A 72089-nucleotide genomic window follows, 5' to 3' on the forward strand; every position below is an offset into this window, starting at 1 on the left:
ATCACAAAAGAGAAGTCATGGAAAATGTGCTTGATGGTGCGAATGCTAGGCAGGAATTGGAGCAATCCTGGTATCCCAGACGGGAATCATTATCCTTCACTGCAAACGAACGTCTTCTGTGCCAATAATATCACAGAATAGAGGCTGTACGGGCTTCGTGCACTACGAAGAAACTCGAATCTTGGAGTTACGGGGACTAGCCTGTGATTTACCAAATCCGTGAGAAGGGAGTGAGGACTCAAAATTGATTAAGTACAGTGATTTATGGCTGGATACAAGAATTCAAAGAAATATCTTTCATTACTTCCACGAAGAGAACCAACACTGAGCCCTACACTGGCTTCGTCAACAATAGAGAACAGAAAACCCCTCAAATAGCATATACAGCCCTGCAATGTAGCATGAGAAAGAATAGACGGACGCCTGGTTCCAGATATTAGAAATACCAAGAACAAATCCGAACAACGAATGAAAACGATAAAAGAACAATTAGAAGAATGGCAGCGGGATTGTTCTTGATGGAGATATCCTGTATAAAAGAGAAAGGATCAGATGCTTTGAGATTGTGGATATGTTGAAGCCAGAAAAATACTTGAAGAGGTCCATGAGGGAATTGTGGAATGCATGCCAATGGTTTCAATATGGCCAGAAAGATCATGAGACTCGGTTATTATTGGCTGACAATGGAAAGTGACTGCATCAATTTGCCAGAAAATGCCACAAATGTCAAATCTACGGCGATAAAATTCATGTAGCCCCTTCACCCCTTCATGTCATGACTTCTCCGTGGCCTTTTTCTATGTGGGGCATGGATGTCATAGGGCCAATGTCTCCAAAAGCTTCAAATGGAAATCGATTCATTTTTGTGGTTATCGATTACTTTACAAAATGGATTGAAGCCGCTTCGTTGCCAATGTGACGAAGACTGCAGTGTGTAAGTTTTGAAAAAGGAAATCATTTGCCGATATGGTTTGCCTGAAAGAATCATCTCAGATAATGCCACGAATCTGAACAATAAGATGATGAAAGAAGTGTGCGAGCAGTTCCAAATAAAGCATCAAATTCCTCGCCCTATCGCCCAAAGATGAACGGGGCTGTTGAAGCAGCTAACAAGAACATTAAGAGGATCATTAGGAAAATGACTGAGACATATAAAGATTGGCACGAGAAACTTCCATTTGCTTTGTTTGCATATCGCACATCTGTGCGAACATATACGGGAGCAACTCCTTTCTCTCTAGTCTATGGAATGGAAGCTGTGCTACCTATCGAGGTTGAGATCCCCTCTCTACGAGTATTGATGGAATCAAAGTTAGAAGAAGCAGAATGGGTTCGAGCTCGATATGATCAGTTGAACCTCATGAAGAAAAACGTCTAAGGGCAATTGTTATGGGCAAATGTACCAAAAGAGAATGATCGCAGCCCATGACAAGAAGGTACGACCAAGAGAGTTCCATGAAAGAGAACTCGTTCTGAGAAAGATTCACCCAATACAAAAAGACCTGCGAGGAAAATGGGCACCAAATTGGGAAGGACCATACGTCGTAAAGAAGGCATTTTCAGGAGGAGCTTAATCCTTACCGAGATGGATGGGAAGGAGTTACCGAATCCGGTGAATTCAGATGCGGTGAAGAAATATTATGCTTAAGATGAAAACCCGAAAAGGGCATCTTAAAAAAAAGGATCAGGGCGAAAACCCGAAAAGGGCGTCTTGATTAGTACAAAAAGATTAGGATGAAAACCCAAGAAGGCATCCTAATGAAACAAACCTGGCGGTCGAACGATAGGTCAAGTAGTGAGACTACAGTATTTGAAGCACTTCTGAAAGCTCGAAATTTTCTACGCAAGAAGCCATGCTCGAAAAGATTATTGATTGAGGAACGTGGAAGAGTTCATGTGTTGAATATCTAGAGCATTTGTATCCGTTGAATACAACCTTTTCTTTCTTTTTGACATTTTTACTCTCATTGGTTAACTTTCTTTGTTTGCCACATTTGAAATAAAGGAATATGAGATATCCTTTTTATCCCTACCTGACCATTTTCATGCATCTCATTATGTGTTTATTAATGATAAATAGTGAAATGACATACTATAAACAAAAGAAATGTCAAGCATTACCCGGATAAGAATTCGATAAGTGCAAGATCTTCAAAGCAAGAACAAAGTTTAACCAAGGGCAAAAGGGTGATATCTGAGAAACGTCGATTACTCGTAAAGCTCGAAGACAGGTATGAGGCCTGAAGAGAAGGTCGAGAATCAAAGCAATGAACGCAGATCCTCAACAATCATGGCGAAAATGACATACGACCAATATGCTTAAGGAGCACTGCATAATCATGTAGGCATAAAGGCATTTAAGACAAACATGTGCATATCATGATGACATCATGCATGCATATACAGGTAATCCAGTAAAGCAAGAAATCTTGAATGAGAGTCGCACTGAATCAAAGAAAAAGATACCCGAGTTCTACCAAATGACTGGTTTTGGTATTTTGATGTTTAATATTCATGCTTTCCAAGGAAAATCAACTCATATTGCGAGAGATGAGTTGAGCCTCAAGACACGTTGAGGTATTTTAATTTTTTTTTCAAAATCAACTCATATTGCGAGAAGTGAGTTGAGCCTCGGGGCACCCCGAGGTATTTTAGTTTATGTTTTAAATTGACTCATATTGCGAGAGGTGAGTTAAGCCTTTTAATTTTTGTTTTTCAAAATCAACTCATATGCTAGAGGTGAGTTGAGCCTCAGGACACGCTGAGGTAATTTCAATTTCTGTTGTTAAAAAAAAATCAACTTATATTGCGAGAAATGAGTTGAGCCTCAAGACACGCTGAGGTAATTTCAATTTCTGTTTTCAAAATTCAACTTATATTGCGAGAAATGAGTTGAGCCTCAAGACACGTTGAGGTATTTTAAATTTCTGTTTCAAAAAAAAATCAACTTATATTGCGAGAGGTGAGTTAAGCCTCGGTTCACATGCTGAGGTATTTTCAATTTCTGTTTTTAAAAAAAAATCAACTCATATTGCGAGAGGTGAGTTGAGCTTCAGATTACACACTGTGGTATTTTTTCAATTCATATTGCGAGAGGTGAGTTGAGCCTCAGGACACGATGAGGTAATTTCAATTTCTATTTGTCAAGAATCAACTCATATTGCGAGAGGTGGGTTGAACCTTTTAATTTCTACTTTTTCAAAATTAGCTCATATTGCAAGAGGTGAGTTGAGCCTCGGGGCACGCTGAGGTATTTTCAATTTTTGTGTTTTAATTTCAACTCATATTGCGAGAGGTGAGTGAGCCTCAGGACACGCTGAGGTATTTTCAATTTTTGTTTTTTAATTTATGTTTCAAAAAAAATCAACTCATATTACGAGAAGTGAGTTGAGCCTCAAGACGCTGAGGTAATTTTAATTTTGTTTGTCAAAAATCAACTCATATTGCGAGAGGTGAGTTGAGCCTCAAGACACGCTGAGATATTTTCAAATTCTATTTTTATCAAAAAAATCAACTTATATTGTGAGAGGTGAGTTGAGCCTTAAATATTAAGAATCGATCGTATAAGCAGGAAAAATCCCTTGAGATTCTGCTTTTCTGAAACTTCATTCAAACGTTTAGTTTTTTAAATAAAAGGATAAGAGAACAAAACAACAATATAAAACAAGCAGAAGCATCTCACATGGCCCAAAATCACAATTATCACAGTTTTTACCATCCACTATCACTCTTACGACATCTACTGGTCATAGTCACTTCAACATCACATACATAATCCTCATTTACTTAATATCATAATAATAATACTAAAGAACAACAAATACAACCACTATTTATCTCTCAGCCAACCAAGTCTCACCTTTAAACCAGGAGCATAATCCCACGTTTGTAGTAAGCAGGACTCTTTGCGGCTCTCCACTCAGCCGTCCCCATACCATCTGTTACATGAAATAATAAGTCCACAAAAATTTAATAGACCAATAAAATTTCATTCCAATTCAAATTGCTCACAATGATATTCTCGCAGACCAAAATTGCAGGCAGATTTCAAAGTGCAGAGATGTTCAAAGCCTCAAACAACTGCCCTTGATTAGTAGCCCCATCACCAGATAAAGCAAAGAATACAACACTCTAGGGGCAAGCATTGGTAATCAAGAGCATGCAAGCATTAAAAGAAATAAGAATATAACCAATAATTAAACAAGTCATCGTGCTAAAGTTGATACCTAGTGTAGCCTCTAGAACAATAAATACAATTGAACCTATAATCCACTTAAACTCAATGACAAAAACTTTAAGGAATATGTAGAAGATTTCATTAAATAATACTTATTATCAAAGTGATTACTCATTTGCAGTATCCTAGTTCATTTCATTTTGCTCATACAGTTTTAAAATTGAAAGAACAATCTATTATAACAATGTCCAGCTTATAACATAAAGAGAACACCGAATTCTGAGCATCAGAGTGTACCTGCTGCAACTCTACCTTAACAGGCTCAGCTGCTTGCAGTTCTGCTTCCATCTTAGCTATTTTATCCGTAAGGCTCGTCATTTGTTGTTCTCTTTCAGATGTTACAGCTCCTATCTGAGCATGCAAGATCTGCAACTCATGCTGTGCAGCAGCAAGTTCCTGTCTCAATGTTCCATTGGTAGCAGCAGTTCTCTGGTTTTCTGTACCAAGTCTCTGCATTTCCACATGTTGTGTAGCAAGCTTTTGTTCCATGATTTCTGGAGGTGGCAACATTTAGATAAGCAACTACAAAGAGCTATCTGTCTAATGGCAATATCACTTAACTGAATTAATCATACTTTTTTCCTACTAAAATAAAAAAAAATCCAAAAAATACAACAATTTTCGTGCATAAGAAAGAAAGTACGTTTCATTCATTCAAAAATAACAATAATTGTTAAATATTCGGAGATTCATTGCAAATCCAACCATCGAATGTGATTTTATGATCATTTATATAATTAATTTTCGGTATCGAAATATCAACAATAGATTGGAGAGCTTGAATTCGAGTAATTAGTAATGTTTCTTATAGTAAAGCTAAACCCTAGAAACAATTAAAAAGAACATCATCAGAACTTTTAAATACAAAAGATACAGAAAGTTCAGCAACGATATGGAATTTGGATACGAATTTTGATTTAGTCTATATTTCTTCTATTTTATCAACTAAAATAGTTTGGAAGAGTTACAAAGCGAGCAAAAGAGGCACAAAATAAAAGAGGCAGAGCAAAGCAGCAGTAGAGGCACAAAGCAGTAAAGAAAAAGAGGCACAAAAGCCAGAATTAAAAAGTAAATAAAAACAAAGCATAATTAATAATTAAAGAGAAGAAGAAGAAAACGAACTCACCTGCGGAAGAGGAACAAAGAATAGGAAGAAGCTTTCACAGCGAAAATGTGAAAAAAAATGGGTATAGAACTTTCACAGCAGAGGAAATAACGTTTTTCCAAGGGAGAGAAGACAGGTTAATTTGGTCATTTATCAGCCAAAAGCACGTCAAGCTTTTTAGATGGTGAAATTTTCAGCTTCTCCATCTGGAGAAAATCACGTTTTAGATGGTGAATTTTTTGAGAAAATAGAGGCCATTCTTCGTTCCTTTTAAGAGAAAAGGACTTTTTAACGCAAAAGTCCATTTAAAATGCAAAGAAGAACGGATCCTAAATGATTCAGATATGTCGTAAGGGCATAGCAAGGAGTTCTTTTTTACTAAACAACTCTCCAAAGCTTGGGAGAAAGAAAAGAGAGGTCTCGAGATAATTGGGAATTTTCATTTTTTAACCTTATTCTATTTTGGTATATATATTAATTAATTTTGCTATTTGAGTTTGATAATTAAGTTTATTTTGGTCCTTAAATTTTGATTTTATCAATATTCAATAATGTGCATTTTGAGTTGTGACACATTTATCACTTATTTTTTTAAATCAAGTTCAGTGATTAAAATAGACTTAATTGTCAAGTTTAAGGGCAAAAAATTATATCAACCCTTTATTTAAATATTATCTTTTTTAATAATTCCAAACTAAGTGAGACTTGAGATTTTTTATTTGAGATCCAATTAAGAGGGCTTAGAAGTGGTTCAAATTTTGTTGGTGTCGAGAGCCATTAGTGGATATTAGGTTGTTGGGAGATTTTGTAGAGGTTTTGTCCATTAGTTTCAACTGCCCTCTCTTTGTGCTAAGAAGGGTTTTATTTATATAGTCTTGAGGTTCTAAGTATCAACTATTCAATTTTATCTAATTTAGATCAATAAAAAAATATAATTACTATTAAAAATAAACTAAGCAAATTATAAAGATTTCACTAAACTAAAGTAATGAAAACTTTTTAGTTTCTCGATCAAATTTATGAACCTAGAACTCAAATTACATCTAATCTAGTTAATCAACTATCTTTTTTTTTTCAATTGTTCAATCTATATAATTACTAACCAAGGTTCAATGTGTAATTCCCTAACTTTTCAGGAAGTTTAGTTTTGGCCAAATTTCTTGAACCGAGTTATTCTAATAAAGCTAAATTGAGAGATTTTTTAGAGTGAGAAATGTGTTGGTTTTGTGGTTCATTAGTTACTTAATATTCATTAATTAGATGTGTTAATTTGTTAAGGTTAAGAATTTAGAACTTAAAGCTTATATACCATATTGTAAGAGCAACTAAAGTAGTGGGGTTTGTGTTGAAATTGTAAAGAGTTAGATTTAAATCATAGGAATGTTTAGAATGGTAATTAGACCAATAGTACATCAAATTAACCATTTTGAAATTATCGTCGAACGGTGTTAGAGAGAGTCATGGAGAATGCTTTACACTTAACATCATCAGAAACCCCAAGGATATTCATGTGGTTATTGTAATGGGAAATATGGTCCTTCAGATCACCCACCTCATTGTGAGATAACTTGGGGAATTTGAAAGAAGCAGAGATGTTGGAAGTCAAAACTAATGGAGCCAACGACTCGTTGGAATAACTCCACAAAGCTTCATCAGACTTGGAACCGTTGACTTTTTGCAACAACTCTAACTTGGAGGCTTCTATTTGCTCATCAATGGAAGCTACTTTGTTATGGGCCCCTTAATTTGGATAGTTAATAAGTTGAACTTCCTCCATAGCCTTATCATCATTATTGTCCTTCTGGTTCCTACGAACAGTAGACTGAGCCAAAGTTTCCAGATGGAAAAAAAGGGTAAGTCGGCGTCCTCAACATCATTTTTCGTTGCTCATAACTCTATAATCAGTTGCTCATTATGAGCATTCTACAGATATAACAAGTGTTAGCGCTCTTGTTGCTCTTGAAATTGATGCTTCTAGGCCAGGAGTTATTCCTTCATGAGACGCATCTTTTCCTGCATCTCAGTGACTTAGTGTTTAAGGCCAAAGGCTTGTTGTTGTTAGGAGGCTTGGTTAGCATTTACAGCAGTGACAATAGGTTGAGTGGGAGGAGTCACCAAATAGGAGAGAATCTGTCACAATAGTTAGTCCTTAGGATCTTGAGAAGGAGTTCTAAAAGAGGGTGGAGTGCCTGGGGCGACTAGTGGATCGGTAGTGGCGGGGTTAACCAAAAGAGTGGGTAGAGGAACATTAAGAGAGGTCATAAACTGGATGAGAACTTCAAGGGAGTCGATAGTGGGATGAGTTATTGTTTGGGTGGTGGGAAGAGAGGTTTAGTTTGAACAGAGCTCAGTGTTAGCGGGGTTGTTGCCAGTCGCTGGAGTAGAGGTCGCTGGAGTAAAGGAGTTGGCGGGCTTTAAGGGGGTTGAAAGTAGCATCATTTTGAGAAGAAGCGGTTGTAAGGTCCATGCTCACCACACCAATTGTTGATACAAAGTACAACAATAAAGGATAGTAGGAAGGAGGTTGGGAAGAGTAAGTGGTGGACCTATGAAAACCGATTCACCTAAAGATGCGGAGAGTCGGAAAGTAAAAAAAAAAGACAAGTTGATTAATAAAGGAGAGGATAATTGCTCATCGTAACAATAGAGTTGAAAAGTGATATCTTCTTCATCACTAAAAAGGTATTTATAGAAGAGGTCCTCTTGTCCACTAGCGTGACATGATAGGGTAAATGCTTTATCCTATAGAATGCGTAAAGGATATTCATGGTGGGACCCATTCTATTATTTATTTGATCAATAAAGGTTGTTATGGTCAAGTGTGCCTCTCATTGCCTTGAGAGTGTATTCACACCTAAAAAGTAGGTGCCTAAGAAGCGAGTGCTTATCTCGTCATCAGAGAGTGAGAGGGCTTATCTAACGGGTGGTCCCAACAACGAAAGGATATCATTTATCTGATCAGGAAGACAGGTCACCCAAGACATTATCTTCAATGGAGTCAAAAGGGAGGTCAATACCAACTACCCAACTGACACGTGTCCAAGTGATGGAGGAATATAACAAAATTATAATATTTATCTATTAAGTAATTAAATCGAGAAAGTTATTAATTATAGTACAGGGAGTAATTGTAAAGTGGTTGCATAAGTAAGACTTAATTAAATAAATGTATAAAACTTTATGTAGCAAATGAACCAATGACCAAATTGATATTAAACCAAGATTAGGACATGGTTAGTGGCACTTGAAACTCTCTATCAACAATATTTATTTAAAAATGTATTTTGTAGATGTGAAAATATATGAATATCTATTTAGAGCAATTATGGTATATTAACTATAAGTGTAAAGGAAATTTAATTGTCGAGGTGTGAAAATTTTATTGGTGACACATTTAAATTGGAGAAATGGTCTAGATTGCAAATTTTCATTTTTACTCTAAAACTTTGATTTTGTTATATATGATATATATATATATATAAAATGTTTTTATCATCATTTTGCATGCTTGAAATTAGCAATTTCACTCGCAATTAAATTTATTTTAGATGAATTTTGAAATTTTTGAAAAATGAAGATAAAAATATGTAAAAATTAGAGCATTATTTTCAATAAAAATGTTTTGGAAACAAAAGATTGTTTGATTCATCAACTTTCTCACTCTTGCGTATTTGTAAAACAAGTCTTTTCTTTTCTTTCTCAAATTTCCACCGCCTCCCTTATCGGTTCACATTTTATATGCAAAACTAAACACGAAAGTAAGAACGTAGATTAAGTTATTTCTGTGACAAATAATTAAAATTAAATGATGTAATTTGATTAAATCAAAAATTAATGATCTATTTAAAAGTTGAGTTAAGTTCAATGGTTTATAATGTAAATTACTTAATATGCACAATACTTATTGTCACTAAATGAGAATTACAAGTTAAAATCTCTAATGGTAATAATTAATAGTAAGTTTTTCTTTTCTATTTTTAATTTCTTGGCACATATCGGAAAATTTATAGCCTCTGTTTGATAATTGGTTGATTGTTGATTGTAGTGGTTGATTTGACCAACTGATTCTATTAACTATTTATCTAAAATTGCTTGGTAAAACTTAGCTATAGCTAAAAGCTGATATGTGTAAAATGACAAATAAGGATATAACACATTTTATTGTTAAGTATTTATTTGTTTGTAATACTTTAGTCTTTATTGGGTGAAATTATTGAAACAAAACATTGTTACTAATGAATTAAAATTTAGATAAATAAATTTCTTAAGTTCTTTATTTACAAATATTAACCTTGTGGAAATTGATAAATATTAATGGTGTATCAATATAATTGTAAACTATATTCTCAGTGATAATTATGTCATGTTCTTAGTATGTAATTAGTGATAATTATGTCACACTCTAAATAAATTTGTCAAGTAGCATATTTCAATTAATATAAAGTTACATAAGAAATAATTTTACACAAGTAAATTGAAAATAAATTAAGAGTACATAAGTTTTCAAGAAATAGATACGTCATTTCATATCTCATTTCTAATCAGCTGTGAAAAAAGTTGCTGATACCAATATTTTTTGTTTTGAAGGTTTTAGCTCAATAAACTCTTGCAAACCTCCATTCACCAAATACTATAATTAGAGGGTTTGGCTACTCAATCCTCAATTTGTGCTCAAATTAGCTAAAAAAGACCCAAAACCCTATTTACCAAACACCCCATACATTTTTTATTTTTAATAATTAAAGAAAAATAAAAAGAGTAGGGGTTAAATTGATAAAATATGTAAAGATTGAGGGGTTAAATTTATGATTGTTCCTAATTTTTTAACAGTGTTAATTGAAAAGGTTAATGGAGGGATTAAAAATGAGCAAATCAAAAAATAGAGGGATCAATTTTGAGAAAATAAAAATAGAGAAACTAAATTCACAAAAATCAATAAGTGTAGAGACTATCCTCAAAATTTAAACTTTTAATGGGTTACAAAAAGGGATTAAAATATGTTAAGCAAGCCTAACTTAGTTACCAATTTGAAAAAAAAAAAGATACTAATTTGAACATTAAAGTCAATTTTAGGTGCCAAAAAGTATATTTACCCTTTTTAAGAAATAAGTAGGGTTGAAGATGTTGACCGTTAAACTTAAGGGTAAATTCAAAAATAGTCACTTTTGTTTGACTCAGATTATATTTTAGTCATTTATGTTTGAAATGTTATACTTTAGTCACTTACGTTATCGTTTTGTTACGAAGTGGTCACTCTACTGTTAAGCTCCATTAACTCCCTAATAGTGGTCCTATGTGGCAGTCCAAATAGGTTTTAAATGCCAATTTGGATGCCCTATGTGGCAGTCCAAATTAACTTTATTTAATTAAGAATCTATTTTCATCCCAACAACTGGACATCCAAGTTGGCATTTAAAACACATTTGGACAGCCACGTAAGACTACCATTAGGGAGGTAACAGAGTTTAACGGTAGAGTGACCATTTCGTAACAAAACAATAACATAAGTGACTAAAACGTAACATTTCAAACATAAGTGACTAAAATGTAATATGAGTCAAATAAAAGTGACTATTTTTGTACTTTACCCTAAACTTAAAAGCAGTCAGCCGCCCATCAGAATCCAACTTCTCTTTCCCATCCATCCTTGAAGCGAAATCCGACGGTCTAAATTCGTTAGGTTTGGCAAAAGGAAAGGAAGAATCTAATCCAACGGCAGAGCGGAAAACCCTAAGGGTCGTCTAGGTTTATATTATGAAAGAAATGTTTGTCTTTATTTTTTCTCATCTTTAGACATCTCACTCTCTCTTCTCTGCCGATTTCTCCGTTCTTCAAAATTTAAGGTTCGATTTTATCTAAGCTTCTTCTGTAGTCATGCTAATACATTCCATTATTCTTTTCAATATGATTATTGTTACTATGAGAATGATTTATTGTTTAGGCATAGCTATTTTTCAGTTTATGTTTCATGCATCTCTTGTTATTTCAATGTCACCCTATACATTTCCATTTTATTGATTTTAGATATTCAGATGTCACCATATGAAAGCAAGAGCATTGCAATGATTTGAGTCTTCAAATCTAACATGTTTTGGATAAGTATATCAATGTTTATTTTTAGTACTTTGAGAAAGACCATTGTTTTTATAGAAGTTTTTCCTAAAAATTATTTGTTTTTCTGTAAGTCATTTTCCGCTAAATAATGGTTCTGATTAAGAAAAAACGAAAAATTTCTGGGCATTTATTTGCTATTCAGAATATATGATAAACTTGTCTCAGTACAAATGTAATTTTAATACTGTTCGAAAATAGATTTTGAAAATGGATATAAACGAAAATAGGCCTAATTATGGTTTTGGTGATTTCATTTTTGAAAAGATAATGTATCACTATTAATTCCTGTTGAATTTTTGTGATATGCCAATGAAGCTTGATACGTTTATGAACTATTTTCGTTTGCTTTTATTTAATACTTTTACTCTCTCCCGATGCAGTTTTTTCTGCTAAAAAGTTGCTATGGGTAAGGAGAAGGTTCACATCAACATTGTTGTCATTGGCCATGTCGACTCTGGGAAGTCAACCACAACGGGTCACTTGATCTACAAGCTTGGAGGTATTGACAAGCGTGTGATTGAGAGGTTCGAGAAGGAAGCTGCTGAGATGAACAAAAGGTCATTCAAGTATGCCTGGGTGCTTGATAAGTTGAAGGCTGAGCGTGAGCGTGGTATCACCATTGATATTGCCTTGTGGAAGTTTGAGACAACCAAGTACTACTGCACTGTCATTGATGCTCCTGGACATCGCGACTTCATTAAGAATATGATTACGGGTACTTCTCAAGCTGACTGTGCTGTCCTTATCATTGACTCCACAACTGGAGGTTTTGAAGCTGGTATTTCCAAGGATGGGCAGACCCGTGAGCATGCTCTCCTTGCCTTCACTCTTGGTGTCAAGCAAATGATTTGCTGCTGCAACAAGGTTGAATTTTGCTTCATTTTCCCAAATATGATGTTTTATAATTTGATTTTCAGCTTAGTTATAATTTGATTGGTTTTGTTGCAAATTATTCTGTTAATTCTGTATAGATGGATGCCACAACCCCCAAGTACTCAAAGGCAAGGTATGATGAAATTGTTAAGGAAGTTTCTTCCTACCTGAAGAAGGTTGGTTACAACCCTGAGAAGATTCCATTCGTCCCCATCTCTGGTTTTGAGGGTGACAACATGATTGAGAGGTCCACCAACCTCGATTGGTACAAGGGTCCAACCCTCCTTGAGGCTCTTGACCAGATCAATGAGCCCAAGAGACCCTCTGACAAGCCCCTCCGTCTCCCACTTCAGGATGTCTACAAGATCGGTGGTATTGGAACTGTCCCTGTGGGTCGTGTTGAAACCGGTACCCTTAAGCCTGGAATGGTTGTTACATTCGGACCTTCTGGATTGACCACTGAAGTTAAGTCTGTTGAGATGCATCATGAAGCTCTTCAAGAGGCTCTTCCTGGTGACAATGTTGGGTTCAACGTGAAGAATGTTGCTGTCAAGGATCTCAAGCGTGGATTTGTTGCCTCCAACTCCAAGGATGATCCTGCCAAGGAGGCAGCCAACTTCACCTCCCAAGTTATCATCATGAACCACCCAGGGCAGATTGGAAATGGCTATGCACCGGTCCTAGATTGCCACACCTCCCATATTGCTGTCAAGTTTGCAGAGCTCTTGACCAAGATTGACAGGCGATCTGGTAAGGAGCTTGAGAAGGAGCCTAAGTTCTTGAAGAATGGTGATGCTGGTATGATTAAGATGGTTCCGACCAAGCCCATGGTTGTCGAAACCTTCTCCGCGTACCCTCCACTTGGACGTTTTGCCGTTAGGGACATGAGACAGACTGTTGCTGTTGGTGTGATCAAGAGTGTGGAGAAGAAGGACCCATCTGGAGCCAAGGTGACCAAGTCTGCCGCCAAGAAGGGTGGCAAGTGAACTTTGGTTTAGTCAGTTTTTGTTTTGTGAGATCCGTAATTAATTCCTTGAGTATTTGGTTTTTGCTTTTTAGACGATGAGATTTTCAGACAACATGGTTGTGTGTTGAAGTTTTTACTTGAGAGTTAACTTGCAACTGATGTTTCACTACAGATAAGAAAATGAGTGGACTTCAAGCTTCTATCAGAACCCATCCTTCTTTAGCCTCAGAGCTTTTGTTTCGCTTCTTTTAGTGATAGAAAAACAATCCTTAAAAAGAAAAATTCATCTTCATAAATGGCTGTTCTTACCGATTTCAAAGCGCTTGGTGTTTCATCATCATAGATGGTTATTCACCATGGATTTGCAGGAAACATTAATGATGAGGATAAATGGGTAGTTGAGTAAATAATAAAAAAATTTTGCCCCTTGTTATTTTGAAAGTTAATTGTTAATATTTTTAGGTTTGAATTTATTATTATTATTTTTCATAAATAAAGAATCTAAATACAATTAGTCACGATTAATCTTTTAATAGCCCCCAATGTTTTCTTGTAACACTTTCATAGCAATTCGTTTTTAGAAGAAACTCATAAATTTTCAAACCAATAGGATCGTTCCTACTTAAAGCTGCCATAGAGTCTGCAATTGTATTCGCTGACCATGGAGTATATGATACCTTTATATGTCAATTCCTTGCTAGTGTTCTCTATGATTCGCACCAAATTCAACCTAACCTCGAATTGACCACTAATTGTATTCATTGCAACTAAGTTGTCACTCTCCATCATCAGTTGCTTTATACCTCTCCTCCATGCTATATCCAAACCATCCAAGATAGCCCAGAATTTCACATTAACTCTAGAACATATTCCAATATTTCTACTATACCTAGAGCTGCTCATGGGCCGGGTCCAGAAAAAATTTCAGCCTGGGTCCTAGGCCCGGGCCCGGCCCGAAATATGGGCCTAGAATTTTGCCCATGCCCGGCCCAGGAAAAAATTCATAAGCCCGGGCCCGGCCCGTTTTTTAAATAAATACCAAAAATTTATTTTAAAAATTTTAAAAAATTATTTTAAAAATATTTTAAAATTAAAAAAATTAAAAATGTATTTTAAATTAAAAATATTTTAAAATTAAAAAAATTTTAAAAAAAGTATTTTAAAATTAAAAAAATTAAAAAATTAAAAATATTTATTATATTCAGGCCGGGCCGGGCCGGGCCCGGGCCAAAAAAGTGATGCCCGAGGCCCGGTCCATTTTTTAATCGGGCCTCATTTTTTTGCCCAAGCCCATATTTCGGGCCTATATTTTTACCCAAACCCTCCCATATTTCGGGCGGGCCGTCGAGCTGGGCCGGGCCGCCCGGAACATGAGCACCTCTAACTATACCCAATAATTTGTGATCTCGAAATAATTCGTCGAGGTTCTATATATATTAATTAGCTCTTTTAACTTGATAAATTTTTCATATTAACCTTTGAATTTTTAAAAATTTTGGTAACATGAAACTAATATCATCGTGGCTTTTGAATTTTGCTTTTGATATCTTTTTTTCTTCATGGGTTGATAGAAGAACTTTCATCTTTGTACGACTTCTTCCATGATTATTAGATAGATGATGACGTTAAGGATATTGATTTGAAATCTACATGTAAAACCAATTTCAATATTTGGTTCAAATCCAAATCTTGAAAAAAAAAATCAAGAAAACCCAAATCAACTTCCCTTATGGGTTAATGTCTCATCTTCATTAATCTTCATTACACCATTTACTCCACAGTAAATAAAAGAATCCATTTTAAAAGTTAGAATCAGTGATATTTACTCTATGCCTTTTATGCTGGGAAAAAAAAGCAATATAAGAAATAGCTTGAGTTTGAGATTATGAGATGGAGATAAAAAAGATGAGTTGCAGAAATTCATGGTTCGACATAATCTTTCTACGATGATATTATAGTGCAATATATATTTTTGTTCATGATATTTAAATAGAACACAAGTCATGGAACAATCTTATTTGTATAGTTTAATCTTTTATTTCTTGAATCTTGAATAGGCAAAGGTAATAAAATGAGTCTGATTTCTTATATCGACTCATTTGAGCATGACCATGCATTTCTAATCTTACTCGAATAAGAAGCTTAAGATATTGGCCCCATTATGTAGGAGGGACAAATGTTGTATTGATTACCGAAGTTTTGCTACACAATTTGTGGTATACCCAAGAACAATTTTTTTAATGCAACCAGTTACAGAATACATTTAGTTATGTCAAAGTATATACACCTTCCTACATTAGAACTATGATGAGTTCAAATCTAAAGATAATATAAACCATTTTCACTATAAGAATTATTGTCACTATCACATAATAATCCAATAAACATTTTCACGGTGAATAACTTTTGTTGGGTACAACACCATGATCATAAAGTTGAATTTGTCAATTTTAGAAAATTAAAATGATAACACTATCAATAAACACTTCTATAACTAGAAATCAATAATACTTTCATATTTTGTCTTCTTCACCAATTAACATAAAAAAAAGAAAAAGTTCAAATCCAAATCTTTTTCCAGAAAAAACCCATAGGGATTGTTGAATCTTCACAAGTGAATCATGATTTGTTTGTAAGCACTAAATAATATTACTATGAATTATATAAAATTAGGATGCCAAGTACTCTTCATCTCTTTTTTTTTTCATATCATTAAATCATATTTTGCTGAAATTTTTAACTCCTAAAATTGGTATAGGGTTTAGATTCAAACTTATTTTAAATATCAATTCTATTGCATATTATTCTTTCAATTTTTAATTTTCCTTTTTTTTCACATTTATATCTAACACTTTGAAATGCAAGTAAATTATTATCTTTCACCTGATGAATTACAGGCCCGGCCTTGAGGGTCGTCTGGAGGTACGGTCGTCCAAGGCTCAAGGCTGAAAGGGGTTCAAAATATTATTTTTCAGTTTTTAAAGGGCCTAAATTTTTTTCTTTAACTTTTAGAAGTCAAATAAAAAAAAATTATCAATTTTTAATGGGCCCAAAAATTTTTTCCTCAAACTTTTAAGAACTTAAAACCTCATTTTATTGTTTTGTTTAGGATCCCAAAAATATGAAGAAAGGGGCGTGGTGAATCATTATTGTTCGCATGATATTTTTTTCATACCATCTTAACTTGGTTAATTGTTGTCCTTCCCCAAATAGTTTTTAGTATATATTTGTTTTCAATATGACATAGTTTTTTTAGAGCTTATATTACATAGTTTAAGCTTTTGATTTTGGGTTCTTTTAGATGTAAACAGATTGATTAAAATATGGCCAAGTATAGACCAAATACATATCCGAAGCACACTAGCCGAACCTACTAGCAACAGAAACCTGAACCAAAAGCAGCAGCAACAAGCGACAAAAGGAACAAGCTTAGAACATACAAGCTCAGCAGCTGTAAAGACAGTGGAAATAACAGCCAGCAACAACAGAAGTATAAATTACAGCAATCATGCATATAAAAGTTTGAACATCAACTCATCAAATGACTCTAGCATTGAAGCTTCATATGTGGAGATTGGGGTTAGTATGGAGGCATCATTAGCTCCTTTTAATAAGCCAATCAAACCCCCAAGAACCAAAAACAAGACCCCTTCACTTCAAAATTCACCAAGAAATCAGACCAAATGTGTTGCAGCACATAACATATCAAACTTTCTACCAATGCTTGCCTTAGCAAGGCATGTTAGTTTTCCATGTTGCGACTCCCATGCCAAACTATCTTGCTAGCCAATGCCATAAAAGTCCTAACATTAAGGTTCTTTTTTTTTTTAATCTTTTGTTGATGATTTATGAACAGCTTAAGAACATAACTGAAGCTGCAATTTTGTTATAAAAAGTATTTCAGACTCTTGTATAAAATCAAGTACTGTCAAATGACTGATAGACATTACCTCTGTTTATGTTGCATCGCCATTGAAAGACGATAGGAATAGTCGAAAAGACTCCATGGATGAAACTTGTTGGATTCCCGTTCCTTCAGCTACAAATTTTTAATTGCTAGCTCGATATTCAAATGATTGATATAATTTCTTTTTTGCACGGAAAATCCTTACATCATTGGCTCATTAATTCCTTTCTTCATCAACAATTTTCTTTCTTTCAAAATGATTGTTGTAATTTCTCATTATAATTTTTTTCTCATGAGGCTACTTTGCTTGAGAATAAACATTTAAGTATACTGGGAAAGCCTAATTTGCCATATTAAATTACAGCAGATCAATATGCTATGTCAGGTATATTGTGTCATGTTATTTAGTTTATTGCGATTAATTGTAAATTGAGGTAAGCTATCGTTTTAACACCTATGAACTTACTAAGCATTTGAAATGCTTACCTAGTTATTTTCCATTTCTGTAGATTGTCTATTTGCGAAACTCGTCAGCCGGATCAACTCGAAAATCACACTATCCCTCTATCAACTCGGTAGACTTTTACTCATTTTAAACTCGATATCGTGGCATGTACTTAGGTACTTATATATATGTCATATCTTGTGTATGGATGGTTTGGTTGAAACCTTGTTTAATGTTTGAATTTTGGAAAGCTAATGTCCATATTTGCATAATTGTGATTTGGCAATATAATAGACTTATATGTGTGTCTTGTTGGATGGCTCATTTGAATGTGAAAAAGTATTATTTGAGCTTGGAACTGGCATGAATGAATGTTAGTTTGAATGACCTGAAAGCATGGATGTTTAAGTAAGTTGTTGATATGTTTTGGATAATAATGATTTGGACCATGGTTGATACTTGAATATGAAATTGTTAATGTTTAAGCTTATAGAAGTGAATTATGGTTTGGTTGTATTTGGAAATGGTAACATGGATGTTTGGTGTGGGCGTTGAATTGGCTTAGTGCAGGGTTGTTATGTGATTTTAAGTACCAATTGTGCTTGAATTGTTTTGAGCATGAAATGGGCACCAAAATGAGATTTTTTTGACACGTTGGCTTTAACGTATTGATACCCTGTTAACAGTATCGATACTGAGCATTTTTTATTTAGTTTTCAAACAAATAGAATGCAAAACGATATTGATATGGGACTAAAGTACCAATACTCTACATCAAGGTACCGATACTTTACAAGGGTATCGATACACTATGGCTTGATTAGTTTTTACAAAAGAAACAGAATCACAAAATAATATCGATACTAAAATTTGGTATCGATACTTGTAAATGAGTATCAATACCATGATTCAAGTATCGATACTTGTTGATTTAAGGATGAATTTTCCAAATATCAAAACTAAATTTGGTATCGATACCTTTTAAGGGGTATTGGTACTTGTTTTAAAATTTTGCAATTGGGTCCTATTCCATGTATGGATTAACAATTAAGTTTTCATATGTTCGTTTGAGTCTTGGGAAAGTCTACTGATCATATAATGACTGAAATTTTGAAATGTTTATATGTTTGAATGGTTGATTTTTAATTTTTTCGTCGATAGTTGCTTCGGCAATAGTTGTAGCATCCCGTAACTCAGACTTGACAATCGAGTCAAGGGATGGGTGTTACAACTCATGGTGTGGGAGTTGTATTACACTAGAAAGGGAGGCTTTTGGCCTTTTTCAGCAAGGCTCTAGGGCTTAAACATGAGGCCCTTTCTATTTATGACAAAGAAATGTTGGCAGTACTCTTGGCAGTGAACAAGTGGCACCCATACGTGCTTTGGAGGAGGTTTAGATCTAGACTGAACACCAAAGCCTCAATTTTTTGAATGAACAACAAGACATTACCTCTTACCAACAAATGTGGGTTGCTAAGATGCTGGGGTATGACTTTGTGGTCACATACAGGAAATGAACACTAAATGTGGTGTTTGATGCTCTTTCAAGTAGGCCTCAAAACCAGACAACTCAACTGTTACAATTGACAGGGAGCACAGTCACTTCTGACCTCTGGAGCAGGGCCCAAGATTCTTGGTTGATGGATCCCAAGCTCCAAAAGATATGTTCTAATATACAACAGCAAGCCTTCTTGCATCCCAAGTACTCATGGGATGGTAGAGTCCTTAAAGAAAGGGGAAGTTGGTGATTAGGGCTCTTGGTGATTTGAGGAATGACTTATTCTATCTCCTGGGTTATTCCAACCATTGCCTATTCCCCAACAAGCATGGGCAATAATGAGTATGGATTTCATCAAAGGACTACTTAGCTCGAAAGGTAAGGACACCATTCTAGTTGTTGACAAACTAACCAAATGTGGACATTTCCTTGCTCTATCACATCCCTTTATATCTATGTCAGTAGCCCAAAAATACTTGAATGGCACCTACAAACTAGATGTGGCCTTAGAAATCATTGTTTCTGATCAAGATAAAGTGTTTGTTAGCCAATTCTAGAAAGAATTGTTCAAGAAGCTAGGGATTAAGCTACATCTTTCAACAACCTATCATCTAGAATCTAATGGTTTCTTAGAAGATACTTAAGCCATGTGTGGTGAGGGGCCAAAGGATTGGGCCATGTGGTTGCTCTTGGCTTAGTGGTGGTACAACACTACTTTCCATTCAGCAATCCAGACTACCTCGTATGGTACCTTATATGGCCAAAGTCCACCGCACCACTTGCCTTATTTAGCTGAATTGTCTACTGTGGATAAGGTTGATAGAAGCTTGAAGCAAAGAGAGGTTGTAAGAGAGCTTCTTCAATTTCATTTGAGGGCACAAGACCGAATGAAGTAATGTGCAGACAGAAAGAGGAGTGATATGTCTTTTCAAATGGGAGACTATGTCTACTTGAAGCTTCAACCTTACAGGAATACTACAGTTAGAAGGATTTTGAATCAGAAGCTGGTTTCCAAATTCTTTGGACCTTTTGTGATTGAAGTTAAAGTTGGGTAGGTGGCTTATCAACTGAAGCTTCCACTAGGGTCTTGCATCCATCCCACACTTCATGTGTCACAGTTGAAAAAACAAATTAGGAAAGTTTCTCGCCAGAAGCATCTTCTCTTGGTAGGCATTGATAGAGCCTTAGCCAAAGAACCAATTCAAATCACTAACAAAAGGATGGTTTGAAAAGGAAATCAAACCAGTATTGAAGTCTTCATTGAATGGACCAATACCTTACTTGAGGTTTCTACATGGGAATCGTGCCCGAAATTTCAGCAGAGGTTTCCCACCTTTGATCCTTGAGGACAATGATATTTTGGGGAATGAGGTAATTGATATGGAAACTTTTGTAATTTTGTTATTATTTGAAAATTTGTTATAGTCGTTGTTCCACTGTTTAATACGTTGTGTTTTAAGGGGGGATTTTAAGGTTACAAAACAGTGGGTTTTTTGTTTTAGTGAAACAATTTGTTTAGCCATTTAATTAAACGGTGCGAACATTGCTTTAGTTCTTTTGCCAGTTACTGTAATGGCCATGAAGGTTATTAGTTAGTTTCCGTTTCAAGTTGAATGAAAAAGAAAGAAAGGCATGCCAATATTGAGGTTGTTATTGGATTCTGTTTCTCTTTCATTTCTCTTGTTTCTTTTCTCTCATTTTTGTTATCTTCTTCTTCTTCATCAACCCTAACAATCTCATTTTTCTTTTTCTTAGTACCCACTTTTCATTTTTTGTAATTTTTTCAAAAGGAATTTTGTGTTTGAAGAAAAAAAGAGAGAGGATATTATCTTTTCAATACCCAGGTAGAGTTTCTTGTTATTGATTTTTGGTTGAAACTAGAGAAGAAGAAATGAAGAAGATGAGGTTCTTTTAATTTATTTTTAATTAATACAAAATAAAAAAGGAAATTAATTAATTACAAAGAATTATAATTGATTGAAAATTTTTAGACACGTATTAAGAGTTGATAGGTTGAAATGTTAAAAGTAACCGCGCTAATGAGGTACCTGAAAAAGTAATGGTTTTCAAGAATCTGAATACTCTGGAGGTACGTTATGCTCACGTGTGACCTTGTTGATGTCGAGAACTACAGTTCGATCGTAGATCTGATGGCGCTTGTGTCAGTAGTGTACCTAAAGGAGCACTTTGAAAAACTCATCCAAAAATACTCTAACAGTTCGCGTTAAAAAATAACAAACATGAACTCACTAAATTGAACCAAGAGGCTTTGATACCATGTTATCAGAAATGGAAAAAAAAAAAGAGAAATAATGGAGAGAAAATTCATTGTATTCCATCTATTGAGTTAGTGTGTTTATATACGAGTCTAGAGTTTAAATAAAGAAAAGAATAAATTAAAACTCTAAAATCAATCCTAAGAATCTATAATAGTACCCATAGAAGGAGCACATATATCTAGGGACCCCATCAATGTCAAAGTCGAAGGTGGAGGTAGAAGCCTACCGTACTTTAACCCAATATTTGGGTATTGACATTCAACATTTGTTGATCGAATCCATGATGACAACTTTAGCTGGTGATTACAAGATATGTATCTCTTCTTTTCTTTGTGCCTCTTAATTCTCTTTGGAGCTTCATTGTTATTTTTCTCATTTGCTTTTGTATTTAGAATGGCTTCTTACCATAAGACGAAAGTTTTCGCTGCTTTATTGAAGAAGGGGGAAGATCCCCAAGAGACCGAGGAGCCTTATTTTTTTGTTGTGCATTCTTTTGAACTATGTATCTTGTGATCAGAATATTTGATATCAACGTAAGTCTTTTGTCATTATAGCAATTACCTAATCCACTTTTTAACCTATCGTAATGAAAAAAAAAAGCTAAATAGTAATGCTAATTTTATGGATGAGAATGATTATTAATTAGATTAATTTTGACTTCAATATTCAATTTGGTGCTTGAGTTTTTTTTTTCAAATTTGGTAGCTAAATTTGACTTCAATGTTCAAGTTGATGCCTAATTTTTTCAATTTGATACTTGAATTTCCCCCTCCCCTAATTAACTACATGAATTTGGCTTTAATGTTTAATTTAGTATCTAAATTTTTTTGTCTCAATTAAGTATATGATCTTTTACTAGAACATTTGTGTCAAAATATTCATTGTCATGCTGAATTGAACATTAAAACCATACACAAATATTAAGTTCAGAGAGAAAAAACACAAACACCAAATTAAACATTAAAAACGAATTTAAAATCAAATTTTAAATTTAAGATATGTTCCATCCTAGACAAATCCCTATTCTTTCCCTTGAAAAACTTAAAACAATCTCATCATATTAAAACATGGTTTGATGGTTGACTCTTAATCCACTAGATAACAAATAATTAAAATTCACCTACACTTTGTTACAAAGAGCTTTTTTTTTTCTTCTTTTTTTGTCTTTCTCTTCCTAAAAGTCCATAAGACCAGCTTAGATGTAGATAAAAGATAATGAAAAAATGCTATGAAACATCTAGTTAAGAATAAATATTAATTAAACAATAATTTTCTGGTTTCATAAAAAAAATATACATTGGAAATTACAGATCAGATAATATGATGTTGGTCTGAGCAGCTTTTCCAACTTCCCAATTTGTTATTTTTTGCCAACTAATTAAGTCCCCCCCTTTAGCCAACCTTCTTCAAGCTTTCACCTCTGCCAACTGTACCTATTCCACAGCCAAGCAAACTGTCTTTTTATTATCAGTTTTTCTATTATTTAATAGTAATAAAGAAAATATAAAAGCAAAATGACAAACCAGAAATTTATGTCCTAATCACAAACTTATTTCTCTAATCATATAAAAAAATAAAACTGAAACATTTTAAGAGATTTGTTTAGGGGAAGTTGATCCGGAATGGCTGTAGTAGATGTAATCGGCAAGTTAACGAGAAAAGTGTCAAAATTATTAGAAATATTAGCTATACAAGAGATCAAATCATTAATCAAAGCCTTATAAGACCTTAAACTTGTATAATTAATATTTCTAACGATACTGACACTTTCCGTGACTTTACAAGTCGTATTTACACCAACCATTGACCAATACACTCCCTTAAATGAGAGACAAAACCTCCAAATGAAACAATACTTTCTATTGAGGATTAAAGACCAACCTCCCTCAACAGAGTTCAATATTAAACTTGCTGAATCCCAACCCCCAGCACATGGTTTCCTGGAATAGCCAGTTGGCAGTGGACCCAAATCCCCCCACCCCCCAAAATCTCAAACAGGGGATCACGTGACACCATGATTCATTTCATTAGACCATTTAGACATAAAACTTATTATAGATTTTTTTGTGAAGGTGACGGTAAGCATGTTACCATGTGAATCAACACCATGAAGTCTCAAAGGATTTGTTGTTTACCTGAATTTGGAGCCATTGCTGCAGCAGGTTTAGTGATGATAGCAGCAGCGGCGGCGGCAGCAGGGATGGTGGTGATGGGCCCAGCTGTTGTTGATGGGTAGATGTGGGTGGCTGCTGCTGGTAATCCCATCGTTTGTGATTGATGGTAATGATAGAACGGGTACATTGGCATCAATGTATTTGCACCTACGACAGCCTGCCCTGCTGGATACACTTGAGAGAAATGTCCATTCATGTAGGATCCTCCACTGTAGCTCAGCTTCTGTTGCACCATCATATACACTAGAATTTTAGACACTTTAATTTAAAAAAAAAATTAATATAACATTTAGTTCCTAAGTTGATAACTAAATTTATTTTAGTACATGTTTTTTTATTCACTTTAATACTTTAATTTGATAACTAAATTTATTTTGATTTCTACATGTAGGTTTTAATAAGATTTAATGACTTAATACTCCGAGATTATATCATCCCATTAAATTTTTACATTTGTTAAGTTTAAAACCTAAAATAGATCTAATTATCAAATTTAAAGACTAAAAGTTTGGCTCGAACTACAAAATTCTACCAACAACGACAGATCTAATTGGAAAATCAATAATGTTATCTGAATCGAATTGATCAGATGAATTGAGAATTGTCAAAATATCCGCCTAGCAAAGAATTTTAAACCAATTAATCCAAAAATTGATACAGATAAAATTTTTAATTTTTAATCGAATCAATTAAATGAAATAAATCAAAGAACTGATGATATGACCAATCAACCACCAGTCCAATTTGAAAAAACATTGAAAATCACATGGAGTTGTAGCATTGACTACAATCTACACAGGAAAGAAAAACCACCAGTCCAATTTGAAAAAACATTGAAAATCACATGGAGTTGTAGCATTGACTACAATCTACACAGGAAAGAAAAACCACTTACATGATTGTAGCTCATATCTGTGGGAATGTAGGTGGGAGAGTAGCTGAACCAAGTGTCAAGAGACAATTATAAGATAAGGCAAAGTCTACCATTTACTACCATGCAACTTCAATTAAAACTAATGAAATTAAAGGGGAGTATATACCCATAGAAGGGAACGGCCTGATGATGCTGATGATGAAAGGGTGACGCAGGTGTCCCCACTGCTGGGTAATACCACTGCACATGATTGGCAGGTGCAGCCGATGTGGCCCTCGGTCCAACGTTTGATCCTTCAATTTCATTGATCAAAATTAGACCCCCATGATGCTTATATTCACAAAAATGCCATCACCCACCGTCCAGAGTTTATGTTATTAATAATATTTGATAATCTATTATTATTACACACAAATACCTTGTTGTGGAGGAGCAGTGGAGGCGGACCTCGGGCGGCGAGCGCCGAGTGAGGCGAGGTTGCAGTTAGCTCGGCGGCCGTTTATGATAGGGTTAGCATCCTCACAAGCTTTCTTAGCAGCTTCAGCTTCCTTAAACGTAACCTTAAAAAATACCAAAAAAAGAAAAAAAAAAGAAAACAAATTAAGTTCTAGAAACGAATCAGGTGAAACCAGGTCCATTTAAGTGAAAAGGAACTTACGAATCCATAACCCTTGGATCTGCCAGTGACTTTATCAGAAATAATCACAGCTTCAAGGATCTCACCATACTTCTCAAAGTGCTCTCTCATGGCTTCTCTGGGAGTTTCCCAAGCTAACCCTCCAACGAAAACTTTGGTTAAAGTTGTGTCACCAAATTGCCCAATATTGTTACTCATAGTCATGGCCTTCAACAACAAAAAGCTTTTTTTCTAAATGGCTAAAACTTAGAAAATTTTGCGAAAAAAGAGGTGTTTGGGTTTGGATAGATAGAAGAAAAAGGAAAAAACCGAGAGGAACCCAAGAAGGAAATAGGGAGGGAAAGGAAGAATATAAGGAGGAGGAAGAGTGGGAGGGAAGGAAATAAAGAAATGAAAGAAAATTAAAAAAGGAGACAGATAAGCAAGACAGATAGACTTGTGCTTATAACTACATTATCGACGTGATCATACATTTATACACAAATCTTTTCTAATCCACTTAACCAAATCCCATATTAGGGTATATATCGAACTTATCTCGAGTTGTTTACTGATCATAAAATGTACTCTATTCTCATGAATAGGAATCGAACTTTTAACCATATGATTAAAGGACGAGATTAGTAATCATCATATTACACCTCATGATTTGTTCAATTCACTATTCAATACGATACGTTTAACAGTTGCACATAATGAACTTGAATCTGAGTTCAAAGAATCCAAAGGTCCAGCCTTTGCCAACGATGACAAAGTCTCGTTGGCGAAATTAGTTCGAGATTTAAATAGTTTTTATAATCATCTTCCTTATAACGATATATTTAGAAACCCGAATAATAGTTTCTAAAATTTATTATATTATTATAAAATTAATTTAAATATTTTTTAGTATGCTATCTAAATTTTTTTTTTTGTTTTATAATAGTTGAAGTATTTTATTTTTCCTCAAAATAACAATATTTCAATTAAAAGGAAAAAAAAATAGAAGCGCGTGAAGAGGTGGTAAGGCCGGAGCGTAGAAGGAAAGAGGCAGAAAACATATAGAAAAACTAAAGAGACAGCTAAAAGCCGTCGAACAAAACGGAAAGGGACCCACAAATTTAACTGAATTTTGAGGTACGCAACGTGAAGTCCTAAGGAAATGTCGTTTTGAACGATGGATTTAGATCCTCTCTCCACGCAGGTTTATCGAATCTGCATGCACGTCGGTCTAAACAAAAATAAACCGGTCCAAATAAACATTTTTTACTAAAAATAAATTAAAATGTCCTTTTTTTATAATTTTAAAAAATTAATTATTTATATATAAATTTTTATCTAATTTTATTCATATTTATAAATGGGTAATTACTGTTTATTTTATTTTTTCATTTTAAAAATAAATTTAAAATGTTGTGTATATATACAATATTTAAAAATGTATTTTTATAAGACATGGGGAAATGAAACATTGTATCGATATTAAAGGCGTGATTATAGGGGATTTTATTTTATTTTATTTTCACCAAATTATAAATATTTTGATATATTATGTATGATTATATAATTTCCAAATTATATATTCAAAGAAATTGCAATAATAGTTCTACGACTTGTATAGAACAATGATTAAAGTTATTCTCAATCAGTTGTTTAATACAGATTTAAATCGTGTGATACTTATCATCTATCCCTAATATTGTATTGAGAAAAAAAAAGTTGGAATAGTAATTAATCATTGCCGCTGAATGAAAAAATAAACAATTTTAGTAAGTATACATCTGTAATTGCATTTGTATCGTCCATTAATCCTTGTACATTTTGAATTTAGACTCCCTGCTTTTGTTTTAAGGAATTGAGTTCTTCTACCTTTAAATTTTAAAAATACAACTCTAATAGTTAACAATATTAAAATTCTTATATTAAATTTAAATTTATTACAATGTTATTTCGTTTATTACATACTTATCGAAGTGAGTATTTTTTTTAATTCCAAAATGTCACGCCGGTGGATTTAACAAAAAAATAATAATGGTATTAACGATTGGACTTGAATTTTGAAAATTGAAAAGTATAATGACTAAACTCCAAGAAATAAAAATAAATGGGCTAGACTCCAGATTTAGGAAGAGTATAGCGACTTACAACATATTTTAACTTTTACCTTTTTATATTTTATATAAAATCTAGAAAAAAAACATTAACGATGGGGTTTCAACTTAAGATTAAAGAAAAAATAAAAAAATTATTTTGAGGGAGAGGTGAGATTAAAATTTTATATTAAAAATATTTAAAATAAATTATTAATATAAAATTTTCATTTAATGAGAAGTTAAATTTTTTTTTTAAAATTTGAAGAGAGATTAAAGAGTAATTTATCTATTTAGTAAGGGAGCTAACACCTCTACTTGACTGTGGCTACATCCTTATTTAAGGCATCATAATAAGATACCCATTGTTATCAATTTTTATAAATATATTTATCATATAAAATATTTTTTATATCTCATAATTTAGAGAAATTATTTTATGAACACTTCCTACCATATCATCCACAGTTCATTTTTAACTATTTAATGACATTTCAGTAATATTTTTTCATGTCATCAATACATAATTTTAATAATTTTTTTTATCTTAAATCCTGAATCTCAAACTTAAAATTCAAATTCTAAAACACTAAATTTAAAATCTCGAATCTTAAACCACGAACCCTAAACTTTAATCCTTAAACCTTCAACACACAAAATGGTTTTATTTTCTATGGGCCGAGGCCGTATTACAGTGGGAATTATTATTGTTATTTTCAAAGGAAACGGTCAGAGTCAAAAACGTCTGAGTTGCAGCTTCAACATCAGTGCAGATGATCACGTGAGGTACCCACATCTTTCCTAGTATTGGTGTGAGTCCCACTTTCCAAATGACCCAATAAAATGCTTAATCCCTACTTAACTCTTTAGCTTAGCTGCCATTTACGCATAAAATACAATTATGTCAGATTAATACCGGTAGGAGAAATTAATTAAATACACCATATAAAATAGATATTACGGATAACACTTATATTCGTCAGGGATGAAGTCAGAAAATTACTTTAAAAAAACTAGAGATGATCGAAGTGCAATTTTACTATTACACTAACATGTAGTTCCATAAAAATTTAGAGGACTAAATGAAAATTTTACCATTTTAAGGGGATTTTATGTTGGGTTAGTTACTTTTAGACTAAAAAGTTGAAATTTAAAATGTTATAATATGCTTCAAATTTCTGAACTATTTGTATATTTAGAATTTAGTCATTATATTTTTATTTTTAAGAATTTAGTTTTTTTTTAATTTTTCAAATTTAAAAATTTATGTCTAGTTGCCGTCACCGTTAAAATTCTTTTATTAAATTTGTTAGTGTGGTATTCTAAAATTTTTTAAAAAGTGCTCATTTGATAATTCTGTCACAAAGAATGACGTTGTGATGGACTTGAATTTAACAAAAAATTAACAATGGTAACAATTCTTTAAATTCATGTAAACATTTTAATTAGAATAAAATATTTAATTTATACCAACTAATGACATTGCAAACGTCAAGGTATTAAATTATGTCAAAAATTAAAGTATAAAGATCAAATCTCAAATTTGAGTATAGTATAAAGACCAAAGAAAATTTGAAAATCTTTATATAATTAAACGTAGAGGGACCAGAATTGAAAATTAACCATTATTGTTAATAATGTTAAAAGAAAAGAGAGCAAGAACATTATATGTCATAAAAGATTATATGTAGTACTATGTCATGTCATTGTTATTTACAACATATATTTAATAATATATATTTAGTTTAGGTTTGTAAAAATTAATATAATATAGAATATTATGTAAAATTTGGAGACAAGTCAAATTTGAATCGAGTAAAATATTTGAAGGTCGAGAAGATGAAATTAAAAGTAAGCCAAGTTCAGATATGTAAATATATGCACAGGGGTGAAGTCAAAAATTAGGGGGGTCGAAAAATTGTAATTTTTACAAAAGTAAAAATGCACAACAGTCTATATCTTTATGATTTTTAAAGGATTAAATTAAATTTTTATAATTTTTAAAAGGGTCAAACTATAATTTTACCTTTACTAAACCTAAATAAAATTTTTTCCATGTTATTGGGAACCACGGCCCCTGCCAGTCCCTAGTTTCACCCCTGTATATGCATAAAAACAAGATAAGATAGAACAAGCAAAGAAACGACTTGTCTTGCTTTATTGTCATCTCTAACCCCAACACTTCACAAAAAATGTAAATGAGTTATTCTTACATTATGGATTTCTTTTGTAAAAACAGAAGGATATGAGTTTTGAGTTTTTGTATGTTTAGTTTCTTGTGTGATTAACTATATATACATATATATGTATATATATATATATCTTAATTGAGTTGTAGGAGAACAAGAAGGTTGATTATAAATAAAAATGGTCAAAGAAAAAAAAATGAATGATGAAATTAAGGAGTTAGATATGAATGATGAGTGTGAGTTTCTTTTTTAAGAAAGGGTGGGAGAATCTTTCTTCTTCAAAAGTGATTGGTTGCACCACTTTTTTATAACTGGAAATTTCTTTGTCTTTTCTATTATTTCTTTCTACCAATCCATGTGATACACAATGGTGACTGTTCTTTGTTTTTTTCTTGGAGGGGATGGAAAATCATAGCCATGCATCACACGAGACCTAATTTACCTGCTCATTGAGTTCAAATACAACTATCTAGTTTGTGACATAATGCTAACATTGAATGAGAACATGTTTTTAGGTTAGAACATGTCATGTTTCAGAGTTTGAAGCATTAGATCCCAAAGGGTGAATGTAGTGGTAAACTATATTATATTTCGTAAAAAAGAACTTTAAAGATTCTGGCCTAATTTAGGAATGTTTCTTAAAAACACTTTTGGGGAGAAGTTATAATTTCCAGCTTTTGACAAAAAGCGCTTTTAAGCCCATTTTTTGTTTGGGAGAAGTATTTTTTTCTCTTAAAAAAATAGTTTGTTTATGAATGTTTTTGTTCCAAAAGTGCTTTTAAGAAGTATTCCTAAACTAGACCCCTATCACAAACCCCAATCATGAATTGTAAAATGAACATTGGTGCTTTGTTAGGCAGGAGTACTAATTTTTTCACATGTCTTAGTATATGGATTAGCAATAAACTAGGTAATATTTAATCATTTGCATGACTTACTTTAAAGATACTTTATTTTTTACAAGAACTCTTACTCGTATTTCTGACTAATAAGTCTTTTTCTTGATATTATTACCCAGATAACCAAACGTGGCATGAGAATACTAAAAAAAAAAGGTAGCTTTTAAGATTATTCGTCATTGTTTATTTATAAACAAATGCACAAGAAAGCCTAGTCAAAAGGTGTCAAATTTTGACTTGGCTTATTGTTATACACTTTTCATATAGAGAATTAAGTATTTAGGTTTTGAACTATACTTTTAAAACTACTTTAAACATAGGGTTAATATAGTATTCCGTACATGAATTTAGTTTCAATTTTCAATTTGGTACTTGAGTTATTTTATTTCAATTTGGTACTTAAGTTTGGCTTCAATGTTCAATTTGATACTTGAGTTCTTTTTTATCCCAATTAAGTATCTTAGTTTAACTTCAATGTTTGGTACCTAAGCTTTTTTTTTGTTGTCTTAATTAGGTACATATTTTTTTACTAAAACACACATGCCAAATATTTATTAGGTCACACTATACCATTTAGTGTGGATACTAAATTTAGGCATCAAATAATATATTAACCCTTAAATCTAATAAAGTTTTATATTAGTTTTACATTTAGCTGATTGATTGAGTATTAGTTCGATTGACATCAATATTATTGCCAATACAGGAAGACGTGAGTTTGAGTACGTTAAAACACATTATCTTCCTATATGAGGGCTAGGAGGGGTATAGTAGTAACAAATTTTATATATTTATGATTAATTTAGAAATTTAATATATACTTTTTAACATTTATATTTATATGATAAGCATAAAACAAATACGAAACACTATACGAATTTTGAAATCCAATGATGAAATGGCAGACCACGTGAGGATTGCACAGATATACATACTCTAAAACCTCATCTCTCTTTCTCTTTGCCTCCACAAGAAACGTGGCCAACTGTATTGCAGAAAGCAAATGCCATTCTATTCTTCTATCTGGTAATTACAATGGAAAATAATTTTCGTACAGGAGAAATTTATTAGTGTTGGAAAATGACAATATAAGAAGATTTCGAAACATACATTTTAAGGGTTAAACAACCTTGTTATAATCAATGTCTAATAAAAGATATATAGTTCTATACGGATTTAACTTATGCAGTACGGTCCTCAACAGATCCTTATTTTGTCTCTCTATTTTATTTCTTTAACAAGCGAGTTGCACCTCGAACTTTACAGACTGAATCAAACGGGATTTGGATCACATAACTCTAACAAAAATATTTTTTTAATATAAATATTTCTAAGGAAAAAGTTACTTAAAAAAGTTTGTTTTTAAAATCATTCAAAGAAAAAAAAATCTTAATTATTTAAGAAAAGGGGTAAATTTTAAAAATTTCACAAAGCAATCCTATATTGCAAGTTACTTAATTATTTTAGTAGAAATATATTAATCAATCTTAAAGCAAATGCATGAGAGACATTTGTGAAGTTCTTAAACTTTGGTGTATAAAATAATAATATAAGTAATATATATTTTAAAAAGTGAATATTCTTGTAGATCAATTTCTCATTTGATAAGGGGTGGTGAATGTGAAGATGAAGGGGTTGGCCAATCACCAAGTGTCATAAAAGAAATTAAAAAAAAATGCAAAATGAGGGGTCAATTAGGGGTGGATAGTGGTGTGAGTTGGAGAGTTTGAGGGTTTGAGTTGGCAAAAGTTAAAGACATTGCCCCCTCAATCAACATGATTGTAGGTCATATTTAATTATAATATCCTTAAACAATATCCTCTTTTCCTTCCCCTTTTGCTCCATTTTCAATCAAACCCTTGTGGGAAAATATTTGTGTCTGCATTTTAATTCTTAAATAATATTTGTCTTATATTTTTTATGTGTATTTTACGATTTATAAAAATTAATCCTTTCAGAGTTTGTATTTATTGGAATGAGCTTAATGATTAATCCTTTACGTTTTATAAGCCCATTAAAAGATAGACGCTTTCCTGACTGATTGACATCATCTTGCAGACACTTCGAAGCTTCTAGCGTATGAAAAACCTGAACTTCTGCTAGATCGAGCAATTCGATCTTACTCAACCTATTAGCAACTCCATTGCATTCCTGATAAGTATGTTTCACAGTAACAATCCACACTTTAGCCAACTAATCTCTAATTCTTCACAACATCCTTGGAGAATTTATAGAGGTCTCTTTCCGCTCTCAAGCAGAACTTATTTGATTCTTTTCAATAGTATAAAAACTAAATTGACTCATTTAATAATAAAATGATTAATTTAATCCGGTTATGTACAGATTACATTAACCCTAAACTAATCTGAACTGATCCATTGAACAATAAAAAGAATAATTTAATCTGATTGTTATAAGAGAGTTATTTGCCGGATGCATTAACTCATCAATTAACCATAGATAAACTTGAGGGGGAGGAGGGTGAAGGAGAGAGCAACAAGTGTGGGAAGAAGAAGCAGCCAAAAGGGAATTAAAGACAGCATAGAGAGAGAATGAAGATTGAGAGACAGCTTCTGTGCCAGAAAACCAAGTGGGGGCGAAAAAGGGTAAGTGAAGCAGTGTGTGTGAGTGAGTGAGTGAGCTGGCCTGCCCTGCCCTGCCTCCTGCATCCAACGAATGATGGTCACGTCGTGGGGATATATGCTCACACCACCACCCCATATCCCCTTCCTTCGTTTTTGTTTTTTCTTCTCCTTTCCACTTGTAAGTTTCCTTAAAATAATAGTGTTAAAATCTTAAAACTTACAACTAAAATTGAAACCCTAATACTTTTGATGCAATCTTTACAGTACATTAACACTGTCACGTTAGCAACAGGGGGTTGTTTTTAATATATTATCAGCCCTTCATTAATGCAACAAGATTTGGTTGACGTCGGGTTTTGGGGGTTTGCTCACTGGTGGGACAAAATAAATAAAGACACCAAAAGATGAATATTTTTGGTACGATGCGTTTGCGTCACGTGGTTTCTAACGTGTCCACCATTCAGCACAAAACTGATGTCACGTGCTGGTATGTGTATGTATGTATGTATGTGTGATTAACAAAGTACGACGACAAGTGTGAAGAGAGCTATGATTGTATGGGATGAAGACTACTATATAACAACAATCTTCTTCTTTACTCTACTCTACCCTCCACCATTAAGCTAAGACCTCACTAATAACTTTACTAATATCTTAAAATATTGATTTAGTGTCGAGTTTTGTATGTGCTGAGGGTCGAACATGTTAGGTATTGTCTCTAGTTGAGGATTTTGTCTTTCAACTTTGTCAAGAACCTAAGTTCTTGAAGAGGTGGTGAGTTTATAGAGTTAGCCCATGTCGTGTAGTATTCAAACCCAAAAGTGATCTATATACTATATATAGGTTATGGGTTTGAGCCCGAGCATGCGAAATGTGTATGATTCATCTTATCAAGAATCTGACAATACACTTCTATTTTGTAAATCTAATACCTCTTTAAATACTCAAGCTCTCAACAAAGTTTAGAGACAAAAATTTCACTGAAGACGATACTCGACATGTTGGAGATCTGACCTATCTAATCTACAATATGATTAAATTTGAGGGTAATGGAAACAATTATTATATGCACATTTGTTAGAACGAAGATGTCAATGGAACCATTATTGTAGGCACATTGGAGGGTATTTAGGAGCGTTTCCCATCATCTGGATCATAGGTTGACAATTGTACCACTGTCAAAACAACAAGTATCGATTAGGGGAGGCTCCATAATGCGTGAAACACGTTTTATGTCACAGCCCAAAAGGTTTGGGCTGGGTGGCCGATGGGTACTACCTAAAGATTGTCGGCACGATAGGCGCTGATCATGTGTGTGGGAATGGTATTAGGTACTTCGAACTGTATTGCGTGAAATGAGATTCTTTGTGGCTGAATCTCCCCATCCCCATGTGTTGACCCAAATAGTCATTTTTCAAGATATAATATAAACACAAAATACTCCACATTTTAAAGTTTATTTAATACAAATTATTAATATGATAAAATTTAGAATTAATTTTACCATACATTTCTAAATTATGAACTTCATTCTAAATTCGTTCTTACATCTTAAATCGTTCTGATTATATTTTCAAATTATCGATATTATTTCAATCAAGTTTTTCAATTATTAAAACTGTTCATTTAACCATTAGATTGTATGTCAAATCTTATGTGACATAATTTAAAATAAAGATTAAAAATATTTTAAAATATTTCCCCGTATCTTTTTAAAGTACAAGCTAAAAACAAAATAAAATCGAAAAAAGAGAGTGAGCAATACAACTTTTGTAAAAGCTTTAAAAACATCAAAACCAATATTTTTGCATCCATTTTTACAATATTTATTTTTCTTTAAAATTTTCATTTTAAGGTTGTGTTTGTTTCACTAAAAACGACTTCTAGAAAATGGATTGATTTTCTAGAAAAGCTGATTTTTTCTAATGTTTGAATGACTCTGCGTAAAATATTTTCTGTTGTTTAGAAAATTTTACTAAAATAATTTCTAAAAGTTGTTCTTGGTGAAACAAATACAACATAAAAGTATTTGTTATAAATTATTATAGTAGCATTTCCTTTCGATAATCGATATTTATTTTATAATAGGGATAAATACCAAAATTATACATGAATTTTGATACAATTTGTAATGCTATACATGGGCTTTAATTTGGTGCATATACATATATCAAACTTTAAATTTGGTTCAAATTTCACATTTCACTAAACCCGTTATCTATGTAGCATGCTTTTTCGTTAAGTCATGTGTGAACTATTGATATAACATTTTATTAGGCTAAAATAAAAATTAAATTAAATTATTTTCACCTAAACTAAAATATGAACACACTTGGGAAAACTCTTTTCCCCAAGAAATAATTTTTTTTTTAAATCTAGGTGGAAATAATTTAAATTTGTTTGTTTTTTAACCCAATAAAATTTTATGTTAGCAATTTACAAATGACATAATAGAAAATTGTGCCACATAAATTATGAGATTAGTGAAATGTGAAAATTAATCAAAATTAACGTTTGATGTATACAAACACACCAAATTAAAATTGACGTGTAACATTGCAACTTATATCAAAGTTAATGTATAAATTTGATATTTATTCCTTTATAATAAGATAATATTTTATAATAATTAGCATATTATATAAACTTAATAATAAATAATGCCTAATTAAAATTTAATTTAAATTACATATATCATATATATTATTTTACAAAATCCCAGCTCCCAGTTAATGTGGACAATCTAATTTTTTTACCACATTTTAAATTAATTAATATTTTTTTAAAAATTTAACCATTTATCTTTTATTTTAGGCTTAAGGGCCAAAAAAATCCTTAGTACAAAAAATCAATTGAGCCCTTATGAAAAAAAGTGCACTCAATTGAACTCTTGGTTACAAAAAAAAAAAAAAGAAAAAATCAATTGGCCCCTTTCTTTAATAGAAATCGTCAGTTGACAAGTTTGACAGTTAACCTCACTTACATGGCTGACAGAAACCCCCAGAAGCTACCACATGACACTATGCTAACATGGCATACCACATCAACAAAAATATTTTTTTGAAAATATAAGCCTTTTAAAATAAATATTTTTCAAAAAATAAAATCTTATTTTAAAAATAATTAAAATTTGCAAATAGAATGAATTTGAATAAATGATTGTCCAAATTCAAATGAAACTGAACAAATGGTTGTCACACCCTGAAATTAGGGTTAGAAGAATCAAGGTTTGTAGGGTGAGTCAGTGGGTGTGATTGGACTTTTAAGACAATTTTTGCATCTTAGAGTTAGAATGAGTCTGCTGATTCAGTGGTAAGGTGTTTGCATTTTAACCCCTAAGTGGAAATTGTTTTGTTTTTTGCTTCAACTCTAGAAAATCTGATAGGTTTTGTTTATTTTATTTATTCTATTTGTTTTTTTTAAATATAGGAGTAATCCTCAAAAATCCTCTCACGTTCCTCCACTCTTGCTCACATTTCCTCTTTCTAGTTTTTTCTTGTTTGCTCAATTATTCTCTTGTTCCTTTTAGTTCTTTTTTTTTGTCCCATTGTTAAAATATCAAAATTTTTGTAGTTTTGTGCCATTTTTGTCTTGCGTTTAAGCCTTAGTTTCTGTCGCTTCATTAAAGTATCACCCATTCATCTACATTTTCGTTCATCAAACTTTTGAAACGTGTAATTGTTTTTTTTTTTTTAGTTTTAGATTTGGTTTTCTTCGATTCTTTAATATTGTATGATTGAGATCTTTAAATGTTTAGTGGATAATCATAATTGAGTTTTCAGGTCAGTAGAATAGAGGCGAATCAGTCGATCTGTTACGTTGGGAATCGTATTTCCAGGTGTGTGTTCTTAACTCTTGTAATGGGTGGTGGTATCGTTGTTCTAATTACATGATTTGCAACAATTTTGGGGTGGTTTTGGACCACATGGGAGTGTGCCGCACACGGGCAATCCACACAGCAATATGCCGCTTTAGAAATTAGGTTATTTTTCCTATCACACAGTTTGGGGTGAGTCACATGGGATGGCCACACGGCCATGTGACCTCTGCTAGGGATTTTGTTAATCGCACACGGCTTGGGGAGGTTTCACATGGCTTGAGACACGGTCGTGTCTCCCCTGCTTCTTAATGTGAAATTTTGTCACACAAGCATAGAGAGTTACACGGTCTACCCACACGGCCGTGTCCTTCAGCCACATGGTCGTGTCCCTTAGCCACACGGTTGTGTATTCCTGCCACACAGTTGTGTATTCTTGTCACACAGTCTAAATCCTCCCACACGATCTGCCCACACGGTCGTGTCCCTCAGCTACATGGTTGTGTCCCTTAGCCACATGGTTGTGTATTCCTGTCATACGGTCTGAACCCTCCTATACGGTCTGCTCACACGACCATATCCCTCAGCTACATAGTCGTGTCTCTCAGCCACATGGTTGTGTATTCCTATCACACAGTTTGAACCCTCTCACACGGCCGTGTGGTCCTATTTTTACAGTTTTTACTCCTTTTTCAGAAATTATTCGTTTTATTCCATAAGTGATCCATTGCATGTTTAAGCCTCTGTAGGAGTATTTAGAACACCATTTTTTATTATTGGATGACTATGAAGGGTGCATTGCTGGTCAGATTTATATATTTATGTATACATAAGTTCTGAACTCAGTTATTTGTGTAGGTTGCTAGTATGACTTTATTAGTCTAAACAATGTATATGGGATTAATTAAGTATGTTATTTAGAAGTTATGGATGTTGTTTATTCTGTTATTTGGTTTTGGTTACGAGTATGTTTGTGGCTTATTAGAACTGATTATTAACATGTCTGATTCTGTATATTCATATGCGTAAGATTATTTGCATTTACGGTTGGGATTTGGTTATTAAGAGAAGAAAGTTCGATTCGGCAGTTAAATTACATTAATTTAATTTGATAGTAAATTTGCAACATTGTTGGCAACTTAACTGCTTAACATAAGTGTGGCCAATAACCACTTTAAGGTGTACTGGTTAGATGGGTCCACCATAACCCAAATTGGTGAGTAGTGGATAGAAGGGTCTAGTGAAACCCTATTTGGTGTGCAGGATAGGCGAAGTTGGTGTGATGGATGGTTGGGTGGGATTTACTTGTACTAGTCACACTTTTATGCATGTCTTGCATATATGGATGATGTAACAATTGTGAATTGAATTACTTTATTTGATGAGTATGTTTATCATGAATTATTGTGTTTTATGTGTGTATGATCATCTATTCGACTCTGCTTAATTACATTTGTTTTAGACCCATACTGAGCTTCGTAGCTCACCCCATTAGTTTACTCTTTTTGAAGTAACTCTCGTGGTTAGGTTCCAAACTCAACTAATCGGAGGTTTCAGATATTTTCGTTTCGGTTTGATTTTAATAAAGTTTTTCCTAAGATATAAGATTTTATGTTCATTTGGACTTGTAGGTAAGTTTATAAATTCTGGTATGGGTTTTTGGTTTTGAACTAAATTGAGATTTCATGCATGGGTTTTAGTTGATCTAAATGCTATTTTCTTTAATAATCACTCGGATTTTTAGTAATAAATTTTGGATTTTCGTTTAAAGTAAAATGTCAAAATTTTTGTTGCAAAACTAATTTTGGAACTTCAGATTAAAAAGCTCCTAAACAATTTGATTGCAAAGTTCATACTAGTGTTAAGTTTTCGTTTTGGTCACTTAACTAAAAAAGTTACAATTTTGTTAGTGAACTATTCAAAAGTTTTTATTTAAATCATTGGGCTGTTAAAGTTAATGTTATATAGCTTTCCCTATTCGCACTGCTTGCACCAATCGAAAGTTCTTGTAATACCCCACCCAGTCTAGAAGTTTCGAACAGATTCTAGAGGTCACATTGGCCACCGAGATGACTCAAAACAAAAAGTTGTTTAATTATCTTAAAACCAGATAAAAATACTTCTGTAATAGCTTTGGAATCAAAATGGATTTGGCAATCATAATGTTAAAGTAATACGACATAAAAGTACAAAAAAATTAAGTTAACTTAGACCGAAAATCCCATATCGTACTTTACCTAAAGTTATTTACAAAACCAACCGAGTCAGAACAAAGTACTATAGAAAACTTATTTAAACAAACCAGAACTAAATATACTGAGATTCTTCGATTTGCTGAGTCTGAGACCTAACCTCGCGTTTTACCTAAAAAGAGGAGACTGAGGGAGTGAGCTATGAAAGCTCAGTGTGATTCTAAAACAAATGTAAATAAACGGTGTTAAATGAACGATCAAACACAAAGAAAATCTCAACAGTTTAGTATATCTATACATATTGTATAAACGAATTAACACACAATTATTAATATCAGACGTATACTTATTACACTACTGCATGCAGAACAAATACTATGAAATCCCACCTATCCAACTGCTACACACCATCTCCGTCCCTCTAATCACACAAAATACAGTTCCTTAGACCCTTCTATCCTTTAGACACTAGTTTTGGGTTATGGTGGACCCATTCAAACAAATCACACCAAATAGTGGTCGTTTGCCACTGGAATTATTGCGGTTTTACCACCAATTCAAATAGTGCAGTTAAACTGCTAAATCAAACTTCCTTCATTTCGTATTCATATCCCAACCACAGATGCAAATGTAATTAATCGAAACAATACATATATTTAGAATTAGTTGCAATCATTTTCAGATACAAAATCAATACAAATATACAGTATCAAAGACACTCATATTTGGATACAAAATAACAGAACGACAACATACACAATTTCCAATTATCACATCCAGATATTTTTATAGTACAAATTCAGTATAACATAGTAGTACACACTCATGCGAACAATAAATTAGATCTTATAAATGCATATACTTATTCACGTTCTAGGGGTGAAACGCTCCTCAATAAAACTTCCAGAAGAAGAATTAATGTCCTAACCACTTTTACGGAGGCTTAAACAAGTTAGGGATCACTCGGGGACCAAAACGAAACAATTTGCACAAAGGTGCAAAAATTGCAAAAATAGGGTGGCCATGTGGAAGGGTCCAGACCGTGTAACAGGGCACACACCCGTGTGATTAAGGGACACGCTTGTGTGAGCAAGCAGTGAAACTCACTGTCAAATTTACATTTAGAGGAGACACGTTTGTGTGCACTAACTGTCAATTTTCCTAAATGGGGTCACACAGCCATGTGACCCACCCCAGATCGTGTGACACGAATTTAACCTGATATCTAAGCGGCACATGACCATGTGAACCGCCCGTATGCAGCACACGGCCATGTCAACCGCATGTGTGTGGCACACGGCCATGTCAACAGTTCGTGTGATCCAAAAACCACCCCCACACTATTGCAAAACATGAAAATTCAGCCACAAATCACCTCTAAATTCGAAGGTTCAAGAACATACACCTGAAAGACGATTCCAACGCACAACAATCAACAGACGTACCTCGACAAACGATCTGGAACTCGATCACATGAATATACAAAGATTACAAAGATTTCTTGATCGTAACAAGATAAAACAATTCGAAGACAAGTGACTAAAACTCAAACAATCATACTTACCTTTTTCACTCTTGAAATCCTGATTTAACGAACAACAAGCGAACAAACGAAACCTTGTGAAACAACAATTGACAATAGGTTTGGAACAAAAGTGAAAACTGAAGAATAAGGGAGAAAGAAAAAAAAAAGTGAAAGAGAGTGAAGGAAGGTGAGGGAAGTTTATTTGTGGAAATTCTTTAATAAAATCAGGATAAAAATAAAATTAAAATAAAAGATAAAATTTAAGAAACCTTAATATCCAAAAATAAATTTCTCACTTTACACACACAGGGATTTGAACACGAGACCAAAAAAATTATAAAAACTTAACCATTGAACCACTAAACTCATCATTGTCTTTAAATCACAAAGAAAAAACATAAAAGTCTATCCGAAACTATTGACTCATCCTACAAACCTTAATTCTTCTAACCCTTATTTCGGGGTGTTGTAGTTTTTTTTCTCATTTTCTTCTACAATTCCTTTTTTTTTCATAAAACAACTTTATACATCATGAATCTACAAACCAAAATAAAAATAGTTTTTTTTTCTTCGATCTCTAACACTGACCATTAAATTAACTTGGATATAAAGTATATTATTCTACTTGTCAATGGATATTGATCCATCATACCCGATCATCAAATCGTCGCTTAGAACTCACTGGTGAAACATTTAAAAAAAATAGTCTAGTAACTTAAATAAAATTTTTTGAATAGTTTAGTGATCAAATTGTAATTTTTTTTTGTCAAATGACTAAAACGAAAACTTACCCATAATTTAGTGACTAATGGTATTTACCCTCTATAAAAACAATACAAATATGAAATGAAATGAATAACAAAGTTTAGTTAAGAAATTAAAATGGTGCAGTATGGACAAGAACGTATCATTGAAAGATTTAAATACTAAATGCAAAGCAATATACCATATTATCATATAAATAGCCAAATTTACAGCAACTTATACAGATCCATATTACCTTAGGACAAGCTAACAAAAAAAAAAATCCCCAAAGTATTTAGCTTTGCATAATTAAGATTAATTCCCCATTAAAGATCCTAAAAGTGTTTGGATTAAACAATATAACCAGCCCTAATACTTATGGAAGTGGTAGAGGAAGCTCAGATCAGCTACTCGTTGCCTTGCATGGAGGGGACGATCATATGATGTCCTTGTGCCTGCAAAGGAAATTGAACCATTGAAATACAAGTGAGGAATACAATTTTGAGTTCTTGATTATGCATCATACATGCAACTGAAACTTATCAATGTCTTAAATCTTCAAGGGACATGGTTGGTGTAATGTTTGCTTTAAGCACATTGGTCTCAAGCCTTTTTGACACGAGATCTATCAGACCATAACTATATTAGCTCCCAGTTTGGCTGGACAGGTGCTATCATGCCATTGTGGAAATTGGGAATTAATATTAATATTACATGAAAATCACATCATGTGTATGACAGTAAAGCTGGTAATGTTAGGTGCAAAATCATGAATCGAAGTAGCTATCCAATGAATCAAATTTTAGTGACAATTATACTATGTTAGCTGCAGAGTCCCATCCTCATTGGAGAAAAAAGTTACCATGAAAGCAGTCTGGCGGGAAAATTATGGTGTGCAATGCTTTAGATATTTCAATACCTCATTTTTCAAGGATTAGTTAATATACTTTTTGGCACTTCAACTAGGTAATTAGGTTTATTTTGATATATGTATTTTTTTTTACTTTGGTAGCTGAACTTGACAATAGATCTATTTTGATCATTGAACTTGAAAAAATGAAAAAATTGATGACGTAACATCTTGAGATTGTGCCACATCAGCACTTGAAAAAGTGAACATAATGACGTAGCACAATCTCAAAGTGCCACATTATCAAACTTTTACATTTTTTCAAGTTCATGGATTAAAATAGACCTAATTGTCAAATTTAGGTATCAAAGTAGACCAAAGAAAAGTATAAATATCAAAGTGAACTAATTACCAAATTTAGGACCAAAAATTGCATTAACCTCCAAGGATTTATGCAAAAATTATACCTTCCAAGATTTTTGCACTGGTGAAGTCATCAGGGAAAAATTTATGGTACAAAAGTAACCAAAATGGAAAGAAGGACTTGAGGGACAGAGACTAAGAAAATTATCAAGTATGTTGGACATGAATCTATGAGTTATGAAACATTAATCAACAACATATTCCATCTTTGCAAAAAGAAGACAACAAATGGCCAATTTTGTAGTAAAAAAGCCAAATATTAGAGAGAGGGAGAAAGAGAATTACCTGGGAATTAATATAGTTCAATGATCCTTGGATAGGAAACTGCAGGAGTCATTCACCACCAATGCACAAGACACATGGTAATTCAGTTCAGGACTTTACAGAATGCTTAAACAAAAACAGCCAAGTGTATCAAATTTAAGCCAAGAACAAGAATCTAAAGTAAATATCATTGTTTCACCTGTGGGTTGGGGACAGAAAGAACTCGAACAGCATCTCTTTTAAGAGGCACTTCACCCCTGACTGATCCCTTAGCATCACCCTGTCAATTGGAATGTTTGCAGTTGAAGGAGACACTGTCAAAGTATACAAACTACACAATATATATATACATGTATACAAATTTTTTGAATAGTTTAGTGATCAAATTGTAATTTTTTTTAGTCAAATGACTAAAACGAAAACTTACCCATAATTTAGTGACTAATGGTATTTACCCTCTATAAAAACAATACAAATATGAAATGAAATGAATAACAAAGTTTAGTTAAGAAATTAAAATGGTGCAGTATGGACAAGAACGTATCATTGAAAGATTTAAATACTAAATGCAAAGCAATATACCATATTATCATATAAATAGCCAAATTTACAGCAACTTATACAGATCCATATTACCTTAGGACAAGCTAACAAAAAAAAAATCCCCAAAGTATTTAGCTTTGCATAATTAAGATTAATTCCCCATTAAAGATCCTAAAAGTGTTTGGATTAAACAATATAACCAGCCCTAATACTTATGGAAGTGGTAGAGGAAGCTCAGATCAGCTACTCGTTGCCTTGCATGGAGGGGACGATCATATGATGTCCTTGTGCCTGCAAAGGAAATTGAACCATTGAAATACAAGTGAGGAATACAATTTTGAGTTCTTGATTATGCATCATACATGCAACTGAAACTTATCAATGTCTTAAATCTTCAAGGGACATGGTTGGTGTAATGTTTGCTTTAAGCACATTGGTCTCAAGCCTTTTTGACACGAGATCTATCAGACCATAACTATATTAGCTCCCAGTTTGGCTGGACAGGTGCTATCATGCCATTGTGGAAATTGGGAATTAATATTAATATTACATGAAAATCACATCATGTGTATGACAGTAAAGCTGGTAATGTTAGGTGCAAAATCATGAATCGAAGTAGCTATCCAATGAATCAAATTTTAGTGACAATTATACTATGTTAGCTGCAGAGTCCCATCCTCATTGGAGAAAAAAGTTACCATGAAAGCAGTCTGGCGGGAAAATTATGGTGTGCAATGCTTTAGATATTTCAATACCTCATTTTTCAAGGATTAGTTAATATACTTTTTGGCACTTCAACTAGGTAATTAGGTTTATTTTGATATATGTATTTTTTTTTACTTTGGTAGCTGAACTTGACAATAGATCTATTTTGATCATTGAACTTGAAAAAATGAAAAAATTGATGACGTAACATCTTGAGATTGTGCCACATCAGCACTTGAAAAAGTGAACATAATGACGTAGCACAATCTCAAAGTGCCACATTATCAAACTTTTACATTTTTTCAAGTTCATGGATTAAAATAGACCTAATTGTCAAATTTAGGTATCAAAGTAGACCAAAGAAAAGTACAAATATCAAAGTGAACCTAATTACCAAATTTAGGACCAAAAATTGCATTAACCTCCAAGGATTTATGCAAAAATTATACCTTCCAAGATTTTTGCACTGGTGAAGTCATCAGGGAAAAATTTATGGTACAAAAGTAACCAAAATGGAAAGAAGGACTTGAGGGACAGAGACTAAGAAAATTATCAAGTATGTTGGACATGAATCTATGAGTTATGAAACATTAATCAACAATATATTCCATCTTTGCAAAAAGAAGACAACAAATGGCCAATTTTGTAGTAAAAAAGCCAAATATTAGAGAGAGGGAGAAAGAGAATTACCTGGGAATTAATATAGTTCAATGATCCTTGGATAGGAAACTGCAGGAGTCATTCACCACCAATGCACAAGACACATGGTAATTCAGTTCAGGACTTTACAGAATGCTTAAACAAAAACAGCCAAGTGTATCAAATTTAGGCCAAGAACAAGAATCTAAAGTAAATATCATTGTTTTACCTGTGGGTTGGGGACAGAAAGAACTCGAACTGCATCTCTTTTAAGAGGCACTTCACCCCTGACTGATCCCTTAGCATCACCCTGTCAATTGGAATGTTTGCAGTTGAAGGAGACACTGTCAAAGTATACAAACTACACAATATATATATACATGTATGCGTATATTAGCCATGAAAAAGAGAGTGCAATTACCTCCAACTGTGCATCATGATCAGTCCAATAACATCAACCCCAAGAAGAAGGTCAAAAAGAAAGAGTCAGAAAAATTCTCATCCATTCAATCTTCTAATAACCTAACAGGTTCTATGCTATGAAATATCCGAAAAATGGATCAAAAGTTAAAGCTCCATTTACATACCTCTCTGTACCTGGCCAGATATATTTTAAGTGGCTCAATATAGTCTTCAAAGCCTAATGTTGCCATTGCCCACAACAAATCATCTCCATTAATTGTCTTCCTCTTCTCCTTCTGGCATTTATCACTAGCCCTGCAAAACAAACAGACCAAACCATTTTCACAAAGGCTAAACCTGAATCCCAATAAAAAGCAATCATAATTAATAATAATGAACAACCATTTGCTTTGAAAACATCAACAAGCAAACCTATAGAGAAGAGAAAAGGGATCATTAAACACTATGCTTCTTATGTAAACTATAAACCTTACCCCACCCAAATATCATTGAAAATGTGAATTAAAAAACACAAGGACCCAACTTTCCTATCTAAAAGTGCATTCCACATAAGCCAAACAACCTTCACCATTCAAAAGTTAAAAACCAGTCAAACTTCCAGCTTTTGTGAACACCAGAAAATCAGAATATGTCAGAAAATAAAGCCAAAGGTCTTGTAATCACATCTCCAATGTCAGGAAACACCAAAAATAACCAAATTTACAATTCATAAAAATAAGCACCAATGTGAAACACTATTTGGCTAACAAATGTACAGTTCATAATGAAAAGTGGCTCATAAAAACACCATAATATACATTAGGACCCTATGTTTCATAAACACACTAAAATCACATCCTAAAAAAAGCAAACTTTTACCAAAGTAAAACAAATTCTAGTCAAGCCACTTCCAACTTAATGTTGCAATTCAAAACACAAATCAATACTCTCAAGAATCTTTACCACTCATAAGTAAAAAAAAAAAAATACCAGGTAAAGCTTACAGCTTTCCAAAGGATATCACAACTATAAAAAGTAAGAAACCAAGAAAAGAAAAAGTTCCCAGAAATATTAATAAAACCGCAGAGTAAGGAATTTACGTACTCGCTAGTGATGAAGCTGATGAACTCAGAAACACTTTCTTGAACAGTTTCTTTAGCATCCTTAGCAATTTTGCCATTAGTAGGCAATGCTGTCTTCATGATTCTGCTTATATTAGCAATTGGAAGGTAACGTTCTTGTTCCCTCACAGTTGAGTGAGAACTGCACTGCTCTCCTCCACTCTCATGACTTCCTCCTGCTGGACTCGTTGGCCCCCTTGCCATACCATCCGTCATGTCCTTGAATGACCTTAGATCACTGGGAAAATGAAAATGAAACATATTAGTATCCATCAATTTTTTATAAAAGTTTCAGCAAGTAAAGTGAAACCAAATGCATATTTATATATATAAATATATATATATATAACATACCCAAAATGCATCTATCCATCAGTTCACACACCATCCATACAAAAACCTCAAATAAAAAAAATTCTTTGTACTAAATTATTCTTTTAACAAAGAGATACCCAGATACCCATATGTAAAAATAGCCTACATACCATACCATACCATACCATATATACATAAAAAAAATAAACTTACGCACTGAGAGAACAAAGAAGGAGATACTAGACTAAAACAAAGAAATAAAGTAGAGAAATGTTATTTTTATTTTATTTTGGCGCGAGAGGAAGGGATTGGAGGAGATATACTAATGAAGGAAAGAGTATCTGACGATGGAGAAGAAAAGGGAACAAATGAAGATTGGGACTATTCTTTTTTTATTTTTTGCTTTATATGATTTAGTATAAAAACTTTCGTTTTGGGTTTTATCAAAACCGTTGGCTTTTTCTTTTAAAAATGAAAACTTTTTGATCGTTTCTCAATGAAAAGAATGAAGTTCTCATCTTTATAGTATCAGTATTTCTGTATCAACTCAAACACACCCACGTTCTTGGGCTGTTTATGCTTCCTTTATTTTGTTAACCCATCAAATCAGACTTTTTTCTTTTCTTTTTCCTTTTTAATGATACTACCATTCCCTTATTAAAATCAAGTTCTTTTTATGTATAAATAAATTATAAAAATACCAAAATATCACAAAATGTTAAAAGTATCATTTTTTCCCTCTAAATTTATAAAAAAATAAATCATTTTGACATTTAATTTAATTCTTCTTTGTCACCTTTAAATTTGTATTTTTTTAAAATCACCTCATAGATGGAAAAGTTAACATTTGTTAACTTTGTTGACGTGTCATATACGTGGATTTACACGTAAATGACACGTAAGCATATAATTATTTTTTAAAATTTTAAAAAATATTTTAAAAATAAATTTAATGATTTTTATTTTTTTAAAATACTTTTTTGAATTTTTCAATTTTAAAAAAGTAATTAAATGTTAACGTGTCATCTACGTGGCAATTCACGTGTATGCAATGTCAATAAAGTTTAAGGCTAATAAAGATGAAAATTTAAATGGACGACTAAAATGATTTTTTTGTAAAGTTGGATAACCAAATAAGTCATTATTACTTAAATATTTTCATTTAAAAATTAACTATCCACAGAAAACCTAGCTACTAAAATATATACTCAAATGAATATTATAGATAAAAGTACCATTGAGGCCCCTGTACTAAGAGGTGGATTGTATTTTGCCCCCTCTGTTCAAAAAATGAGCAGATTAGTTCATATACTTTAAATCAAAAACCAAACTAATCCTCTATTAAAATTTCCATTCATTTCTACTTTTAAGTGATGACATGACTAACGGATCAACCAAATATTGATATGTAGTGTGCCACGTATATCTCATATCGATGTGGTACATTTTTCTCACATCAAAAAATATTTAAAAATAAAAAAATTCAATAATTATTTAAAAATCACATCCAAGATGAACCTAGACAAATGGTTGTCCAAGTTCATCCTGGACGTGATTTTTTTAATATAATAAAACTATTATAGTGAATTATTTTAAAACTATTAAAATTTATAAGTAATTATAATTTTTTTTGAAATTATTTAAAAATTATTAAAAACAACGTACAAAATGAACTAGGATAAATGGTTGTCCAAGTTCAAATGAGCTTAGGTAACTATTTGTCAATGTTCATTTTAGAGTTGTTTCTTAAATAATTATTAAATCATTATAGAAAATTATTTAAAAGATATTAAGAATTATAAGAAATTAACAAAATAGGACTCACTAGCTTGATCAACTAAAATGTCAACTTAATTAAGAAGATACATGTGAGTCTATGGGTATATTTGAATTATTTAAACATGCTAAATGTGTGTATATATATATTTTTTATAATTTTTTTAAAAATTAAAATTTTAATCATTATTTATAATTTCTTATAATTCTTAATGGTTTTTAAATAATTTTATAATTATTTAAGAAACCACCCTTAAATGATCCTCGACAATCGAAGTTCATTTGAGCTTGGACAATCATTCGCCCATGATCATTTTGGATGTTATTTTTAATATTTTTTATTAACATTTAATAATTTTAAAATTTGTAATTCTTAATAAATTTTAAATAGTTCTCTTTGATATTTGATAGTAGAAATGAAAAGAATTTTTAATAGAAGGGCCAATTTGCTTTTTGATATATGTAAAGGGGCTAATATGCCCATTTTTTTAGTAAAGGGAGTAAAATGCAACCTAAGTCCTAATACATGGGCTTCCATGGTACTCTTATTTAATCCTACCCATCCTTTAATTTCAGGTCACTTATATACAAAAAAAATTTTGAAAAAGCCAAATCATCACTTAATTGCACATAAGGATGAAATTTTTAATGGAAGGGCCAATTTGTATTTTTTTTCTAATGTATAACTAGTTTGCCCTTTTCTTAGTAGAGGGAGCAAAATACAACTCGTCTTCTAGTACAAAGGCCTTTATGGTACTTTTATCGAAGATTGTTGCATCAATAAGTTATTAGTTGAGCTGATAGCATTTCACCTCATAAAAGGACGAATATAAGTGTGAACCTTGAAACACACATCTACTGAAAAAGTGTTAGTTTTTAAATGCTCTTTGCCATATAGGGATTAACTAGAGGTGGCAAATAAGAATGTGGGTTCAAGTCCATTGAAGCGCATTATCCTCCTATTTATGGGTTGGGGAGGCGCTATTGGTAGTTTTAGACATTGTGTCCAATGACCTTGTCATAAGTGTGTGCTACCCTCATAGGATATTCTTATCTCTTTGGGATAAATTTGCTCTCTTTGGGATAAATCTGCTCTCTCAATATGATCTTATTTTATCTCATGGTAACCATTATATCTTCCTTCATGAAAAGTTAATTACTATCAAATAATAATCAAATTATTCATCATAAAGACGAACGACCCATGACCATGTTTACTTTTCATCTACCATGTACTGCCAATGAGAGGATATCATTTACCCATATCTCCGGATATAAATTTTACTATTTTGAATGACTCTACATACTACAGAAGTTATATACTCAACGCACCAGCTTTCAATTCTTTATTTATTTAAACTCAGGTTTTTACATACATTAAAGTATACAAGTCACGCGTACATAGTTTGTCATCCACTCAGGATTAAGGTATGTCATACTTTGAATGTTACAAGTGAATAAATCCATAAATGGATTCAGGATCTATTCTTCTTGGGTCCAGTCTGATGTACTATCAATCAAGCCAGTCACATTGATGTCTCTATCTTCTAGGAGTCATCCACTTCGATGTTCAAGACAAGACATCTCCCCAATTGGACTTGGTAGACGACATATTAGACTTTCAATTGGTTTGCTCATCTTTGGTTAGACTAAAGACATATTTAGATTGATCTACTAATACAACCTATCCTTTCGTATTATGATCCGACTACGTAATACCGCTTAATATTAGTTTAAACATTAAACAATCAGTGAGTCAATATTTGCTTTGATTTTGCTTTACATGCAAAAATCACGTGAGGACAATATAAAAATAATATTAATGTAATTTATGAATACTTTTATTAACCAATCTATTTGAAAAAATTACAATATGCAAAAACCTGTTGGGAGTCACGATTTGCTTAGCTTGGAACTTCCACTATTTGGGTAACCCACGAGTAGTGTTAGCTCTGAAGGAGCTGGTTCGTACTAATAAGCCCAATTTTTTATTTCTTATTGAAACACTTGCTCATTCTACTAGGATTGAAGAGTTAAATGTTGCTTTGAAGTATGATTGTTACTTTTGTGTGGATAAAGTAAGCAGTGAAGGTGGTTTGGTAATGATATGGAATTCAGACGGAAAGGCAAATGTTATAAGTTATTCCAAAAATCATATTGATATGGTGGTGGAAGGGGTTGAGCGGAGATTAACAGGTGTATATGGTTTTCCAGAATCAGTTTGGTGGCGTGCATTTTGAGATTTCTTGAGATATATCTCTTCTCTTAATGATTTGCCTTAGGTTTGTATTGGGGACTTTAAAAATCTATTGTTTAGTGATGACAAATGGGACGGTTCTGATTATTATTCTGTATGGTTTAAAGATTTCTGACAATGTATTATGTACTGTAACCTTTTTGAGGTCCCTTTTATGGATTTTAATTACAATAGGGAATAAGGAAGAGGTATGACCTCGTTTTTTTTTAGAAAGTCTTGATTGCGTTTTCATTAATTGGAAGTGGTCTCTTCTTTTTCTGTATTACAAACTTTATAACTAGGTGAGTGCCACGTTGGACCATAACTCGATTAAGTTGGTATCTAATACCTCTTTTTCCATAAAGAATAAAGTTCAATTTTGGTTTGAAAATAAATAGTTGGCTGAAGAAGGGTTTTAGGATTTTATTAATGCTCGTTGGTTAGGCTGTGCGTAGGTAAATATTACTAATAAGCTAATTTTTGTATGGCTAAATTGTTAGATTGGCATAAAGGAGTATGTTGCAATTATGAAATAAAAATTCGGTTGCTGAAATGGCAAATCGAGGCTACCCATGTATAATTGTTTAATGATAGGAATTTGACCTCTTTAAAATCTGAGCTTAATTCTCTACTCTCACAACAATCAGTCTATTGGTGTCAACGGTCAAAATTGTTATGGTTGAAGCATGGAGAGGCGAATACCAAATATTTCCATGCTAAGGCTTCTAAATGTAGAAGAAATAATTATATTGCTATGCTTGTGGATAGCTAGAGGAATAAGTATACAGATAAAAAGGAGATGTGCGTCATTGTTCTCAAAATTTTACTAAGCTATATGTTGCATCTAATATCTCAAATCTTGATGCTTTTTCTTATCTATAGCCTTGTATTAGTGCACATGATAATGATAATTTAATTGCTCTGTTCCATAATGAATTCGGTTTTTTACCAGAGATGCTGGTCAATTATTGGTAAGGAAGTAAGTGTTGTTCTTGGTTAGAGATGGGTGAGTTCCCTACTTCAATTAATAATTCTTTATTAGTTTTCATTCCAAATATTACTAATTTAAGTAATATGAATGATCTAAGGCCTATTGTTTTGTGTAATGCCTTGTATAAGATTTTGGCAAAGATTCTTGCAAATAGGTTAAAGAGTTTACTTTCTCGAGCTGTCTCGCCAATGTAGTTGGCATTTATTCTGAGTTGATTATTCATTGATAATATTCCAGGTTTATTTCGGGATGCAGATGGGTTCGTGTTAAGTTGCAGTATTGGATATAGAGTGGGGTGTTTATCTTCCTATCTAGTGGAAGTGGTGGTGACTACGGAGGCTCTATTGTGGTTACAAGAGTTGAACTATGCTAGAGTGGTGATTGATTTGGATAATGGAAAGGTAATTAAGGTCATGGTTGAGAACTTTAATGATAATTTGAAATTTGGTCTATTGGTTGGGGATTGTCATGCGTTAAAGTATCATTTTCAGTTTATATCATTTCATTGGATTAGTATATTGGCTAATAGAGCGACCCATACTTTGGCAAGGGTAGCTTTAGGTTATGCATATTATAACTATTCAGATTTTGTTCCTAAGTGCATTTCTAGTATTTTAGTTTCAAATGTTGTTATTGGTATAACTAATGAGAGTTTAGAGCATAGGATTGAGTGTGTGGGGTAAGCCTATCGGCTTATGTCTTAGTTTGGTCCTTTTGTTGGTAATCTATCTATTATTTTGATGGTTTAATAATCATTTCAATTCTTAAAAAAAAAGAGTTTATTTAACCTATATAAAATGCAATTACTAACAAATTTAATACTTTATCATACGCTAATGAACACTCAACCAATTGAACCACTTTTAATAAATTATTAGTTTAATGACAAATGACTTACAAAAAGTAGTTCATAGATTGATATCAATGTTAAAGACTTCAAATCCTAAGAAGCACATTCCCTCTTAAATTTGAATATGCCAAAAACCAAACTAACACGTGTTGATATGGTAATTCAAAGTGTTAATATCCTTAAAAAAAGCTTAAACTAGTATGGTTTGTTTATATAAGCCCTTATATATAACTAAATAAGTGCTTATTATTTTACTTTTTTTCATTAGCGCTCTTAATGAGATATATATTTATATGAATATCTTGTAAGAATCTTCCTCTTATTTTCAAATCCTCGAAGAACAATTGTTGTTCACCTTTACTTGTAGCAATATATTATGGTTTTACTCACCAAATACCAATTATTAGTTTGTTTTTATAGAATATTATTATTTAACCATTACTTGAGGAATAAAAGTTGTTAGAATGAAAAGGCAAAAAATCAAACTTGGAAAGAATTCATCCAAACTGATAAGTTAAGCTAAAAGAAATTTTCTATATCATCCATTTACGCTAAGTAAAAGGTCTTTAGATTTTTACAAATTGAAAAAGCACCAGTCGATTTGCTCCTTGTCTCAATTTAATATCCCAACTAATGTTAGAACACAAGTTTGAAAAAGACTGTGTAAAAAAGGTAGTAAGCAAGTTCGAAGAGATGCTAATGTTGTAGTAGTTTCGTTAGAGATGTCGGGGTGCATTCGATTTTAAATGTTTATGTGCAGATTGGTGATTGATAACTATTGTTGAAGGATTAATATTGGGATGGCAGAGCACTACTGAGTTCACTTAAGATGATGGTTTCATTGTTGATTCATCCAAGAAGATTCACTGAATCATTTGGAATGGTTCTTGGATTGTCAAGCTATAGTATTCTGTGCCTATTTGAATGTCAGTGTTGTTGTTTTAGGTGTGATGTAGTTGTATTTTGGGTTTTGCTCAAGTTAGGTGGTAGTATTTCCAAGTGTGCTTCTAGCCATAACTTGGAAAAGATTTAAATCTACCCATTTGGGTTTATTAAATTATTAATAATTTCTTTAACTGAGCAAAAAAGAAAGAAGTAAGCAAGTAAGAAAGATAACAGGAAGCACACAATCTCTATTAACACGGTTCGGATCAACGATCCTATGTTTACGGAACGTCACTGAATAGTTTTGTTCAACAATTGTAAAGATCATTTATTGGATAAATTCTAAACTACGCTCACAACAATGGTAATTACAACACTAACAATGAACCCAATTGGTACAATCACTGACCCTAATCAACCTCACTTACAATAAGGTTTACTTTGCAATAAATTCCTAACACAAAAGTGTAAAAACTATCAAGTAAAGATAAACAAATAATCATAAAAAATGACTCCTCCAAGCACACCCAAATGGGCGGCAATGCAACCTATTTATAGGTCGATACAAGAGCTCTTCAACAACTTTTTGATAAGCTTAAAACTCTTAGTTAAAATCTAAATGTTCTTTTAATTATCTCCAATGATTATTCCATAAATTCCTTTAGATCCAGCAAAACCAAATAATCTTAGCTTCCAAGTAAGACAAGTGTTAGAATTAAGTGACCCGAATCCTTATTTAAATAAAATACTGTGGTAAAATAAAATAAAAGTAAAATCCCTATAGAATTATACTTCTTTTATTTTATTTTAGAATAAGGTTTTTTAAACCTTATTAAACTCCATCTATTTGATATTGATTAGAATAAGGTGTTTCACTCCTATTAGAATATGGTTTTACAAGCCTATAAATAGAAATAGTCTACTCCTTTTGTAATTAATTCGAATTTGACATAGTGAATTTTCTTCTCCTCTGCTTGTGGTTTTTCCCGAAAGGGTTTCCACGTAAAATCTGTGTGTTCTTTATTTTTATTTCTATTTCTATTTTCTTTGCGATATATTGTCATTTATTGATATTCTATTTTTACAAATTGGTATCCGGGCTTCCGAGTTGTTCATCTCAATCACGGTAATGGCGTCTTTAAAGTATGAAATTTCACTGTTAGATCGCAACACCAGATTCGCGTTGTGGCAGATAAAGATGCAAGCAGTTCTTACACAGATGGACTTAGAGGAAGCCCTGCTAGGGGTAGATAAGATGCTTTTAACATTGACGGAGGAAGAGAAGTGCCTTTGAGAGGTAGAGCTAATTATATGCTAACTTTTATTGATGACTTTTCTAGAAAAGTGTGGGCTTTCTTCCTAAAGCAGAAAAGCGATGTGTTTTCTGCATTTAAGTCTTGGAAAACCATGATTGAAAAATAGACGGGAAAGCAAATAAAATATCTTCGCACAGACAATGGCTTAGAGTTCTGTTCTGATGAGTTTAATAAACTGTGCAAGTCAGAAAGAATCGTGAGACACTTGACAGTTTGTCATACTCCACAACAAAACGGCGTTGCAGAATGAATGAACAGAACGATCATGGAGAAAGTTCGATGTAAGTTGTCAAATTCCAACTTACCAAAGTCATTTTGGGCTGAAGCAGCCTCTACTGCATGTTTTTTGATCAACCGATCTCTATCCGTTGCCATTGAGAAAAAGACTCCACAAGAGTTATGGTCTGGTAATCTTGCTGACTATTCTGATTTAATGATTTTTGGTTGTCCTGCGTATGCTCATGTTGATAATGGAAAATTAGAACCGAGATCCATTAAATGTGTTTTTCTTAGTTATAAAGCTGGTGTAAAGGGGTATAAGTTATGGTGTCCTGAAAATAGAAAAGTTGTGATTAGCAGAGATGTTGTTTTTGATGAAACTGCTATGCTACCTAACTTATCTCTTAAAGACTCTTCCAATAAAGAAAATTAAATGCAGGTGGAGCATTAGATTAATACAGAATCTACAACAGAGTCAACTACTGAAGCCAGTACAAAAATTCAAAACAGAGTTGCTTCTTCACCACAATACTCTATCGCCAAAAATAGAACTAGAAGAGAAACTAAACCTCCAAAGAAGTATGCCGAGGTTGATCTAGTTGCTTATGCTTTAAATGTGGCTGAAGATATAGATACAAACCAAGAGCCATCTAATTATTCTGAGGCGGTTAGTTGTGAAGACCCAAAAAAGTGTATGTTTGCTATGCAAGAGGAGATAGAATCATTACACAAAAATAAAACATGGGATCTTGTGAAAGTTCCTAAAGGTAAAAAGGTTTATCGTTGTAAATGGGTTTTAAGAAGAAAGAGGGGAATCCAAGAGTTGAAGAACCCAGATATAAAGAAGGCTTGTTGCAAAGGGTTATAGTCAAATTCTAGGAGTGGACTTCACAGATGTGTTCTCTCCAGTTTTGAAGCATAGTTCGATTTGAGTTTTGCTTGGTATTGTGGCCATGCATGATTTGGAGCTTGAGCTGTTAGATGTAAAAACTGTACTTTTGCATGGAGAACTTGAGGAGGATATTTCAATGCAACAGCCAGAGGGTTTTACAGTCTAAAAAAAAGGTCAAAGCCTAACTAAGTGAAGAATTTGAAATGAAAGATTTGGGACCAACAAAGAAGATAATTGGTATGGAGATTCTCAGAGATGGAAAAACAAGTAAATTGTACCTAAGTCAGAAGGGGTACATTGAGAAAGTTCTTTACAGATTCAATATGCAGAATGCTAAGCCTGTTAGTACTCCTTTAACAGCCCATTTTAGACTTTCATCGACTTTGTCTCCACAATCAGATGATGAGATTGAGTACATGTTACATGTTCCATACTCTAGTGCAGTGGGATCTCTCATGTATGCTATGGTTTGTTCACATCCAGATTTATCATATGCAGTCAATGCAGTTAGCAGATACATGGCAAATCCCGATAAAGAATATTGGAAAGTAGTTCAATGGATTTTAAGATACTTACGAGGTACTACTAATGTTTTCTTACAGTTTGGAAGAAATAGAGACGGAGTCATTGGGTATGTTGATGCTAATTTTGCTGGAGACCTTGATAGAAGAAGATCTCTCACAGGTTATATATTTACAATCGAAGATTGTGCAATCAGTTGGAAAGCCACTTTGCAAACTATAGTTGCTTTGTCTACCACTGAAGCTGAGTACATGGCAATTGCTGAGACTTGTAAATAAGTTATTTGGTTGAAGGGACTCTTTAGTGAACTCAATGAAGACCTTCAAATCAATACAACATTTTGCGACAATCAGAGTGCTATCTTCCTTACAAAAGATCAAATGTTTCATGAGAGAACAAAACACATTGATGTTCGGTATCATTTTGTTCGTGATATTATTGCTCGTGGTGATATTGTTGTGAGCAAAATTAGTACTCATGAAAATCCTGCAGATATGATGACTAAGTCACTTCCTATATTCAAGTTTGAGCATTGCTTAGGCATGGTTGGTGTTCATTGTTTAAGTTAAACCCTTAAGGCGTTTTATGGAAGAGGTGGAGAACTTGTTCGTTGAGAGTTCGCGATGAAGAACTTGTTCATTAAGAATTTGTGTCAAGGTGGAGATTGTTAGAATTAAGTGACTCAAGTCCTTATTTAAATAAAATATTGTGGTAAAATAAAATAAAAGTAAAATCCTATAGAATTATACTTCTTTTATTTTATTTTAGAATAAGGTTTTTTAAACCTTATTAAACTCCATCTATTTTATATTGATTAGAATAAGGTGTTTCACTCCTATTAGAATATGGTTTTACAAGCCTATAAATAGACCTAGTCTACTCCTCTTGTAATTATTCGAATTCGAAATAGTGAATTTTCTTCTCCTCTGCCCGTGGTTTTTTCCAAAAGGGTTTCTACGTAAAATCTGTGTGTTCTTTATTTTTATTTTTATTTCTATTTTCTTTGTGATATATTGTCATTATCGATATTCTATTTTTACAGTTTATATATTGATGCATAAAATAATAATAGTATTATGATTAGATTTTTTTTTTTTGGTAATGTATAATGAGAGAGTTAGTATTCTTGCCCATCCATAGTAGGGATATACTCACATCACACACGCACATATGGTAGGGACATACCTACATCACATACACACACACTGTTTCTAAAAGTAACTACCCAAATAGAGACCGACCACTTGTTCCCCTAAAGGTTTGAACTCAGACTGTAATGACTGGATTTTGAGTGCTGTTAGAAAATACAATTTCACGACTTCGTTTTCGTAAACTGAATTCATAAATATTAAATAGGGATTTTTATAGTGTTAATATTTAAATAAATTGAAATTTGGATAGTTAATTTAGCTAAAATTATGTTTAATTAAGTCCCAAAGACTAAATTGTAAAGTCCAATCGCTATAGATTTTTAATTGATAAATGGCTTGAGGACTTAAATTACAATTATCCAAAGGGCTGAAAAGGTTAATAAACCATTACTAATCATGTGCTAGTGGATGTTAATGATGATTGTGATTAATGTAACTAAAATAAGGTTAATTAAGAATAAAACCTAACTAATTAAACTAATTAAAATCTAATCTATACATGTGTGTGTGTGAATTAGTGGAAAGGGAGAAGAATAATCATCTTCTCCACCAGCCTAACATCGAAATATAAAAAGGGATGCCATTGTTGATTTTTTTAAGCTTTTGGCCTTATTTTCAAGTAAGTCTCTAGGAATTTTTTTATTTTTATAGATTTTTTTAATCTTGGAAGCTTGATCAAGCTAACCCAAGGATCAATTTAATCAATTAGTAAAATTTTTATGAGATCCCATTGTTGAGAATTTAATGTTCTGGGTGTTAAGTCAATAGAAATTAAGCTTAATTTAAGAAAAGAACTAAATTGTAAAGTTTAATTGTTAGTTTCTTACATTAGGAACCAAATTGAATAAAATGAAAATTTTTCATGAATTATTGGTAAGGATAGAAAATAGAGGGTCCCTAATGAGTTTTGGTGAAATCATATTTTAATCCGAGGCTTAAAATTGAAAGTTATGCTAGTCTTGATTTTAGGGACTAAATTGAAAAATGTGTGTGACTTTGTAATTGAATGTAATTTGATAAAAAAAACTTGATATTTTATATTTTAGAATTATTATTTATAGCTAAAGAAGACGCAGGGACGTCAAGAAGAAAAGAAAAGACGAGAGCCGACGACGAGTAATTTGAATTTTTGGTTTGTATTTCTATGATTCGAATCACTTTAATTATTGCATATTTATAATGTTTGCATGACATGATATTGAGGTAAGTTGAAAATGGTTAATTGAATTGCATTGGTATTCTTGTGATTGACTATCAAGATAGAGGACTAAATTGAATAGAATTGAAAATAATGCAACTTGATGAAATTATGAAATTGGCTTTGAATTGGGTTGAATCGGACTATGTTATGTAATGAAATGATGAAATGTGATTCAAATTATATAATGGAAGAGGAAAATTTGGTTACCCTATTAACTATTCGGGTAGTTGGCATGCCATAGGATAGATTGAGTACAGGATACTTCGACTACATGTCAATGAGTGCTAGTACAACTTTTATTTCGATTATACCGATGAGCGCTGGGCACAATCTATTTACTTTGGGCTTTCCGATGAGACACTAAGTGCCAAATTTAGCGTGTTGATTGGTATTTGTGTATCTGCTCGAGTCCAAGTCATATTAATATGGGATATAATGTATTAATTGATTGAGGTAGGCTCTAATTGGGTTCTGCTCAACTAATGCTAGCTAAATGGTAACTAAATCTAGATTGAATTGGTCTGGCTCAAATTGGTTCAGATTTAAAATAAAACTTTGATAATTCAAGTAGGTTTTTTTTTTCTTATTCTCATACTCAAGTTAGTTTTACCTATAAAAATTAATATTCAATTATTTTTTATTAAAAATTATTTGTGAAGATAAGTGGTAATATATATTAGTTTAATATTTTAGATATATTTTAAAAAATAAAATAATTTTTCAATTAAACAAATCAGGGTTTAGAGAAATAAAATTTATTAAATTTAAATACTTATTCGGTACCTAAACTTAGCACACACTTTCAATTTAGCATTTATAGGTTTGCTTTTTTACCTCAACTAGATAATTTATGTATTCTCGTGATGTTGCATTCTATGATTGTGATCATCACATAAAAATAATATATATGAATTTAAAAAAAATAAATAAATAAATAAAAAATTTTAATCTTTTTAATACTTTTATAATTTCTAGAAATGTAATAATTATTTTATATATTTTTATAATATGTTATAATTTATATAATAGTTTGAACCACACCCAAAATGAATTTTGATAAATGCATCCCTAAATTCAAATGAATTTAGATCCTAATATGTTTAGGTTTATTGATGTACGTTTTTAGGAATTTTTAATTACTTTTTTAAGTTATTTTATTTTTTAAATATATGTTGACATGTGTTATGTGACATGTTAGTTTTTATAGGTTACATTATCATTAATTAGCGATTAAATGGACCAACAACGGTTTTCGTCTAATTTTTCTTACTAAAGCTGGAGAGAATTTTTTAAGAGTTTAATTTATTTTTATTTTATTAATAGCTTTTTTTGATCATTGAGACAAAAAGTACCATGATGATGACAAATATCACCGATAGACATATAGCTGAAAAGTTAACGAAATTACTAGTGAAAGGACTTGATTGAAACAATGTGATATTTTGGGGACTTAATTAGATTTAGAAATTAACCCATAGTTTAGTGAAATTAACTTTTAATTTATAAAATGCTCCATTTCTGACCAAAAAAAAACCATTAATTACTTGGAGAGCAGGTCATGATTGTATTGTGTGAATGGTCAGCGAGTAAAAGAAACAACAGTACAAATGCATGCTTTTGTGGTGAATCTGAAAAGCCTATTTCTCAGTACTGGCATTGTACCCTTCTATTGTAGTGTGTTTGAAGTTGCATGCCAGTCTCCCAATCAGACCATGATATTCCAATCTCATTCACACTTACCCAAATATAATTCTTTAAATATAGAAAAGAAATCATTTAAAACGATATTCAAAGAGGGCCAAATTGAATGTGGATGGTAGCCGGAACAGGTGAAACAGTGGTTGGATGGTGGGATTTTGGGTCCTTGAAAAGGCAATTGTAGTATCCACCTTGCTGAATTGTGGGGTATTTATCATGGTTCTCGAGTTAGCTTGGAGCAGGGATTAAAGGAAATTTATCATAGAATTTGATTCTTTAAGCTCGTTCAACCTGATCCGACTTGATCTTAATAAGAAGCATCATCCTCATTTCTTTATTGTTGAAGCAATAAGGGATTTATTGAAGATGGAGTGGATATGGCGACTCTATTGTATTCCTAGACAATACAACTTTGTGGCAGATTGGCTTGCCAAAAAAAAAATTGTAGTGTTTATTGTTTAGTATTTTTATTTTTTTATGTGCCTCTTCAAAGGTTGCTGAGATAATATTAAGGGTAGGTAAATATGTTGGGGAAATGATTGTATAAAACAAAGACGCCATATCATCCTATATTCCTTACCAATTATTTAATGTCATTTCAATATCTTTTTTTATGTCATTAACACATTATTTTGGTAATTTTTTTAAACTTGAACCTTGGAACTTGAAACTTGGACCATAGACTTTGGACCTTAAAACCCTAGACTCTGGACCATGGGTCCAGGGTATAGCATCCATAATCCAAGGTTTAGGGTCATAGGTCTAAGGTCTAAGGGCTAAGGTTTAGGGTCTAAGGTTTAAGGTTTAAGGTCTAGGGTCCAGGTTCAGGATTGAAGGTCCATATGTCAATGATATGGAAAAAGATGTTAAAATGACATTAAATAATTGGTAAGAGATACAGAATGGTGTGGCGTCTATGTTTCATACAATCATTTTCCAAGATCTTAATTTCAAAATATATATATATTTTGGTTTAATATCATTAGTTTGTTTAATCCCTTCAAAAATAATGAAATTATAAATTATATGTGGTCAAATTACACTTTGACCTTTCAAAAAAATTAATAATTCAATATTGGCTCTCTAAAAATATTTCTAGCTTCACCCCTAAGGGGTTGCTCAATTTGTTAACCATGAGGAGTGATGTGGTGCTTACTTAATTTTTCCCTTAATTATGTGTTTGGGGTATGATCCCTGCTCATGAAATGAAGTCATTTACCTCTTCAAAAAGCACCCACGTTAAGGGGATTAATCATTGTTACCGGCGATAGCTTCTACAACGTATAGCTAAGTCACATCAATGTAACCCCTTACACTATTCTAACATTTTATTCTTTTGATTTTCATTTATTTTAGGAATATATATAAATATGGCCAGATCTCTTGATACTTAAAATGAATGCCTTAAAACTTAAATGAATGCACAATTCTGAAAAAAAATTGAAAATGTTTCAATAAATCAAAATAATATAAGGTTTCAAACAATATGGAATTAGAAACAAGCAATTCAGTCTTTTCTTAATCGCAACATGACTCTCTTCTTAAGTATACACTATAAGCCCTATCTTTAATCCCCAGTTCATCCAGTTCCTGGGTCTCAAGGTTGTAAAGTAATAATTGTGTAGTTATGGATTTTACTAATTCTCCAAAGCCAAACAAGCTCAAAACTTCTAAATTAGGTTCAATTGCTCTGGTCATTCAACACCCAAACATCATAACTTTTTCCCAAAATTTATACATCGATTTGAGTATCCCAAATAGAAATATGATCCTGTAAAGGAAGTAGCCTCCCAATTGTTTAACGAGGAGGTGATTGAATCAAATACATAGCAACAATAGATTGTCAAGGGAACCCTTGCAAAAATAAACGAGAAGACTTTTCTTTTTGCTAGTACTAAGATGTTGAGAAATAAAGCTTGTACTTTGAAAAGGTTGACACCAAGCTTTTTGCAAACATTTACAAGCAATTTTAATAAAATATCAATCAACATATCTCTAGATAGCTAAGCTCCATCACTCATGCTATTCTAACTTTGTTCCTCTAACAAATCCCTAACAAGAAACTAAGAGAAATTAGATTATCATGCATAATTCTTATACATCTAACCCCATTTCTTTTTTAAGACCTTGCTATTATAATAATCTACTATGAATCAACGGTTAACACTTACCATGTTGCAATCTCACATTCTCATCACTTTTATGCATTCAACTAGATTCACTCTCTCACTTAGTCTTTCCCCCCTTAAAAGCTTAATTATAAACTAAACATAATTAATTTATTTAAAAATAATTTACATGTTAACAAGTTTCTATAATAGACAGGTCCTTGCTCTCTCCATCTCGTACATAAACCAATAAACAAGTCATATATATATATATATATATATATATTAATGTTAGACTATGAATCTCCGGCTAGTATGACCAAATATCGCCCCGTAACTCTCTTTTAATTAAGTGATTTTAAAATGCATAAAATAAAGAGAGATCTTCTTGACTTAGACTTCTTCAAAATCAATATCACTTCAAATATAATAATTAGACCACACTAGGACTCTTCGAATAATATTATGATTTGTTCGAATAAGTTTATCGATCACAATATTGAATATTATTTCTCCAAATCTTAAAATATATTTAAGTCTATAATCAAAATAAATAAGTCAAGACATGTCAGGACAATATCTAATTTCAATACAGTGCAAGTGACAGTATTAATAATCTTCCCCATGAGAAGGGATTGTATTCCCCATTGGCAATTTTAACCAAAAACTTTGCAACAATCCCATCATGGAAACTCTCCCTTATAAACACAATCATCAACTATGAAAACCAATCATCAATGCATCAAATTTCATAGCATTAAACATACTAAAACTATCATCAAAGCAGCAAGAGTATCTAATATAGTCAATTACAACAACAACAAAAAAAAAACTATTTTTCATTTTTTGTTTTCTCCATTCATCATCAAATTTCTCTCTTGCAATCTGTTTAGAGTTAATGTAAGCTAACAAGTTAAAATAACTTGTAATTAAATTCTTCCTCTTCATCAATTAATTATAATGTTATTTAATCATGAAATCAATCCACTAAATGTACGTTGACATATTTATATTACCTTCATAGTATATTTGTAATCTCTTTAGGTTGAATTTTCTCACTTAATTTGATCTTTATTTATCTCATGGTCGCCATTGTATCTTTCGTAATGAAAATGATAATTACTTTTACCAGTAATGATTAAATCATTTGTCTCAGACAAATGACTCGTGACTAAGTTCTATTTTCATAATCCATATAATACCAATGAGAGAATATCATTTACTTTTTTTATCGAGTTATGGTTTCACTATTGTGAGTGAAGTCATATCATGCATAAGTCATATACTCAACATACCAACTTTCAGCTCACTACATTGAGAGCATAGGCTTTCAATATATTGAGATAAAAAAGTCATACACAAATGGTCGTTCAACTTGGGTCCATGAAGGTCACAAATGAATTAATCTATGAAAAAATTTAGGACTAATTCAACTTGAGTCCTATCCGATATATTTTTAATTCAAACAATCACATATATTCCTCTATTTTTTAGAATCATTTTGATTCTAATATATTTAAAACAAATTATCTCTCAATTTAATTTTAATAAAGAGAAAAACCCTTGATGAATTACATTCATTTGCATTGTGATAGTGGGCATTAGAAATTTTCAGTCGGTCCAAAAATGACATCTCCATTGGATGAATTTCTTTTTATTTTTCCTTTTTATTTTGGCATTGTGTTCAATTATAAAAATACGTTTAAGAATTTCCAGTGTATAAAATAATATTACTAATTACGCAATGTAAATTTAGGAGCTAAGGCAACTGAAATCATCCTAATAGATCTTTGGGGTTGAAATGTAGGTATGGCCATCATCAATTTAAAATTAGTTTCCATCACATAAAAAGAAGGTTAAATCATGCTATCAGTCTTTGTATTTTGTGAAAGTTGTAGATTTAATTTTTATACTTTAATTTAATCAATTTTAGTTTTTGTACTTTTCGAATTTTGATATTTTAATCTTAACCCAGATAGTAGTTGTTAAATCCATTTAGTTAAATTCAATTGCTTGTCGTTTATTCTGCATACAATTGTAGAGTTAGTCCATATTCTCAAATTGGATCATTCTAACTCCCTGTACTTTTTTAATCTTTAAATTTTAGTCTTGACGCAAATAACCATTAACTAGATTTTTAATGAGCAATATGTGGAATAACAAGTTGACATAGAATTACACATATGATAATATGTTTGCAGCATCAGATTTTAAAAATAGTAGAACTTAACTTAATGGATTTAATAGTTATCGTTTGGTGAAGACTAAAATTTAAAAAAATTGAAAAGTATAGAGATTAAAAATGACCAAATTAAAGTATAAAGATTAATTCCACAACTTTTGCAAATTATAGGAACTAACAGCGTAATTTAACCTAAAAATATTATACTTTATTAGGATGAGCATCCAAAGATTAATCTTTTAGATAATATTATACATTTTTAACACTATATCAATTCATCTTAACAATATTTTAATTTTGATTAATATTGATTAATTAAATAAAATTAATAATAATAATAATAATAATAATAATGCAAGGCTAGGTTTATTGTTTACAATATAGTTGGTTTAGAATTTAAAATTTTAAGATTTATAATTTTAAAGAAAGAGGGTTAGGTTAAGATTTAGGGTTGGGATTAAGGTTGAAGTTTGGATAAGATTTAAAATATAATATTTAAGTTTTAAGGTTTTAGGATATCATAAAAAAAATAGATTAAATTTTTTAATCTCGATCTTAAATCTCACAAAAAAAATTGATTTTGTTTGTTGGTTAAAGTTAAATTTTTTAATCTCAATCTTAAATCTCACAAATTTTTAGTGTTTCTTGATGTATTATATTACTTATATATTTTTTAAAAATTATAATTTAAGGTGTTAATTATTAAGTGTCTATAAAGTAACTTTTTAAGATCATCCTGATCTAAGAAGTCATATGGGGGCATAGTACTCTAACCAGATTATAATACACTATAAGCATGAAATCCACGAAAAAAAAAGAGAGAAAGTAAAACTTGGACCTCTATATATATATATATATATATATATATTTTAAACATTAATCTCGTTATAAGTTCTTATCATATCTGTTTTTTTTTATACAATACTGAGAACTACCCATAACCCCTCCCCAACCCTTAAATAGGAAGATATATAATGCGTTTTAATGCACTCGAACCCATGTATTCCTGCACTAACAATAATATCAATATCAATCAAGTTAAAACCCAATCGACTATATATATTTGAATTTCATATACCAACTAAATATTTATTCATGAAATAAATAGAGTATAAGTTGGAGCAGGCAGGTTGAATATAATGTAGAGAATTGAATAAAGAAAAGCTTATAGCTGAGTACTAAAAAACAAAAATATCATTTCACTGGATTCGTCTTTGTGTAGTAAAGAGGAGGGAGACGAAAATCAGTTTGGAAGGTACAGCATCCATATGGTGATTCATGGTAGGTGGGTGTCATTGGCATGGCAAAAGTTGATTGCCGAAAGGTAAATAAGGAGAACCAAATATGGAGAACCAAGTTCCTAGGAAATGTCTGGTCTGTGGGGCTCCGTAGGTACAACATAATTTTTTTTATTTAATTCTTTTTATACGAGTCTAGCATTACGATGTCTAGTTTTTGTTTTCTGATACAATGCCTAGAACAACTTATAGTTCCTTTTCAACTTTTAAATAAGAAGATAACGTGCTTCAGCGCACTCGAACTCACTTCCTCTTACACTAGCAACAATACCGATACCAACTGAGTTAAAACTTAATTGATAGGCATATCATAAAATTTAAACAAAACATAAATGCAAATACAAATATTAATAAAACCTAATGAAATTAACCATAAGAGTTAGGTGAGATGACAATGGTCTCTCCTACTTTAACCAATGGTTGAGGGTTCAATCATTGCCCTGAGTATGGAGAAGCTTTAAAACTCGGCTAGCATCTACCTCCTTAATGGGCCTATAGAATGCGGATGATTAGTTACTAGGCTTACTTCGGTAAATCTTAAGGGCACGCAGGGACTTTGACCTCTCCCAAATGGAACATTACTGTTTAAGTCCTCTATAATATTATTAAATTAATGATAAATTTACATTTTAATCCTCTAAAATAAATAAAAAAATATTTAATCTCTTCAAAATTGATAAAATAATAAAATAATATTTTAATCTCTTAAAAATTTATTCTTCAATTTTACCCACTGAATATTTAGGTATTTGTCATAGAAACAACAATGTATGCATAAATGGTGTTTTCTTATTAGCAACTTGAACCTAAAATCCTTGCATTTTATTTAAGCACTGAAGTATTTCAATTAATAGGGGCACCTTGTCTTACACCACAAACCATATCCCCCTATAGGATTTTATGTTATGATAATTAGGAATAACATATAAAATTTAATAAAAAGAGTCTATAAGTAATTCTTGATCTGTACGAAATAGTAGTTGAAGTTTTTATCAGACACCTGTTCAACACAAATTCAAATTATGTCCACTTCAATATTGGATAAAAAAACCAAGTTAGAATCACTTTCTCTAGTTATGGTATTAATAATATAACACTAATAAAATATATTTTCTTTAATATCAAATATTTAATAATTAAACTTAAAAGTTTAGCTTATTTGTTCATGCACCATAACCTAGAGATTTTTTTTGTTAAAAAAAAGTATATTTCAATATGAGAATTATCATAATTCTATTTATAATCAACTTAGTAGTTTTTTTTTATGGAAACCTTTTATTTTTATTATATATTTTGAAATTATATATTTTGTAATTAAGTAAATTTTTAATATTATTATTTACAATTAATTATCTTAATTGCTTAATAAAATTATGGATGAATCTTGTATCATAAACATTAATTAAATTATTATATTTACATGTATGATTATTATATTTATCAGAATTTTTATTAAAATTTTTATCAATTAATTATTTAAATATATAAGATTTTAATATTAAAAATATAGCAATTTCAATTTTTTGAAATAAAGATAGAATTATTTTAATATGAAATAATTCATAAATTTATATTTTATTTTATAAAATAGGAAAATATTTGGTATAAGTGGAGTTTTTAGACTCCACAAGCAATGTTAGGGGTTGACATGTGTCTTATAAGAGTATCATAAAATGAGAAAATATTTGATACACTGCTAATAGAGTTTTTAGGCTCTACAAATAGAGCCAAGGGGTTGACAAGTGTCTTGTAAGGGTATAATAAAAGATTTAAAAAATAAATATTTTTAAAAAGAGACAAATGACAATTTTTTAGGACTGCTTGTGGAATAAAAAAAGTATATATACTACCGGTGTACCAAACACTAACCCTAGTAAAATATTTAAAAAAGAAACACATGACAATTTTTTAAGGTTGCTTGTGAAATAAAAACAGCACACGACTAGTGTAGCAAATACTAACCCTTATTAAATATCATTAATATTAGTTAGTTTTGGGTAAACTACACCATTAGTTACTAAACTATGGGTAAGTTTTCGTTTTGGTCACTTAACTATAAAAAGTTACAATTTGGTCATTGAACTATTCAAAAGTTTGCATTTAAGTCACTAAGCTGTTAAAATCTATTCTATATGGCTTTCTATGTTAGCATTGCCTGCACAATCAAAAGCTTTTTTTCTCCTTCTCTCCTATAGTTTGGTTTTTTTTCATGAAACAACTTTGGACGTCATGAATCTGCAACCAAAATTCAAATAGTTTTTTTCTCCGATCTCTGACACTGACTGTCAGATCGACTTGGATCTTAGGTATATTCTTTTACTTATCGATGGATACTAATCCATCATACCAATCGCCAAATCATCACTTGGAGCTCACTAGCGGAACTTTAAAGAAAAAAAACATTAATAGCCCAATGACTTAAATAAAAACTTTTGAATAGTTCAGTGACTTAAATGAAAACTTTTGAATCGTTCGTTGATCAAATTGTAACTTTTTTAATTAAGTGGACAAAACGAAAACTTACTCATAATCTAGTAACTAATGATGTAATGGACTTTTTTGTACGACTATAATTTAAATTTAAATTATTTTTAAAAAAAATAAACCCCGGTTAATAAACCACAATTTTTTTTTTGATAAAACAAAAACGGATTCAACATTAATTATTTACAACATATACTAAAATATTGTTAAACGTAACTTAAAATTATTAGTATATATGTAAATTTACATTTGTGTATGTGTATGAAATAGATGCATTTTAGCATTGATTGGACTGAAATAAAGAAAATGGGCATTTTAGCATTGATTGTGGCCTATGAATGTATGTTATTAAGCCAACAAAACCATCAATATATTGTGTACAATAACATTTTGGAGCTGTGAGAGATGCAAGTTGGGCCAGGCAGGTTGAATTTAAAATGTAGTGTAATCAAAGCTTGGACCAATTTTTAAAAATTTTTTATAAATAGGACCTTTTATATATATATATATATGCAACTTGCAACATCTCAACCAACTTCTTTTGGTTTCAGCAAATTAGGGGCATCAAAGCTTGGACACTGCTACCTCAATCATCAAGGCCCCACGCCCTGTTCCAACTTTATCAGCCACTTGACCTTTGATTGCCGTTGAAGCTATGTTACCTGTATGGTTAATCGACCACTAATCAAACTTATCCGAGCCCTCGACGAATTCGGACACGATTTGGCTAACCCTGTCGAGCTATTCGAATTCCCGCAATGAAAACGAAAGCCAAAACTACAACTATAGAAAAACCGTAACGTCGCGTTGCGCCCGCTATTTGAGAGCCAAATGATTGTACAATTGCATCAGCTCCTGCATGGTTTTAAAGTATGTTATGAAAGCAGGAACTTTAAGGTTCTATTACACACTTTGTGACAAATGCAAAGTCCATAGGTTACTACAAATTGTTACAACTTCATTTGTTGTTTTTTTTTCACTCACCTATACTTCTATGTTGATTTCAGCTTCTGTAATTATAGTAATGGGAAGTGTTATTGGTAGACGTAGCCGGTGCCGGAAAACAAGGGTTTCGGCCAGAATTGTTGAAAGTTGGACTCGGTGATGATGAGGAGGAAGCAATGGCAATGGATGAAGAGAATCCTGATGATGCTGCTATAGGAAACACTGGGGTTGGTGTAATAATTTTACCAGTCCCTTGCATTTGCCATGCCCAGTTTGATGAAATAGCTTCAGCTCTCATCTGTATTGCCCTTCCCTGTCATGTTATAACATCATTCAATGCAAACTTTTACAGACAAAAAGGAAAACATGTTGGGATATAAAAAAGTACCTCATTGTATGGTAAAAGAGCAGCTGGATAAACATTAGACAACATAGGAGGGTGCTTAGATGCAATTGTTTGACAATGTTCAGGTTGTACACCCACAGATACAGAACCAGAACTCTCTCCGGTGCCAGTAGTGTTACGAAAACTGAAATCCCCAGTATCGTTGCTCCCGTTTCGAGTCGCTGAAATCCCAAGGCTCAAATCAAGATTGTAATGACCATTGCCTGCATTCAAACATCAAAACAATCAAGAACATGTCCTAAAATAACAATAAAAGGCTTGGAATATGTATATACCTCCTCCTTCATAAGTACTTGGCTCAAAGTTGGTCACAGCTTCACTTCCACTACATTTCATGGCAGCCATATCATAAGCCCTGAATTCACAAAAAGAACTACATTTATTACATTCATGTTACATAAAAATCAATGTTTTGGGAGCATAAAACTATGATCATCACATCACAAACACCTTGCAGCTTCTTCTTCGGTGTCGAATAACCCAAGAAAAATATATCTGGAAGCACGATCATAACTAAAAGGCCTAAACTAACATAAGTATATACTAAACTGTCATAACAAAATCTGGTCCTAAGATCATATGGAACAAAGATTTGGTGAAACAGATCCTCACTTCTTTCCTAGGAACTGTCCCATTCGAGCTTCCAATCGACCACATTTATGCAAGGCTACCCCTCTGTTCTTGGAGCTTCCCCTTGAGAATCCATTGTTTTGACGACGAAGAGCATGCACAAATTCTTCTTTGCTCATGTGCTTCATCTGCAGATCAATACAATCACAATCAAAATCAATGAACAACCAAGAAGGAAGAAATTTAAAAAATCATATAAAAAATGACACAATTTTACCTGTTTCATGTCTTCCTCGTAATCACACAAAGTGAAGTTGATATCAGCATCAACTCCCCGGAACTTGATTGCAGCTCGATCATATGCTCTGAATAAGATCCAAATTTAGAAAAATAAAAACATTTAACTCATTCATTTCATTAAAAATTGAAACAAATATGATACATATAACTACTTATCAAATTATCATGCAAAAAAGGAAAAAAATTCTCACCTAGCTGCAGCATGGGCAGTGTCAAATCCGCCTGACACAAAATTTTAAAATAAAAACCAAAGTATACCCTTATAAGCAAAGAATCTAAAATCTATGAATTATTCACATAATTAAAATTAAAATTAAAATTACCTAAATATACTTGCTTCCCACATTCCCTGTTTACAAAATAATAATAAATAAATAACAAAAATAATTAAAATAATTAAGAAATATATATGTATAGCTCTATGTGAATATATTACCATATATGTGATTCCCACCGGCCAGTTCGCCGGTAAAATGTGACGCCACGATACTGAGAGCTTCGGGACCGAGGCCCTCGCCTACTCTTCCTCGGTTGAGGCTTTATCTGAAAAGTTGTCAGCTCAGCCTCACCGGTAGACTCAGCGTAAGATAAATTCAACCACTGAGGTCTAGCCAAAGGTTTAGTACTTCCAAACTCCAACTCTAGACCGCCGAATTTTTCTCCGGTTACCGGGAAAAGCTGTCGAGTAACGAAGTCCGGCGAAGGGTTTTCGACCTTTTTAACAATAGTATTGAAGTTGTTGGTGGTCTTATCACCCGTTTCTTTCTTCAAGATATCGAAAACGAAAGTCGCCGAAGCATCATCGGAAGAGTTCTCATCCCTGACGGCAGCATTGGACGGAAAATCTTCATCGTTGATGATGGAAGATTTCGTCGAACCCGAATCTTCCATTTGAGTTAACGTCACAGCTCCACCATTTACCAACACGTTGTTGTTGTTGTTGTTGTTGTTGTTGTTGTTGCTGCTGCTGTTGTTGATGTTTTCATCACAAGATGACTCGCTTGAGACAATATCAAGATTGAGATCCAACATGTTTCTCTTTTCCTGACCTTTTAAGACCAAACAAAGTTGCAAAAACAAAGAAAAACCAATGTTTCTTTCTTTCAGAAAACAAAACCAGAAAAAGATGGTTTCTTTTTTCTCCTCTCTTGGTAACGGTTGATGATGATATACAAGAAAAATTAAACCTCAACAAGACAGCATTGGAGAAAGATAAGAGAAAAGAAAAAAACGGCTGTTGTGTGAAGCTGGATACACAAATGGAGAGAAAATTGATCTAAGAGAGAGAGAGAGAGAGAGAGAGAGAAGAACTCAAAAGGAAAGGAAGGGAAAACAACAACGAAAATAATAAAGAAGAGAGGATAGGAACGTGTTAACAGTGAAGGTGGTATAGTTTTTAACACTTGCCCAGTTGCCCTTTCTTTTTTTAGGTGGGGGTCTTATTTATTATTTATTATATTATTTCTCTTTTAGGAGGGGAAACATCTTTTTATTATTGTTTTTAATCTTTGATTTGTCTAAAGGTTAAAAAAAACTGTTATCTTACAGCCTAATTAAATATGATTATTATGATTGATTCATGAGTATGTTTCAATTTAATTCCTCCATGCATAAAGTTAGACACAGAAAGGATATCATTTTAGTATTTTCATCCTAAATTTGAGAAC

The 72089-nt window shown here is 32.2% G+C and overlaps 5 protein-coding genes across 16 annotated transcripts; 1 reads left to right on the forward strand and 4 right to left on the reverse strand.

Annotated features, from left to right (window-relative positions):
* Positions 1 to 3564: 3564 nt before the first annotated feature.
* On the reverse strand, positions 3565 to 5764 carry LOC121222551 (protein FLX-like 2). 3 transcript variants are annotated; one of them, XM_041103539.1, is made up of 3 exons: positions 5364 to 5764; positions 4475 to 4731; positions 3565 to 3938 (listed from the first exon to the last, which is right to left on the reverse strand). In XM_041103539.1, exons 2-3 carry the CDS (start codon positions 4724 to 4726, stop codon positions 3834 to 3836), a joined length of 357 nt encoding a protein of 118 aa, XP_040959473.1. In that variant the 5' UTR covers positions 4727 to 4731; positions 5364 to 5764; the 3' UTR covers positions 3565 to 3833. The 3 variants fall into 3 exon arrangements, with proteins under 3 accessions (XP_040959473.1, XP_040959474.1, XP_040959475.1); XM_041103540.1 differs by having other exon boundaries at positions 4490 to 4731; positions 5364 to 5697; XM_041103541.1 differs by lacking the exon at positions 3565 to 3938 and adding an exon at positions 4023 to 4131 and having other exon boundaries at positions 5364 to 5695.
* Positions 5765 to 11039: 5275 nt separating this feature from the next.
* LOC107934194 (elongation factor 1-alpha-like) lies at positions 11040 to 13501 on the forward strand. Of its 2 annotated transcripts, XM_041101890.1 has the most exons (3): positions 11040 to 11185; positions 11837 to 12320; positions 12428 to 13501. In XM_041101890.1, the coding sequence occupies exons 2-3, from the start codon at positions 11859 to 11861 to the stop codon at positions 13313 to 13315; spliced, it is 1350 nt and encodes a 449-aa protein (XP_040957824.1). In that variant the 5' UTR covers positions 11040 to 11185; positions 11837 to 11858; the 3' UTR covers positions 13316 to 13501.
* A 9162-nt stretch (positions 13502 to 22663) lies between these two features.
* LOC107930664 (probable RNA-binding protein ARP1) lies at positions 22664 to 25602 on the reverse strand. 3 transcript variants are annotated; one of them, XM_016862365.2, is made up of 6 exons: positions 25132 to 25602; positions 24892 to 25033; positions 24640 to 24766; positions 24495 to 24537; positions 23561 to 23822; positions 22664 to 22878 (listed from the first exon to the last, which is right to left on the reverse strand). In XM_016862365.2, the coding sequence occupies exons 1-6, from the start codon at positions 25312 to 25314 to the stop codon at positions 22859 to 22861; spliced, it is 777 nt and encodes a 258-aa protein (XP_016717854.1). In that variant the 5' UTR covers positions 25315 to 25602; the 3' UTR covers positions 22664 to 22858. The 3 variants fall into 3 exon arrangements, with proteins under 3 accessions (XP_016717854.1, XP_016717853.1, XP_016717852.1); XM_016862364.2 differs by having other exon boundaries at positions 22664 to 22852; positions 25132 to 25551; XM_016862363.2 differs by having other exon boundaries at positions 22664 to 22858; positions 25132 to 25551.
* A 15708-nt stretch (positions 25603 to 41310) lies between these two features.
* Positions 41311 to 46902, reverse strand: LOC107930670 (nuclear transcription factor Y subunit B-1). 6 transcript variants are annotated; one of them, XM_041103543.1, is made up of 9 exons: positions 46432 to 46902; positions 46061 to 46315; positions 45142 to 45271; positions 44976 to 44981; positions 44784 to 44864; positions 44606 to 44710; positions 42867 to 43501; positions 42689 to 42727; positions 41311 to 41585 (listed from the first exon to the last, which is right to left on the reverse strand). In XM_041103543.1, exons 1-6 carry the CDS (start codon positions 46440 to 46442, stop codon positions 44693 to 44695), a joined length of 501 nt encoding a protein of 166 aa, XP_040959477.1. In that variant the 5' UTR covers positions 46443 to 46902; the 3' UTR covers positions 41311 to 41585; positions 42689 to 42727; positions 42867 to 43501; positions 44606 to 44692. The 6 variants fall into 6 exon arrangements, with proteins under 6 accessions (XP_040959477.1, XP_016717866.1, XP_016717865.1 ...); XM_016862377.2 differs by having other exon boundaries at positions 44606 to 44644; positions 46716 to 46895; XM_016862376.2 differs by having other exon boundaries at positions 44606 to 44644; positions 46610 to 46895.
* Positions 46903 to 68499: 21597 nt separating this feature from the next.
* LOC107930677 (ethylene-responsive transcription factor RAP2-7) lies at positions 68500 to 71840 on the reverse strand. 2 transcript variants are annotated; one of them, XM_041103544.1, is made up of 9 exons: positions 70859 to 71840; positions 70746 to 70771; positions 70614 to 70644; positions 70400 to 70487; positions 70165 to 70310; positions 69828 to 69907; positions 69535 to 69755; positions 69186 to 69459; positions 68500 to 69056 (listed from the first exon to the last, which is right to left on the reverse strand). In XM_041103544.1, exons 1-8 carry the CDS (start codon positions 71452 to 71454, stop codon positions 69205 to 69207), a joined length of 1443 nt encoding a protein of 480 aa, XP_040959478.1. In that variant the 5' UTR covers positions 71455 to 71840; the 3' UTR covers positions 68500 to 69056; positions 69186 to 69204. The 2 variants fall into 2 exon arrangements, with proteins under 2 accessions (XP_040959478.1, XP_040959479.1); XM_041103545.1 differs by having other exon boundaries at positions 69186 to 69444; positions 70859 to 71829.
* Positions 71841 to 72089: the final 249 nt, after the last annotated feature.

Source organism: Gossypium hirsutum, chromosome D10 (assembly GCF_007990345.1).
Source record: "Gossypium hirsutum isolate 1008001.06 chromosome D10, Gossypium_hirsutum_v2.1, whole genome shotgun sequence".
Lineage (NCBI taxonomy): Eukaryota > Viridiplantae > Streptophyta > Magnoliopsida > Malvales > Malvaceae > Gossypium > Gossypium hirsutum.

Bases quoted from the DNA above. Each gene is read 5' to 3' on its own strand.
- LOC107930677 (XM_041103544.1), bottom strand. From the start codon at position 71,454: ATGTTGGATCTCAATCTTGATATTGTCTCAAGCGAGTCATCTTGTGAT. The intron at 70,488-70,613 runs GTGAGAATTTTT...GATCTTATTCAG, and splicing joins ACTGCCCATGCTGCAGCTAG to AGCATATGATCGAGCTGCAA. The intron at 70,311-70,399 runs GTAAAATTGTGT...ATTGATCTGCAG, and splicing joins ACGAGGAAGACATGAAACAG to ATGAAGCACATGAGCAAAGA.
- LOC107930664 (XM_016862363.2), bottom strand. From the start codon at position 25,314: ATGACTATGAGTAACAATATTGGGCAATTTGGTGACACAACTTTAACC. The intron at 25,034-25,131 runs GTAAGTTCCTTT...GTATTTTTTAAG, and splicing joins GATCCAAGGGTTATGGATTC to GTTACGTTTAAGGAAGCTGA. The intron at 24,767-24,891 runs GTATTTGTGTGT...ATGAAATTGAAG, and splicing joins CACTGCTCCTCCACAACAAG to GATCAAACGTTGGACCGAGG.
- LOC107930670 (XM_016862374.2), bottom strand. The intron at 45,272-46,060 runs GTACGTAAATTC...TTTGTTTTGCAG, and splicing joins ATCAGCTTCATCACTAGCGA to GGCTAGTGATAAATGCCAGA. The intron at 44,645-44,783 runs GTAAAACAATGA...TGACTCCTGCAG, and splicing joins TTTCTGTCCCCAACCCACAG to TTTCCTATCCAAGGATCATT.
- LOC107934194 (XM_041101890.1), top strand. From the start codon at position 11,859: ATGGGTAAGGAGAAGGTTCACATCAACATTGTTGTCATTGGCCATGTC. The intron at 12,321-12,427 runs GTTGAATTTTGC...AATTCTGTATAG, and splicing joins TGATTTGCTGCTGCAACAAG to ATGGATGCCACAACCCCCAA.
- LOC121222551 (XM_041103539.1), bottom strand. From the start codon at position 4,726: ATGGAACAAAAGCTTGCTACACAACATGTGGAAATGCAGAGACTTGGT. The intron at 3,939-4,474 runs GTACACTCTGAT...TTCATGTAACAG, and splicing joins TTAAGGTAGAGTTGCAGCAG to ATGGTATGGGGACGGCTGAG.